Below are 72089 nucleotides of genomic sequence, written 5' to 3'. Positions count from 1 at the left end.
CACCCCTACCTCCAGCTGCTATTCAGTTTGCTTTTACATATAATGCAAGAAAGGGACCCAAGTTTATTTCTTAGCATGTGAATATCCAGTTATTGAAAAGACTATTCTTTTCTCATGAAGTGTCTTGGCACCCATGTCAAACATCAGTTGACCATAAATATAAGCATTTAATTCTGGACGATGAATTCTGTTCCATTGAGCTATATGTCTATCCCCATGCCAGCATTAGGCTGTCTTGATTGCTATATCTTGTAGTAAGTTTTGAAATCAAGAAATTTGAGACTCCAACTTTCATCTTCCATTTTGAGATAGTTTTGACAATTTATGGCCCCTTATATATGCATATGAATTTCAGGATTGGCTTGTCAATTTTTGCACATACACACAAAAGCAATCTTTTGCTAAAAGATTTTGATAGAGACTGCATTGAATCTGCAGATCAATGTAGAGAGCATTCCCATCTTAACAATATTAAATTTTTTGATTTATGAGAGTGGGGTATCTTTCCACTTACGTGAGTCTTCTCTAATTTCTGTTGACAGGGTGGTGTGGTTTTCAGAATACAAATGTTATATTTCTTTGTTAAATGTATTTCTGTTCTTTTTGATACTATTCTAAATGGAACTGTTTTCTAATTTAATTTTTAGATTGTTCATCTCTAGTTTGTAGAAATGCAAGAATTGACTTTTGTGTATTGATTTTGTATTCTGAAATCTTGCTGAACTAGTTTATTAGGTTTAATTTTTAGTGGATTCCTTAGGATTTTCTACTAGAAGTTTATGTCTTCCAAACATAGAGATAGTTTTACTTCTTTCTTTCCAAAATGGCTCCTTTTTATTGCTTTTTCTTGCTTAATTGCTCTGGCTAGAACTTCCAGTACAACATTAAATAGAAGTGGTAAGAGATATCCTTGTCTTGTTCTTGATCATACGGGGAAAGCTTTCAGATTTTCACCATTAAATATGATGTTAGCCATGGGTTTCCATCAGTGCCTTTTATCAGGTTGAGGACGTTCTCTTCTATTCTTTTTTTTCTTTTAAGTGTTTTTTATTTTTAAATCATGAAACCATGTTAGATTTTGTCAAATACTTTATCAGACTATTGAGATAATCATGTAGTTTTTAACCTTTATCCTATTGATAAGATGTTATAGTAACTAATTTTCAGGTGTTTAATCAATCTTACATTCCTAGGATAAATATCACTTGGTCAGGGTGTGTAATTTTTTTTACATGTTGCTGATTCTGTTTGGTAGTATTTTGTTGAGGGTTTTTGCATCTTTACTCATAAGAGGTACTAGTCTGCAGTTTGCTTGTGATGTCTTTGGTTTCTGGTAGTAGGGTAACGGTGATCTCATAGAATGAATTGAGAAGTGTCTTCTCTTTGAATTTTTGGAAGAGTTTGGCAAAACTGGTGTGAAGTCTTCTTTAAATGTTTGGTAGAGTTCATTCCTTTCTATTGCTGAGTTGTATTCTGTTATATGAATATAGCATAATTTGTTTATCCATTCACCTGTTGATAGATATTTGGGTTGTTTCCAGTTTGGGAATAAAGCTGCTATGAGCATTAGTGTAAAAATCTTTATGTGGACATATGTTTTCATTTTCTTGGGTAAATATTTACAAGTGGAATTGCTGAGTCATTTGGTAGGTACATGTTAGCTTTATGAGAAAGTTCCAGACTAATTTTCAAAGTGATTGCATCACTATACTTTACACTCCCACCAGCAATGTATTTTGCTTACTTCACATCCTCACCACATTAGATATTGCCAGCCTTTTAAATTTTAGACATTCTAGTGGGCATGTTGTGATATCTCAATGATGTTTTCATTTGTTTCATTGATAAATAATGATATTAAGCACTTGTTCATGAGTTTATCGGCCATTTGTTATTTCCCTTTGTTTAGAGTCTGTTTATCTTTTGCCTACTTTTTAAAAATTGGATTTTAACTTGGTGTTCTTAATGTTGAGTTGTAGGAGTTGTTTATATATTCTGAAGAAAATTCCTTTGTCAATATAGATATGGCTATAGATAAATGTATCGTGACTATTTACTCTGTCTATTGCTTTCCTAATCATTTTCTTAATGGTGTCTTTTGATAAGTAGAAGCTTTAAATTAAACCTTTAAATTTTGATGAATACTATTTTATTGACTTCTCTTTTATGGTTATTTCTTTCTGGGACCTGTCTAGGAAATCTGTGCCTAGCCAAAGATCATTAAAATAATCTATGTTTTCTTCTAGAAAACATTTTCATAGCCAATTGTTTCAGCACTGTTTGTTGAACAGACTTTTCTTTCCACGTTGAATTGCTTTTTGCTCTTTGGATGAAAATCAGTTGTGTGCGCTACATCTCTTCAGTCCTGTCTGACTCTCTGTGATCCTATGGATTGTAGCCTGCCAGGGTCCTCTGTCCATGGGATTCTCCAGGCAAGAACACAAGAGTGGGTTGCCATGCCCTTCTCCAGGGGGTCTTCCCCACACAGGGATTGAACCTGCATCTCCTGCATTGCAGGCAGATTCTTTACTGCTGAGCCACTGGAGAGGCCTGAAAATCAATTAACTACTCATTATTTCTGGACTAAGCTATTCTGCCCCATTGATCTATTTTTTTCATCTTTATACCAGTACCACACTGTCTTGATTGCTGTGGCATTAATGTAAGATTGGAGATCAGCTTACTCCTTGGAAGAAAAGTTATGACCAACCTAGATAGCATATTCAAAAGCAGAGACGTTACTTTGCTGACTAAGGTCTGTCTAGTCAAGGCTATGGTTTCTCCAGTGGTCATGTATGGATGTGAGAGCTGGACTGTGAAGAAGGCTGAGCACTGAAGAATTGATGTGTTTGAACTGTGGTGTTGGAGAAGACTCTTGAGAGTCCCTTGGACTGCAAGGAGATCCAGCCAGTCCATTCTGAAGGAGATCAACCCTGGGATTTCTTTGGAAGGAATGATGCTAAAGCTGAAACTCCAGTACTTTGGCCACCTCACGTGAAGAGTTGACTCATTGGAAAAGACTTTGATGCTGGGAGGGATTGGGGGCAGGAGGAGAAGGGGATGACAGAGGATGAGATAGCTGGATGGCATCACCGACTTGATGGACGTGAGTCTGAGTGAACTCTGGGTGTTGGTGATGGACAGGGAGACCTGGCGTGCTGCGATTCATGGGGTCACAAAGAGTCGGACACGACTGAGCGACTGAACTGAACTGAACTGAATGTAACTTCTTCAACTATGTCCTATTTCAAGATTGCCATTTGTGACAACATGGATGGACCACAGATTATTCTAGATCTTTTATATTTCCATATTTAAAAATTTCTCAATTTTATTGAGAAATAATTGGCATATGTCACTGTATAAATTTAAAATAAATAGCATGACAATTTGATTTACATATACTATAAAATGATTATTGGAGAGAGAAATGGCAACCCACTCCAGTATTCTTGCCTGGAGAGTCCTGTGGACAGAGGAGCCTGGTAGGCTGCTGTCCGTGGGGTCGCATGGAGTCAGACATGACTGAAGCAACTTAGCATGCATGCATGCATTGGAGAAGAAAATGACAACCCACTCCAGTACTCATGCCTGGAGAATCCCAGAGATGGAGGGGCCTGGTAGGCTGCCATCTATGTGGTCACACAGAGTCAGACACAACTGAAATGACTTAGCAGCAGCAGCAGCAACAAAATAATTATACCACATTTCATTAACATCTATCATCTCATATATGTATAGTAAAAAGAAAAGAAAAAAGTAATTTTTAAATTTATAAATGTTATAAGAGATAAAGATAACTCCACCTCTCCTTCTTCATCCTCTTCTCCAAATTTTATCATAATTTTAATTATATTGATAATTAGCTTTTGCATCATTATAACAATGTAAATATTATTTGGGCTTCCCTTGTGACTCAGCTGGTAAAGAATCTGCCTGCAATGCGGGAGACCTGGGTTCAATCCCTGGGTTGGGAAGATCCCCTGGAGAAGGGAAAGGCTACCCACTCCAGTATTCTGGCCTGGAGAATTCCGTGGACTATACAGTCCAAGGGGTTGCAGAACATCTTAGGAAACAGTGGTTACATGTCCTTTTTTGTTGTTGCTAATTGAAGTGTAATTGATCTACAACACTATGTGAATTCCAGGTACACATTATATGATTTGATATTTCTATAATTATAAAATAATCACAGTCTAGTTACCATCTGTCACCATATAAAGTTACTATAATATTATTGACTATATTTCCCATGCTCTACACCTATGACTCCTTTATTTTGTAACTGGAAGTCTGTACCTTTTATTTCTCTTGCTTATTTCATTCATCCCCCATTACCTCCCCTCTGGCAACCATCTTTTTGTTCTCTGTATCTGTGAGTCTGTTTCTATTTTGTTCTATAAAACATTATACATACATACCACATCTTTATCCATATATCCATACATCTAATAATGGACATTTAGATTCTTTCCAAATCTTGGCTTTTATAAACAATGCTGCAATGAACAGTGCTGTGCCTATATCTTTTTGAATTACTGCTTTTATTTTCTTTGGGAAAATATCCAGAAGTGAAATTGCTGGATTGTATTGTAGTTCTATTTTTAATTTTTTGAGAAACTACCATATTGTTTACCATAGTGTCTATACCAATTTGCAATAGCACCAACAGTGCACAAACATTCCTATTTTCCCACATCCTGTTACTTATTATTTGTTGTCTTTTTAAGGATAGCCGTTCTGACAGTGTGAGGTGGTATCTCATTGGTGTCTCATTTCCCTGATGACTGGTGATGCTGAGCATCTTTTCCTGTGACTGTTGGCCATCTGTCTGTCTTTGGGAAAATGTTTAGTCAGGTCCTCTGCTTGTTTTTTAAATTGGTTGTTTGTTTCTTTGATGCTGAGTTGTATGAGTTCTTTATGTATTCTGGATATGAATCCCTTGTCAGATATATCATTTGCAAATATCTACTTCCATTCAGTAGGCTGCCTTTTCATTTTGTTGGTAGTTTCCTTTGCTGTGCAAAAACTATTTAGTTTGATTATTCTCATCTGTAATGGTAAATCCTTTACCTCTGTTCTATTTCAGGATGGCTATATTCTAGATCTTCTATATTTCCCTATAAATTTTAGAACCAATTTGTCAATTTCTTAAGAAGATTGCTAGAAATTTGATATTGCTTTGAACCTCTTTATCAATTTGGGGGGAACTGACAAATTAATATACTGGGTTCTTCCAATCCATGAACATGATATTTCTCCATTAATTTTGAATTTAATTTCTCTTTTCAGTGTTTATGGTTTTTGTTGTAGAGGTCTTGCACACATTTTGTTATATTTACTCCTAAATATTTTCTTTCAATGCTATTATGGATAGTATTTAAATTTTTAAAAAATTTCAGTTGCTTATTACTAATTTATGTGAATACAGTTGATTCTTGTATGTTGACTTGGTATCTCATCACTTTACTAAATACACTTAGCTCCATAGTTTTTTTTTTTCTTGTTTGTTTAGATTTTCTTAGGTTTTTCTATGTTCATGATCATGTTCTTTGAGAATAAAGACAATTTTACTTCTTTGTTTTGAAGCCATACTTTCCTTTTTTATGTCTCTTATTTAGTTGTCTTATTCTATTGGCCAGAACCTCCAATGATAAAATATTGAATGAATTAATAATAGCCAATATCACTGCCTTATTCCCAGACTTAATAGAAAAGTGTTCAGTATTTCACCATTAAGTGTATAATTAGCCACAGGTTTTACATACATTCTGCTTTACAGATTTAGAATGCTTTTTTCTTTTTCTAGTTTTTGGAAAATTGCGGGGGTTTTTCCCTTTTTATCAAGAATAGGTATTGAATTTTGTAAAAAGATGCATGGCTTTTCCATGCACAGTTGAAAAGAAAAGATATTCTGCAGTTATTGAGTGCAGTGTTCTGTAAATGTCAATCAGGTAAAATTGGTTGAGAAGGTTTTCAAATCTGTGTATTGTTGTATTGACTGCTTTTCCCCCGTGAATATGGATCACGTTTTCCCATTTCTTTGCATATCTCATTTCTTGTGTTTGTTAGATAATATATTCCAGCAATTCTGAAATCTGTTCTTTCTTCTTTTAGGGGTTGGGTTGTTTTTGGTGGTTTAGTAATTTGCCTGGAATAAATCTGTGGAACCTATAGTGTGCAGCCATTGGTATCTATCTTATTTTTGTTTTGTTTTTTGAATTCTTGACTTTATTTTTAAGCCTTGTTTCCTAGGGATTGCCTCTGTGTCAGCATTGCTAAGTAGTCAACCAGTCACTGGTTAGAGGTTGTATTCAAATACTCTATGCCCATAAGATTTTTGTTTTCTTCACTGGTTCTATGATGAATCTAATGTGTGGGTTAGAAAGTACATTCAAAACTGTAGCAGTTTACAAATCTGCCCCAGCTCTTACTTCCTGTTGAGTGCCCTCCTGTCCCCTCTGCCTGTTTACATGGCCTTAAGTTTGACCAGGACTATGTGGATAGCCAGGGCACTCTTTGGTCTCTCCGTGTACAGTGTACACTTTTGTACACAGATCTCTCCTGTGTACACTTTTTGGTCTTTCATGAGTTTTGGTGGAGCTGTTTGGGAGTTTATCAAGGCCCACTATATTGGCTCATTCCTGGTATATCCCTATTAAATTTCTGGTCCTTTGCTTTCCCCAACCAACACTGCAAACTCAGGCCACCTGAGTTGTTGGCTTTCCCTGTTTGTGTGTGTGTGATCAGCCACTAGTGTGTTTCTTAGTTTTTGTTTTGTTTCTTCCTCTGCCTGACCTGACCTTTTAAACCTCTTCAACCTTGAATCTTGCCACTCTGAGCTTTCTTGACTTTGCTTCAGCCATATTGGACTATTTTCTTAATCTATCCAGGCCTTTACACTGCATTCTTCTCTGTATGAAACTTTATTATTTTTTTTAATTTATTAAAACTGACTCAAATTAATTTTTTTAATTTATCAGAACAGACTCAAATGTGTTCCTTTTTATGGCTGAGTAATATTCCATTGTGTATACGTACCACCACTTTTTTATCCATTCATCTGTCAATGGGCATCTAGGTTGCTTCCATGTTCTAGCTATTGTAAATGGTGCTGCAATTAACAATGGGATACATGTGTCTTTTTCAACTTTGGTTTCTTCAGAGTATATGCCTAGGAGTAGGATTGCTGGGTCATATGGTGGATTTATTCCTAGTTTTTAAAGTAATCTCCATACTATAAAACTCTTAGAGGAAAACATAGGCAGAACACTCAATGACGTAAGTCAAAGCAAGATCCCCTATGACTCACCTCCTCGAGTAACGGAAATAAAAATAAAAGTAAACAAATGGGACCTGATTAAAGTTAAAAGCTGTTGCACAGCAAAGGAAACTATAAGCAAGGTGAAAAGACAACCCTTGGAATGGGAGAAAATAATAACAAAGGAAACAACTGACAAAGGATTAATTTTCAAAATATACAAGCAGCTCATACCAGAAAAACAAACAACCCAATCCAAAAGTTGGGGAAAGACCTAAACAGACATTTCCGCAAAGACATTCAGATGGCTAACAGACACATGAAAAGATTCTCAACATCGCTCATTATTAGAGAAAAGCAAATCAAAATCACAATGAGATATCATCTTACACCAGTCAGAATGGCCATCATCAAAAAGTCTACAAACAATAAATGCTGGAGAGGGTGTGGAAAAAAAGGGACACACTTGCACTGTTGGTGGGAATGTAAATTGATACAGCCACTATGGAACTTTATTCCTCAACTTGGCTTACCGATTTAGAAATCGGCATCACTTTATTCACTCCTCCTTTTGTGTATTCACTCATCAAGCATTTATGGAGGCCCATCATGTAGCCCCTCTGGAGGAGGGCATGGCAACCCATTCCAGTATTCTTGCCTGGAGAATCCCATGGACAAGAGGAGCCTGGCAGGCTATAGTCCATAGGGTTGCAAAGAGTCGGACGTGACTGAGCGACTAAGCAGAGTGCAGCATAATGTAACAGGTGCTATGATCTAGCAGAGAGAATGGTATACATAATCCTTGTCCTCATGAAATTTACCCTGCCTCCTTACCGTATCCACCAAGTCTAGACTTGAGGCCCCTTCTGATCGAGAAGTTTCATGGTGTCCTGTACTTCTCTCTTATAACCCTTCTCTTAAATATTGTAATTATTATACTTCTTACCAACAGTCAACCCTCACTAGATTGTAAACTCTGTGGAGGCATGAACCACTAGCACCACATTAAACATTTGTTCAATCAACAGTAAATTGCTGAAAAGTCAGTTTGGCTCTGAAACATACCCAGAGTATAGTCTGTGCGGGGCCCTGTAGGAGACAAAAGCACTGGCCTCTCCCACCAGCCAAGTGCGGGTAGTGAGCACCAAGATCTCTGACTCTTGGGCCCACAACCCCACTGGGGGAGCTAAAAAGCCCATGATGATACTCTCTCAAGTCTGCTGGCAGTGGTCACTCATGCTGATCTCCCCACAGACTCAGCTTCTACTAGAGTTTTCTTCCTTCCCAGTACTTTCTTTATGACTGTGCTGGGTCTTCATTGCTGCTTGTGGGCTTTCTCTAGGTGCAAGGTCTTTCCATTGCAGTGACTTCTCTTGTTGCAGAGCATGGGCTGTAGGTATGGAGGTTTCAGAGTTGGACCATGTGGGCTCAGTAGTTGCAACTTACAGGCTCTAGAATGTGGATTCACTAGTTATGGAGTACAGGCTTAGTTGCTCCATGGCATATGGGATCTTCCCTGACCAGGGATCAAACTCGTGTCCCCTGCATTGGCAGGAGGATTCTTAACCACTGGACCACCAGGGAAGTCCCTTCTTAGTACTTTTTTTGCCCCCAGTCCACCGGGTTCTATCAGCTTCACAGACCCTCCGCTTATATCTCCAGGAACCACACCACATTCTAAGATGCAGCAGCCACACACCTGAGTACCTCCCTGTCACTGAATGACCAGACCCCATGTGAGGTACCTTTCAGCTTCCTCCTAGGCCTTGGGGAGTTGCGTGCTTCCTATAGCTGTTCCTGTTTCCTGTTCCTATAGCTATGGAGAGAGGAGTGGACTGAAAGGTCAAAGATGAAGTTCTGCCACTGACATGCCCAGTGGTCTTGGTAAGTCACCCGGCCTTCCTAGGCCTGGTTCCTTATCTGCAAAATGGGGTGCTATCTGCCCACCTATCTATCCTAGGATGTAAGGAAGGGGTACAGATTTCCCTTTTGACTGTACTTGGGCTCTCTCTGTGATGGCAGGTCTTGTCTTCCATGGTTTCCCTTTGCCTTTAGAATGACACAGTCCTTTCCACAGTCACAGGCTTCCCAACAGTCTGGCTCAGCCTACCTCTCTGGCCTCAAGTTGGGTACAATCTTCCTGTCGATCACTGTGCCCCAGCCACATTCCCCAACCAGGGCCTTCACGTGTGACTGAAATCCTTTACCCGCTTTGCCTGGCCAACTCTTACTTATCTGTAAAGTCTGAGCTTAAATGTCATTCTTGCTGGGATAGCACCCTGGATGATCCCCAGTATAGTTAGGCCCGTTACATCTTGTCACAGCAGCTTCTGCAGATCCTTTGCGGGGCTTACCACAGTGGTCCTTAAATACCTGTGCATGCCATAATTTATTTGGTTGCCTCTCCCTTTCAAAACTCTATGAGGGTAGGTTCTGTTTCTGACTCATTCATGACTGTATATTTTCAGGGATTGGCAGAGTGCCCATCCCAGAGACACAAGGTAACTTTTAAAATATATATATATATATTTTTTATATATATAAAAATGGCTGTACCCAGTCTTAGTAGCAGTACATGGGATCTTCTGTCTTCATTGTGGCGTGTTTGGGTTCTTTAGTTACAGCATGTAGGATCTTTAGTTGCAGCATATGCAAACTCTTAGTTTTGGCATGTGGGATCCAGTTCCCTGACCAGGGATGGAACCCAGGCCCCATGCTTTGGGAGTGTGGAATCTTAGCAACCAACCACCAGGGAAGTGCCAAAGTAACTTTTTTAAATGAATGAACTCTTATCATCTTAGAGCACCAGGGATAGAGATCTAATGGCTTCATTTTACAGCTGACAGAATGAAGGCTCAAGGAAGATAAAATGACTTTTGTCTAAAGAGGTAGTTTTAGAATTCATTCATTCAAGAAATCTTCTCTAAGAGCCTACTGTGTTCCAGGCACTGTCCTAGGTGCTGGAGATGGAACTATGGCCAAAGTAGGCCCTGCCCTCCTAGGACTGACTACATTGTGGTGGAGGAGATAAGCAGAAAAACAAATAGCACTTATCATCATTTCAGGTGTTATATATCTGTGAGGAAAGAGGTGCTCTGAAGACAAAATCCCATAAGCAGCAAGGACTCAAACCCATGCTTTCTGCTTCCAAGTGCAGGCTCTTTCCACTACACCACGCTGCCTGCTCTAAGTAAACAAACAAAACCATAATTTATGAGGCTCCTTCAGCTGCCTGTGTGTGTGCTTGGTGGGGTGAAACCCTCATGAAGTCCATGAAAAAGGGCCAACATCATCAGAAGCAGCAGCTGACTGGCTTGCCTGCTAAAGCAGGTGTCCCGGCATTAGCCAGCCTGGCCTCTACTGCCTTGAAACTTCACATCTGGCGTCCAAAGAGAGAGGGAGTGTGTTTAAATAAGACAGTTATTGACCAAGTGGATTGAGGAGGTTGGAGTTGGCTCATCTCTGGGAATGATGCAAACCACAAGGGGACAGTACTCAGGAGGCGGACAGAAAAAACAAATGGGCTCAAACTGCAGGCGTGACTATGAGCACCCCAGCCCCCATCACTGGGGGAGGCAGAAGGAGGCCTCTTTGCTGCTGGAGATCTGTTTACTTTTCACTTATAAAAGAGCCCTCTGATGCCTGTTTTTGGAGAAATAGAATGTGTACTCAGACCCCTGGCTTTCCTCTAAACTGTTTCAAATAGAAGTGTGGTTGACACAAGAGTTCAGAACATATGCAGAAGGACATGTCAGCCCACTGAGAGGGACAGGTGCTGGTGGCTCAAGGATCGGACAGGTGATCAGAATCACAAGGCTGACCACTCAAACACTCCCTCCTCACTTTGGCAGAGCATCAGATGTGATAGGCCAATGTGTTGTCTATAACAAAGGTTAGTTGAAAAACAAACAAATGAAGGATGACAACTCACTTTACTCACACAGGTAAGATTAAAGTCCAAAGCACTGCTTTGAAAATAATAATTATTTACTGACCAAACACTACGAACTGGACACTTCCTGGTCTCTCATCCTCATACTAATCTGCTCATAGATACTGATATTATCTTCATCTTACAGATGAGCAAATCAAGGCTCAGGGAAGTTCAGTGACTTCTGAAAATTCACACCGGTAGTGAATGGGCATTCAGCTCCAGTCTGTCTCAACTCTAAAATCCAAGTACTTTCTATTAATACAAAACCAAGAAGTGACATCCACTTGCTTGAAAGCAAAAAGTGACGCTTTCTAGCTGCTCGGCTGCTTCTAATATGTCATTGGCTAAGAAGTTACGCAACTCAAGCTGTGAGTTATACACAGTTCTAAGTAAGGGTGGGGGCTTCATGCAAAGGCTTCAGGAGAGCTGGTCCCTTATTTGAGGGTAAACCTAGGAGTTTGCAGCCAAAACTCCCCACTGCTAGACTAGAAGCCTATCACTGTTCAGTCCCGAGCGTAATGGCTGTTCAGGGAGCACCTGATGAGAACCCTCATTACAATATGCAAGAAGGCTTACTGTGCTCCCTGCCACTGGAAAAGAACTCATGGCAGGAGAGGATGGTGATGGGACCCTCAGTCTGCCCCTCAAACCCCAGCTCTGCCAAGGCTAGTCAGGTAACCTCTCTTCATTTCTTAATTCACAAAATTGGGCTGATATCTCCACTTCACAAAATTATGAGTAAATGATAAAGTATATGAAAGCACCTGGTGTGTAATAGGTGTACAATAAATACAACCTTGTCGTATTTATTAATTATTCATAGGAGATGAGTTTAGTTGACCAGTCTGGGACTGTGGGTCATTTTGGCCCAGAAAATTCCAGGGAGATACAGTCAGTTCCAGGTCTAAATCAGAGTGTGTGTTCGTGCGTCAGAGAATGGCCTACATGGTTCCTTAGTGGAACCGTGGAACCAATCCCATCTCCATGGTTTAACGAGGACCATGGCTCAGGCAAAAGCCAGAGGATTTCCAAGCATGAGATGACCCAGCAAAAGGCTATCCAGGCCATATTTGAAGTCACCCCAATCCTCTCCTGTCCTGAGTTTCCAAGGGGATCACAGAAATTTGCCTAAAACTGAACTAAATCCAATTTCATATTATGTTCATCTGGTTGTTCTATCTCAAGATACAGGTGCAGTTTGGCTTTGATTTGTGACCTATTTCAGATTGGTGATTCTCTCTTCAGGCTAGCTACAAAAGGCGATTTTTCTAATGTCCGAATCTCAGATGTTACAATTTATCAATGGCTTTCTACTGCCTGTAAAGTCTAGACTACTTAGCAAGCCTCTGTGATGTGGCCCCTGCCTACTTGTCTCAAAGCCCCCTATTCTGTCCCTCACTGAACCACGTGTGTCTGTGTTCTCAGCCACATCTGGCCCTTTGCAACTCCATTAACACTCTGTGCTGTCTCGTGTCTATGCCTCTTATGTAATATGTCCTGTTCCTTTCACCTGCGGTGCCCTTCACTTTCCCAGTTGACAAACTTTTATTCTTAGTTTAAGAACTTCATCCCATGAACCCTTAATCCCTAAGGCAGTCACAGACAACCCTTCTCTGGGCCCACACCGACTGTGGGCACATCCTTCCTTTACACAGCGGAGGGAGGACATGACACAGTGGAAAGAAAATAGGTTTCAAGTCAGAAAGCCTAGAGTTTAAACTCTGGCCCTCCTCCCGGGCCAACTGGAGAGATGTAGCCTTCCAGCGTAAGGTATGGCCCACTCATGTGGTTCCCCTGATGTAAAGACAGATGCAGAGACTTTTAGCCAAAAGATTTAGTGACCTGAACCACCAGTAAGGTCATCTCTATCTGACAATTCGGAAGTTGTAATTCATTTTACTCCTTTTGTTCCAGCCTCCACATTGGCCCACACATCCATCTGACAGGGAGTCAGCTTCCTATACAGGTTTGCTAATCACAGTCACTCAAGTATTCTAGTTCCTCCAATTTTTCATTATAAATTTATTATTGAAAACAAATGCACCTCACCTCTGCCACTTACTGGCCAAATCATTTAAACTCTGAGCCTCTGTATTATTTGTTGATGAAAAGTGTGGTGAGGATTAAAGAAAATAGATCTAGCACAAATTCTGGCCCACAGTAAGCACTGCTGCTGCTCTAAGTCACTTCAGTCGTGTCCAACTCTGTGCAACCCCAGACAGCAGCCCACCAGGCTCCCCCGTCCCTGGGATTCTCCAGGCAGTAATACTGGAGTGGGTTGCCGTTTCCTTCTCCAATGCATGAAAGTGAAAAGTGAAAGTGAAGTCGTTCAGTCGTGTCCAGCTCTTAGCAACCCCATGGACTGCAGCCTACCAGGCTCCTCCATCCATGGGATTTTCCAGGCAAGAGTACTGGAGTGGGGTGCCATTGCCTTCTCTGACAGGAAGCACTAGTGTTTTATCATTACAGCACATTTTAACTATTTGTCTATGTCTCTCCCTCCACTAATTCCTCAAGGGCAAGAAATTCATCTTTGTATCCTCAGCATCTAGCACATAGTAAACTTTTGACAGAAGTCTGTGAGATGCACAAAACATACATGTTTGGCCTTTACAATGACTTTCAGTTCCAGGAAGCAGAGAACTTGTCATGTGCTTTTGTCTTTCATAGCAGCCACCGTGACTGCTGGGCAAATTGGTAAGCATTCATTCAAGGCACATTCATGAGAAGACCAACACATTCTTCTTAGCAGTTGCTCTACAGTGGAAAAGTTACATGATGTGAAGTATGAAGACCTTGGTTCTAGCCTTAGTCCACCCCCTTACTGGGAGGGGGTTAAGCATACTTGATAAATGACCTGGGCTTGTTTTCTGCAAAACAGGGGAGAGAAAAATCTTGAGGTTTATCACAAGGGTGAAATACGATCAAGTGAAGCAACACGAAAAGGTGGAATATAACTAACAGGGCCAAGGGAAACTCTCCTATCAGGCTTCATGGTTGCAGGAAAATGGTTCTGCTTCTTGTACCTCCTATACCAGGAGAGGCTAAAAAAAGGGAGAGAGAGAAAAAAAAAAAAAAACAACCCACAATACCAGATTATGCTGTTTATGTAATCATCACATATCTTTTAGGAAAACCTGGTTTGGGGAAGACTCCCTTGGTCTAATCCAGAGCCATCTAACAAGTGTCCTAAAACCACTTTACTATCTGTGAACTCAATATGGCTTCAACAGGGCAAAAAAAAAATGCCAAATTTCTTGATTTTCTTACAGAGGTTACGTCAAAGGCAAGGCCAAGAATTGGACAATCTTTTCCAAGGAAAAACAGTGTTCTTGATTTAGACTAAAAGCAACTAAATGGATTACTTAGCAAACTATGCTCTATTCAGAAGAATTTCCTGATGATCTAAAAATTAATCATAAAATTTTATTCTAGCCTCTCTAAATTCTTCCCAACATTTATTAGTTTACTTATCTAACTATGTAATTTAGTAAGTATGGTATACTGAACATAATTGAATCTTTGTTTATAGATTCAAGACCACTTGGCAGGAATGCTGTAGAGAGGACTCAGGAAGAAGATGGGTTGGTTGAGTTGGATAAACAGTAAGATGACCTTCAAATTTGACAGCCTGGGATCTGAACAACCTAGCTGTATTTTCACTTGTAAAAATGAACGTGAATCATAATCAGGCAGTATGGAAGTGTGAGCTAATATAGAACCAATAGCGGTATAGCATAAGGTTAAGGCTGTAGGCACTGAAGCCAGATTGTCACGACTGACAGCCTGCCTGTCACTTGCTGACTCTGTGATCTCGAACAAGTTGTGTTATTTCTGTTTCAGTTTCTCATGTGTAAAATGGGAACAAAAGAAAGAAAAAAAAAGTACTTGTCTCTTAGGGTTGCTGTAAGGATTAAGAATTAATATATCCAGGCGGAAGAGGCAAGATAGGAATAGGGGATTAAGAGGTACAGGTGACAGACTAATAATATAAAATAAATAAGCCAAAAGGATTTACAACACAGGGAATATAGCAAATATTTTATAATAACTATAAACTGTAACTTTTCAAAATTGTGAATTACTATATTGTATACTTAATATTGTATATCAACTATAACTCAATTAAAAAAAAACCTAATACATTCAACATTCTTGGAACAGTACCTGCCACACAGTAGGTGTCCTGTTTTGCGTTAGCTAAAGTGGAAGTGAAAGTTGCTCAGTTGTGTCCGACTCTTTGCGACCCCATGGATTATACAGTCCATGGAATTCTCCAGAATACTGGAGTGGGAGCCATTCCCTTCTCCAGGGGATCTTCCCAACCCAGGGATCAAACCTAGGTTTTCACTGCAGTCAGACTCTTTACCGGCTGAGCCACTAGGGAAGCGCTTGTGTTAGCTAAATATATGTCAAAACGGGGCTTCCCAGGTGGTGCCAGTGGTAAAGAACCTGCCTGCCAAGGCAGGAGGCATAAGAGATGCTGGTTTGATTCCTGGGTCAGGAAGGTCCCCTAGAGAAGGAAATGGCAACCCAATCCAGTATTCTTGCCTGGAGAATCCCATGGACAGAGGAGCCTGGCGGGCTACAGTCCGTAGCGTTGGAAAGAATCTGAAACAACTGAAGCGACTTAGCACAGCATGCATGTCAAAATACTAGGGACTAACTGCCCATGCATCATTTTATTAGAGCCGGAAAACAACTTTTTAGGGTAGATGGTATAGCTCATTCTAAAGATGAAGAAACAAGTTCTTGGAAGATGAGTACCTCACTTGATGTCAGTGCCTGGCACAGGGTTTGAATCCAGAGCCCACTGCCTCCCAACTTGTGTTGCTCCCATCACAGCTCTCTGCTTCCCCAGTATGTCAAAATTGTTGTGTGTGTGCAAAACTGAGTTGAATTTACACTGATCCAATATATGTAGATCCTGCCTTTTGGAATGACGCTGGGCACATGCTTGCTGTCTTGTCAATATTCTCATTTTTAAGGTAGGGCAGAATAACCCCAGTAAGGATTCACTTTATCATGGTTTACTTACACCGTGATTATGTAAATAGTCATGTTCAAACAGCTAGATAAAAATCCACTAAAATGGTGAACCTCCCTTAGCCTGCTTCTTGTCTTAAATCCTTTGTTATTCTTTACACGGGACTATAAATTCTGCCCATTATTATCCCGGTTCTCTTCTGAATTAAGTCCCTCTTGCCCTCACCTAAGCACCATCTCAGCTGCTATACAATGCTATTTAGTGTGCGTGTGCTCCACTCCAAAATGCTAACCTCTGAGCTCTTGCAATTCCTCAAGTACCTTATCTAGGACTAAATGTAACTAATATTCAACAACTCCTTGACCCTTTGGATTTGAATGACCCAAAGTAGATGCTGAACAATGTGATTTTTTCCCATTCTTCAAGAGCAGTTCAGTAGAAGACATAAGAACCTTGAGAGAGCAAGCCTAAAGGACAGAAAAAAAAGACTAGCTGTGAAGAACTTTGAGTGTTAAAAAAAAGGGGGGAGGGGGAAGCCAAAGTGAAGCCTCAAAAAACAAGAAGTCTGGCAAAAAGCAAATGAGAAAAAAGAAGGGCAGAGGTGGTGGAGGAGCCAGACGATAGTTAGGGGTTGAAATGAAGGGGAATTCTAGAGTTAAGGTGGGTTTGGATCAGAAGCCTTCCCAAGTTTCTCAGGCTCAAGAGCCTGGGTGGCAATCTGTGGGTGGCCCACACTTAAGAACACACGAAAAAAAAACTGGACACAGATACAAGTGGTGAGAAGTGTCAAGCAGCAGGGAGTGGCAAGAGTCAATCCTAAATGCAGTCATTTGGGTACAATGTGCCCTTCAGAGAGGGCATGGTGACAACATGGGCTGATTTACAGAGCCGCCAGGGTAATAATTCAGAAAGCAATACTGCCTTTTCCCAACAAAACGAGGCAGCCCCAGAATGTTTCATGGTGGTAAAAAGCTGCATGACAGCATACTGAGGTCCCAGAACCAATGAAAGGAGACAAGTTTACCAAAACGAGTCTTGACACAGAGTACGTTTCTGGCAAATATGTTATTATGCACTCACTCTACTCAGGTCCTGGAGCAACTATTTCATTTCCTTATATGGCCCTTCTCTTCAGCTCTCTCCTGTATAATAACTAATGTCTTCTTAGAGAAACAAAGAAAAGGAAGAGAACTGTTCCACTCGTCCTCTGTTTTTTTCAGGGAAATAGCAGAGGCACATATCACTGAGATGTCAGAGGAGAACTACCAGTTTTTTAAAATCACTTTTTGAAAACTTGAAACCACTTCTGCTAGAGAAAACTGTGTTGATGCAGGAAGACAAGGGAAAATACTGCAACTGCCTATGCTGACTGCCAGAATTAAGCAGTCTTACTTTAACCAGGACATTTTTAATTCCATTAGAACTTTAAATACCTCTAGAACTAAGATACAATGTGTGAGCATGGGTACAAACACTCCCTATATGGCACACAAAATCAAAGAAAATGCCAGCTGTCATGCTTAAATAAAAACCAAATGTTACTCTTCTTAAAATTCCTCAGGTGGCCCCCAGTTTTCAAATAAAATCCAAATTCCTTAGCAAGACCCCGACTTCACTTCTTGGTGTATTTTCCTCCCTATCCCAAGTTCTAACAGTTCCTTCCCCCCTAAAAGTCATGTTCCTCTGCCTGAAAAAATCCTTTCATCTTTGCCTGGTAGAATCCTACTCATCTTTCAGAAAAACTGCTTAGTTTTCTCTCCTTTGGGAAGACTTCCCCAGCATCCATGCTCCCATGGGCTCCCAGAAGACCCTGTGCTCATTTACGATGGCACTTACCATGTGATGCTACAATTTCATTTTGCTTCCTCGTTTCTTCTACTAGTTCCTGAGAACAACTAGTAGAAGAAACTAGGATTTCTATAGAATTTCTAGGATTCTATATTCTAGTGGTCACGACAGAAGCCTGACATGATGCACAATGTTTTCATGAATAGTAAAGATAGTCATCTGTGAATCTTACTTCCTCTCAGTAGGAAAATACACTCTCTAAAACCTTGCATAAAACACTATAACAATCTTCCTTCCCTCTTTGACTACATTTACAGCAGGAATGATGATTTTGAAAGAGTGTAACATCTGGGTCATATCCCCGATAACATTTCAGGAAGCTGGTGGCTAATTGCATCATTTATGACATCAAGAAGGAAGCCATCGTTTGCAAAGCACCTACGTGTTCTGAATTTATTCTGTGTATAAATTACTTCACTCTTGACAATCCATGGTAACTTGTCTGAGCTCTAGTTTGATAAAGAACCTGAGGTTTAGAAATCTGCCCATGGTCATACAGCCAGCAAGTGGTGAAGCCAGACTAACTACAATGTGCAGGATCAGGACAAGATTTCCTTCTGAAGGAACTAAAAAATGAAGTTGGCTGAAACTAAGATTTCCCACAGGGCTGAAAAGTGATGAAGACAGCAAATAACTTGTCCATCTCAGACTATGGGTATGCTATTTTAACAATATAAACTGAAAACCAGCCTTCTTCCTGTTCAGAGTTTGAATAATTGCATACACTCTTGCTGTCCTATCAAATAACAGACTCATCAGACATTCAGTTTGAAGCACTGTTTTAAAACAACTTCTCAAATTTATTTAACTCATGTGAATAACATGGTAGTTTTTTTTTTTTACAAAAAGAAAAAACAGCCAGTACTTACTACTTACCAAGCCTTACAGACGGCTCAGAGTGTAGGCAGCGTACTGGGCACAGTGATCACAGGATTTGCATTATCCTTGCAAAGACAGAACTCCACCAGCACCAGAGTTTTCCAATTTGAAATGTGATTTTATTAGAGATCCCAATGTAAGTTTTTAAAAAACGATTGGATTGTTGCTTTTTTAATTTTCCATTTCTAGTTAGAAAAATGACTAGAGGCAATGACAAAAATAACCATTTAAAAGGGATTCCTCTCCAGATATTTTTTTGTAAAGGTTTAAGTTCAGCCTTTCCAGCCTTCTCTCTGTCCTTTTACGTTTTAAAAAGAAAGAGGTTTGGAATATGTCAACCTTTACTCAGCCTGTTCACAAAGCCTCTGTCTTCTCAAGTTGTAGACATATCGCCAGGACTCATCTCCCAAACCTCTGGTTTTAATCAAGTCCATGGGGTGCCTGGCTGGAGGGGCCTGGGTGACAGTTGCTTAAAGAAGCTCCTATTAATTCAAGGTCAGTCACAAACCTAACCTTAAACAGTAGATGGCTGACTGCATCACTTACAACATACACCAGGCGAAGGTGGATGGAGCAAGAGGCAAGTCAGACATCCCTCCTCTGTTAGTCATGAGTCAGGCCAGCAGCTGAGCCTGTGTTCCTTTCCTCTCCTTGGAGCTCACTGTGCAAGGTCAACCACACCACCTCCATCCCCCAAGCTCACTGTCCAGCCATACAGGAAGTTGCTTCCAAGTTTTCACTAGAATAAATGATTTTCCACGAATAAAAAATGAAAATGTTTAGATGTATCAATGACTTGGCTCTCTCCATCTCTTCTTGGGGAGCCTCTACTTTTAAGCACGTGGGGAGTTAAAATTACAGAGGAGCGACACTGACAGCCTAGGTGCTTTAGTTCTTCATTACCTTTCTGGAAAACTGCTGTTTCTAACATTCAGGTTGCTTGAAAAGGAGAAATTTTACTCAACTGTTGTACACTGTGTGTAAGAAGGAACTTCTCTTTTTAGCCTTCATTTCACTGTCTGGGTTTCCCTCTCTAGGTCTTGAGAGTGGGAAAGGGAGAGTGGAGAGGAGACAAAAATCACAAAGAGCAATATAGAGCATACCCTATGTCAGCAACATGCCAAGTCCTCTAATATCATCAGTGCTGACTCTAAGTAATTTCTGGTGGGGCTGAATACATCACGACTTTCTATTTGTGCTCTGCCTCAGGCTTTTCCCTAACCACTAATTGCGAGTAAAGGTCTAGAGAGTAAGAGCTTTTGTGAAAGGGCTAGAACACAACTAACATGCTGGTCTGTGGCCAGGTGTGTCAGTGTACTTTATAATGGAGGAAAAGAGGATTACAGGCAGATTTTTGTTTCAGCCTTAGTCCAAGATTTAAAAGACTTAAGAAAATACTTCACACAGAAGGGTGGTAGTGGGGAAGGGAGGGTGGGGGAATGATAGACACACCCAGTAAAATTCAGAGATAAGAGAATACCTGCACGAGTCCTCGGAATACAAAAGAACAAGGAGGATCACTTCCTGAGCCATACACTGACAGGTAAGGGCAAAGGATGGGTAGGCCACAGTGGATTAGCCACTAGTGGCTTCAGTGATAATTCAGAAACCTGTTCCAATACATTTTTGGAGTGAAATCTTCTCCTGGACAGGTCAAAATTGTGCTTAAAAAAATGTCATTAGAAGGTAACAGCTTTTCAAATATTCTTTTGCCTCTTGCGTCCAGGTGATTTCTTTTTGGTTGAAAACCAGAAGCCATATAAACCTTACAGGTTGGAAGAACAGTCTTTTGACACAGGCGAGGCGAGGCGCTGGATGAACTTACACAGTAAGTGAGAGTCTGTGCGTCCTGGGCTTGTCCCTTGACCACACCATATCTCTGACCTAACAGAGACGGCAGTTCACTTTCTCTGGAAGAAGCCAGTAATGGCCACTTGTCTGTTGGCTTTGCCCGTAGCAGCAGTTCCCTTCTTTGGGCCCTTTCGTTCCTCTTTGGGTTCCTTTTTCACAGCCATGGCAGGAGGCCTATGGACAGAGGAAGTCTTCATCTTAAACTCTTCTTCACTATCTGTGCAGGATTCACTCTCGTAGACTTTCTCAGTCACTGGTAGAACGAGGGAAAAAACAGGATATGAGTGGGTTAGGTCGTTTAGAACACTGCTCTCTCAAGAGAATAAGCTGACTGGTTCACTCCAATCCCCTCAGTCCCACTGACTGAGGGAGGTGTGCTCACCGATCACAGCAGCTTAATACTGCTGGGAGATCAGATCCCACCTCAGGTAGGAGGCAGTATCTTGAGCTCACAGCCTCGAGCTGTGGCTCGAAGTCACCCTTACTCTATTCTGTCACTGCTGTGTCCCATGACTTTGAGTGGGCCCGTATCATTTGATTGCCCAAACCCTGCATTTGGGCCTTGGTCTGTGCCTGCTAACTGCCTGAACTCTGTATCAGAACCGTCTGCTTCTGGTCTCAAACACTTGCTTCTACCTCCACGCTCTCACTGACTTCTTAGTCTCACCTCCTGGCCCACAGTGCTGCCATCGCCACCTCTGGTTTTCCTGCTCTTAATCTCGTTCCACCTGCTAGTCCCCATCCTGCCTAGCTAGGCTCACTGCCATGGTACCTCCTGGCTAGCCCTGCCCTGGTGTCACCGAGGCCCCGCATGTCCTAAGTACAGAGAACTGGAGATTAATTAGTCCCTCCCATGTTCAGTTCTTGGTTCTCAGTGACCCAAGACTCAGTAGTGGTCTGCATCATGAAGGTACTATCTCAGGCAAACTCAGTCAGATGGCAAACCTGATAGTTTTAAGGAAAGACGATGATAAAATGAGAAAGTTAACAGTGCTTTTAGTCCTCATCGGCCAAGGGCATATTTTGCCTTTTCTCCCACCAAAATATTCACTGAATTCTTCCCACAGGAAACTTGAAAAAAATTTACATGAGTGAGGCCTCACTACAAGGAAGCCCCACAGGGCACAGGCACAGACAATGGCTTCCAACAGTGATGTTCTGGAACCGACGAGCTTCTTCAGTGCTACGGCAGTGTACACGGCTACCACAAGGAACAGCACAATGCCACCCTCCTGTGACTTCACAGAGATCAGCAGCTGCACAACCAACATCATCTAAGCCCTTTCTCAGCAAATGATGAGAAACAGAGAACACCTTTTCTTAGCGGAACAGAGTAACCTAATATGCGTAATAAATATTCAAATGAGCAAACTGAAAGGTATTTTTTTCCCATTAAGGAACACTGATAGTTTCAAGCTCTCAATTATTTCTTTCAAAATAAATATGTCAGTCAAACTGTTGTAGAGGGATAGACTTTGGAATCAAATACACCTGTGTTCTAATACCTAGTCTGTCACTGACCTAACCTCAAATTTTAATGTGTATCAGAATTACTTGAAGCTTTGTTTAAGCATGGATGGCTGGGCTTTATTTCCAGAGTTTTTACATTCAGCAGGTCTGGGGCAGACCTGAGAATCTGCTTTCTGACATGTTCCCAGGTGACGCTGATATGCCGCTGGTCTGGGGACCACACCTTGAGAATCACTGTTCCTTGCGTCCCTGTAAAAGGTCATTTGCTGCCTCAGAGAAAGTACAAATACATCCAGCATCTCTGGCAAGCTCTCTTTAATGCTATATTTTCCCCTCACAATTGGCCATGCTGGAGATCAACTGGCTCTAAGCAGTGGAGTGTTCCTTCACTTTATCCTTCTATTCTTATTAAGGCTGCATAATTAACGGTCGTCCTCCCACCCCCACCCCGCAAGAGTTCCTAGGATTTATCATTACTTTCAAGAGCCTAGAATTCACTTTGGTTGACTCCTGCCAACTTGGAGGCTAAATAAACACTAAAAAGTTTAAAATATATACTGAGCATTCTTGGAGGCCTTAAGGCTTCCCAGACCAGAGGCATTAGCATCTCCCATGAGCTTATTAGAAATACAGAATCTCAAGTCCTACCCCCAGGGCCTACTGAATCAGAATTTGAAATGTGGCAAGATCTTCAAGTAATGTCTATACTCAACAAATGTAAGAAATGTTGCTCTCAGATTATTTAGAAAACTTCCATGGTAGACCTATAGTGCAACAATTATGATTGCTGAACATCATCTCCATTCTGATGCCAAAGTACTACATAACTGGATTTTGGAACAAAATTATGAGCTGTTATTTACTCAATATCTCAAATCAGGCAAGTCTGAAGAGCCATACAGAAAAGACAAGACTTACTACAAAACTTGCTACTCCATAAGCTATATTCTGTATTAAACTGGTGGCATGTCTATAATATTAAACTTCAGCATCAATTAGCTCATTATTTCATGACTAACCACTGGCTGTCTCATTGCCAATTGTGTGCAATCCATCAGTCAGGGCAGCATCAACAGAATTTCTTAGGCAGAACACTTGGTATAGCCCTTAAGAGCTAAAAGGAGCATTTCTATATTCAAAGCTGTAGCTACTTCAAACTACAGGACAAAGGAGATTTCAACTTAAAAATACAGGACCTTTATTTTAGCTGAACAACATGCCACTTTTCTGGGCTGCCATTAAAAAAAAAAAAAAGGCCCAGTTTGTGGGGGTAACAGAATTCTTTTCCACTCAACTGTTTTGCTCTTATAAATCTACCCTGTCCAGAAGTCTGCCCCACACATATCTCAGGGGCCCAACTCCCCAGTCCCTGCAGTGAACTTACAGAAAGGGAAAGATCAGCTTTTTAAATCTACAGAATAACTGCTATCCAGCACAGGACAGGACAAGCCCCCTGAGTTGGTATGTTTGGAACAGACTGAGCACAGAGAGGAAAGCAGAACTCTTTTGTTGGTTATAGGAGCCAAGATTCATTAAGCTGAGCTTGGAATAAAAACTTTTCAAAAAAAATGTGCTATGTGAGCACAGTTTTCATTGTTGCATCCAAGGCTCTTAATAGTCCTGTCTGGAGACAGGAGTACAAAAAAGTTCACATCCCATACCTGGCCAAAACTTGAGAACTGTGTTTTGAACAAAGCAATATGTATTTAGCCACAAATTCCCAATGAACTCTCATAAAGGTATTTTTGATGCTTTTCTTTTGGGGTAGCAGGAGGAGAAAACTAGCACTGATGCTTCTGTCCTCAAATTTAAAATGAAAATGAATTTAAAAATTAATAGTAAATACATAAATTACCACTAACAGTCAAACCAAGAGACCTGAAATTCATGACTAGAAGACTGAAAGCAAAAACAAATAAAACAAGACCAAAGTCCAAAATTCACAGGCTCACGAGAAAGTTGGCACTGCAAAGACAAAAATCTCCTGTGTAAGGAATTTTACTCCCCAAGCATATGCTACAGTGAAAATGGCAGAGGCCTTTCCAGATGAGTGAGGTAGGGAACCAGAGAGGCTCAAGATCGATGAGATGTCTTCACTAGTTTTAACAACCACACTGTTTGGAAAAGTTGATTCTTCATAGTCAATTAAACCTTTTTAAGACAAAAATGTGAACCAGAAAAGGAAAATCAAGAAAGGGAAAAAATACTTCTCTGCAAGAGCTGAGGTGTGGCAGGTGCCACAGGAGAAAAGAAATGACACTTAAGGGCCATCTCACTAACAACAGGTTGAAGAGCCTAAACCCACAACTCTTCACAAACACAAAAGGTAGTACCAGGATTTGAACATTTCATCGGGACTCAAGTGATGACTCAAAGCCCGAATACTATTTTCCCTCTAGATCTCTGTAAAAGGTACATGCTTCTATCTAACATGACTTACAAAACAGGAAACACACAGGAAGTGATATGGAAGTCATACTCCTCTAAAGAACAAATGGGACAAAATACGAAGAGGACTCCTGACACTCTTCAGAGTGTCATCTGCAGGAGCCTCTTTCCCACAGTTCAAATGTATAAAATAAACGTTCAGAACAACCCCACTTGTTTCTCAGTGTCTTTGATAATACTTTTATCCGAGATCTCATGTGTACCAACCAAACAGGAAGCAGGTACTCTGTAGCTGCAGCATTCCCCGTACTCAGCCACTCAGTGTGGGCCACAGCCAAGCAGCCAGCATCACATGCGGATGAGGCGCCCTGCTCTGTGAGGGATTAAGGTGATCTCTATGGTCATAACTCTATCCCTGGAGCCAAAATTTTTTCTTACCCATGCAGCCCTCCTCATCTGTAAAGGTTTTAGATCTCAGCACACGTTTTCGTTTTCTTTTGTTTTCTCCATCGGAACCCTAAAAGGTCACAGGAAGATCAGAGGATACAACATTAAACTAACCAATCAAGCTGTAGAGAAGAATAACAAAAACTTTTTTTATCTTTTAACAATCACCCTCCAGTATTTTATGAGGATAAAAAGTTACACAAGGCATCTACAAATTTCCCTTTAGGGGACCAGCCCAACCACAGACAAGTTATGCTTATTGATACCTCATTGTGAGAAGAGAAGCGGCATGTTGAGCCAAGAATTATGTTCATTCAGTCAACAAACTTGTGTTGGAGAGAGTAGGCACATGGTTAAAAAGACCAATAGGACAATGGCCTTGGAGAGAGACAAGGAAAACAGACCGCTGTGATAAGGGCTCTAATGGAAGGCCACAGCAGATACTGGAAGCACCCAGGGAAGCCCCCTAGACTGCAGGTCTCCAAGGCAGCCACCCTTGCTGTGCATGCCTGCTAGTTCAGCCCTGACACCGCACATTACAACTGTCTAATTTAGTATCAAAAAGGTTTTACTTATACCAACTTCTTTTTCTTTCCACTGGTCTTTCACTCCATTTTCTTTTAAGCTAATGAGGAATTTAGTGCAAAATTTAAATGACAGTCAATGAATTAAGGAAAACTAATAAACACCCTTATGGCAGAAAGTGAAGAGAAACTAAAAAGCCTCTTGATGAAAGTGAAAGAGGAGACTGAAAAAGATGGCCTAAAGCTCAACGTTCAGAAAACTAAGATCATGGCATCCAGTCCCATCACTGCATGGGAAATAGATAGGGAAACAGTGGAAACAGTGTCAGACTTTATGTTTTTGGGCTCCAAAATCACTGCAGATGGTGACTGCAGCCATGAAATTAAAAGACGCTTACTCCTTGGAAGGAAAGTTATGACCAACCTAGATAGCATATTAAAAAGCAGAGACATTACTTTGCTGACAAAGGTCCATCTAGTCAAGACTATCGTTTTTCCAGTAATCATGTATGGATGTGAGAGTTGGACTGTGAAGAAAGCTGAACGCCAAAGAATTGATGCTTTTGAACTGTGGTGTTGAAGAAGACTCTTGAGAGTCCCATGGACTGCAAGGAGATCCAACCAGTCCATTCTAAAGGAGATCAGTCCTGGGTGTTCTTTGGAAGGAATGATGCTAAAGCTGAAACTCCAGTACTTTGGCCACCTCATGCGAAGAGTTCACTCATTGGAAAAGACTCTGATGCTGGGAGGGATTGGGGGCAGGAGGAAAAAGGGACAACAGAGGATGAGATGGCTGGATGGCATCACCCACTCGATGGATGTGAGTTTGAGTGAACTCTGGGAGTTGGTGATGGACAGAGAGGCCTGGCGTGCTGCAATTCACGGGGTCGCAAAGAGTCGGACCCGACTGAGCGACTGAACTGAACTAAATAATCATATTATAAAAAAGACCCATCTTCTCAATCCTTCATTATTTACACTCAAAGATGCAGACAAGACCCAGCTCAAGATTACTGAAAACTGTATTCCCCCATTTGCAGCCCCTTTCTAGAAGAGCAACAAACACGCATAAGTTGTTTGTTCTACTCTTTCACAAACTCTGCCACACTTAACTGTGCACAATGCCAACAGAAGTTGGACAGCACAGCTGCTCTGAAACTGGAAGTCATGAAAAACTAAAGAGCCCCCAGGATTGACCTCAGCTACATTCCTGAGATGATGCCCTATGGCTAAACTTGCCCTACTGTGAGAAGAGAGGGAATGCCCATTCTGTACCACCTACAGGAGAGCAGGATGAGATAGGAGCCAGCTACTGCCACACGTGAAGCGTAGAGCAGAGAACTAATACAGCAGAGTGGCTTCATCTTTGGGCAATAAAGGATACATCCCAGTAAAGTTTTACCTTGACAGGAGGAGGCTCTGGCTCAGTCTTCAGCACTGGTTCAGGAGAAGGAGAAGGAGGAGGTGGGGATGGTGACTCAGTTTCATAAGCTCCAGGAGAGTCTGGTATGACTGAAATAAGGGAACAAGCTTAGATAAGAGAACTACGGCAGTGTCTGGTACAATGCCCTCTCCACTGGTTCTCTACACTTCCATGTCCAGCAAAGGGTATTTTGCAAGCAGTAATTTATGACAATCAAGGATTCTACAGTTATATATCTATTTATCAATATATAGATAACTAGACAGATATCTTTAAAATACACATTTTATAAATTTTCATACAAAGAGAATCAAAGAATCAAAAATTTTTAGAGCTGACATTGTAAAGCAATTATAGTCCAATTAAAAGAATTATTAGAGCTGGAATGTACCTTAGAGATCATCTTAGCTAGCTTCTAATTTTATAGATAAGTCAGGGTATGCAGTTGTTTTAAAAATATCCACTGGCTATCTACCATGTGTCATCTATTTCACTGACATTACTTCACTTTCTCCTCACAACAAACCTGAGACAAATACTATCAATCATACATTAGAGTTGGGTAAACAGGTTCTGAGAGGTTGATTAGCTTGCCAGGAGCACAGAGCTTGCAACTGAGGCAGGAGATTTTAAACCCCAGTCAGTCTGATTCCACAGCCTGACTATTTCAACTATCCCATGCTGCCTACCACTCAGGGACAGACATTTTCTTAAGATGAAGTGGAGAGAGTCCTCAGATTATACCAAGTGTGAGCACCTTTCAACTGAAGAGCTACAACTCCATTACAACTACATTTGAAACACACCAAAGCATTCATCATTCCTTACGCTTATGTCACTAAAAGCATAATGAAGGAGAACACTTGGGTTAATAATAACGATTAAGGCAGACCAATATGGATCCTAGCATATGAATGTGGGGAAGTTTTTAAAAAATCTCTTTGAACTTCTGTTGTATGCAATAAATAACAATGATTTTGTGACTGTGATTTAAGGATTATTTGCAATCACCTGAAATGTCTGTTAGACTTAAATTTTCCAGCTGACATTGAACAGCATAAACCATGGGGTTGTGGAATTATCTTTGAAACGATGATCACAATTATAGCTCTAACAACGAAGACTTACTCATTAATATGATCAGCAGGAAAAAATATTTTAAGGAGAGAAATATCACTATGGAAGTGGTACCACCTGAAAGAGAGCATCACCAGAGGGATCCCATCAGTTCTGAACAGTTCCAGAAACTGTAGTCTTAGTTTAAGGCCCATGAGAAGGGAAGTGAAAATCCTCAGCTGACCCATTGCTTAATCACCGCAAAGAAACTGCTGGTCAAGGGACTGGGGAGCTGCTTAGCCTCACCTGCTCCCTGAATCTCCTGGCTGTATTCAAATTCTTAGCACAAGTCTTGGATCTGAAATTCTCCCAACTCATTAGGTCAGTGTTAAAAATTATGACAGTGGAGAGTTCAAGGCCAAATGACCTAAAGAGGTGAAGCAGAACAACAGCCAGAAAGAAACAATAAATTACACACTTCAAGTATGAAATGGGCCCCCAAACTTTATAAACTCTAGGAAACAGAAACATAAAAGCAAAGTGGTCCAGCTACTAACCAGCACTGAGAGGCTAGAACATGACAGGAGCTTGAGAAAGAAAAAGTCCAGTCAAACCACCAGAACCAAGCACCCATCTTCCTGAAGGTATAGCTATTAAGAAAGCTGTGAAGCAATGAGTTACAGTGGTAGGAGAGAAGTTTATGCAGTGAGGACGCCAAAGAAAAGGAATTTTGAGTACTCAGTCATAAATTTATGAGTTCTTATTCTGTTTCCAGTTCTACAACCACTTGACTTAACCAAGGAAAACACATAATCCCAGTGGCACCCTCTAAGACCCCTCTCACTGCACGTATGGAGCTGTTTAGAGTCCCCCTTCAGACTCTAGGCTCCATACAGGCAGAGGCACCACCATTTCCCTAGTGCTGAATATACAGTAACATTTTTAATAAAAGAATCATTTTCTGAACTATAGTTGGGATGAGGAGCTTCTAAGTCAAGGAAGATTCAGCATATGCCTCCCCTCCCTTCCACATACCCTCACTGAGAACCCTAACAATAATAAAGGAAAGAAATGTAACCCCCTCATAATAGGGAAGAGAATATCACAGGAGCCAAGAACTCTTAAGAAATAAGACATTTCAACAAACCCTTGGAAGATGGAAGGCAGATGGGAAAAAGTTGACAAGAGAAGCATCAGTCAATTAGGTGAGTCTGATAGGAGAGGTTACTATTAATATATAACACTTGTACTTTATCTGATTTTTGAAATTGTATATATGTATTACTTAGTTTAAATTTTTTAAAAAATTTACAATATTTTAAAAAAGGATAGGGGAAACAACTAGAATTTTCTGGGCTTACAAACATCAATCATTCATTTTTATAATAACCCCACAAAAATCACTATTACTATTTGTTTTATACAACCAAGGTTCAAAGAGGTTAAAAAAAAAACTTGCCCACTTTCATATGTTAGAATCCATGTCTGTCTGCCTTAGTCTTTATTACCAAGATGACCATATTCCTTCAACATATTTTTAGTGACATAAGCTATGGAATGATGGATGCATTGTTGTGTTTTAAATATATTTGTAACTGATTTTGCAGCGCTTCAGATGAAAGGTACTCAAGTAGTGAAATATCACTTATCCCAGGAAAGCACCCTTCACTGGGGCAGAATAAGAACTGTGGTAAAGATAATTGCAGGGATCTAGCAATGTAACCACTGTTTACCAGTTTTCTGGAAGAGATGGGTAATTAGAATTCCTGGAAACCATTCATAGCTTCCTAGGAAATTTTTTAAACTACTTATCTTAACCTTCAAAAAAGGGCTGGGGGTGGGTCATTTGCTTACCATTCTCTATAAACAATTTGCAAAGACTGAAAACGGTAGCAAAGACTGAAACATACCAGTTAAAACTACTTTTTCCTAGCAATACAGATATTACTGTTCATGTTATTTCTTTCTGGGTCTGGCCTTTCTTTACTTTAGAAAGAGAGTATACAGAACTGCTAACGGTGCTTATGATTCTGCCAAGGAGAAAGAGAAAGAATACTTTTTTGGGTATATAGTTAAGAATATGAAGTTGAAGGGAGTTTTCTGAGACAAGGTACTTTCAAGTATATTATTACCATTAAACGCTTACTGAATTTCAACAGGAAAAGTGGGGTGAATATTAAGAAAACTGATAATATGTTAAGCATTGCCCTGGCACTTTTGAAACAGCATTTTGTTTGATGTTCATAAAAGGCCTATCTTATGTGATAACATCCTATCTTAGAGAAGAGAAAACAAGGAACTGAAGAAGTAACCTGCCTAAAGTCAGTCACTAGTGGAGGTAAGACTTTAAACTCAGGTCTGTCTGACTCCAAAGTCTCTGCCATTTGCTCCACTTCTGTTGCTAACTTCTAGCTGAAGATAGCATACTGAACTAACAGCACATATTCAGCATAGCAGAAATAAAGCAATAGTAGGTTTAAATATGAAGGTTTAAAGTAAAATCCCATTGGCTCTGAGACAAAGAAGAAATTTAGGAATAAAATGGCAATAGTTTATAAATTTAGTCAGATGCCAAAAATTATCTTTCCCAGATAAAAAAATCTGAGAGCCTCTGCTCTATATCATGTTATTATAGGCTGTCCACCTTTTTCACATTTCTTCTCCCTTCCAGACTAAATAACCCTACTCTTATTTCTAGTCACTTAAGAGTATCATTTTTGTGAGCTAAGGATCAGAACTACAGAGAGTATTTCAGAAGTATGTAAAGAGTGTTCAATCAATCACAGTATTACAGCTGACTTCTTCGCTAATACTAGTTTATTTTTAAACTAGTATTAGTATTTATTTTTAAACTAATATTAGTTTTAAATAAACTAGTATCTAGTTTATTTTTTAATGTATATTAAGGCTGATGATTTCAAAGACTTATCCAGAATCCTCCTCAAGTTCTTTTCCTGGTTGGAATTAGGGATGACTGTTCCAGTTAGCACATCTTCCTAAGTTACCTCCTAAGTTATTTTCCTGTGTGTCTGCAGAGTTGCCTCTATTTCTTCAACTAAACCAATCCGAATGTTCCTTGATGGCTGTTTCATCTACACACCTCGAAGTCTTCCTTCTGTGGTCTTGGTTAAAGCATTTTGATAAATGACATGGAATGAGGACTCAGCATCCCACTGGGATGCTTACAGTACCATATTCCTATCTGTTTCACAGTCAACGAAAACCCTAAGGCCAGGGAGGAGTCAAAGGTGCAGCTCTGCCATAGACACAGTCAACCTGCTTGTACAGTTTCTTAGGTCTGTTCATTTTCTTTGTGTGACTGTCATCTATAATTTGTTTTTCAACTCACTCAAGTTAATACCCCCCAGTTTGGGTTGCCTCTGTTACCACTTTTAGTGCTTCTTACAGTAGTTTCTGGTAAGACTGGAGTTTAACAAGTTTACCTTTGCCCTTCAACAGCACAGCGGGTTTCTTTTTTTGCCTTCATTTCTCTTTAATCTCGTAAAGAATCTCTCAGTTTGTTTGCTTTCGTCTACCTTTATATGATGCTGAATCCCTTTGGATGAGAGTTCTGGCCATTTCCTAAAATGCTTTATATGCCATGAATTCATGGAAAATCAATCATAGCACCTCAAGTTTTTCACCACCAGTTCTCAGAGCAGGCTTTTTCAGAGTTGAAGTCATATGGCATATCAGTCCAACCCAGGAATCTTTCTCTTTGGGCTTTTTAAAAAAAAAATTTACTTGGCTGCACTGGGTCTTAATTGCAGCACTAAGGGATCTTCATTGCCACGTGCATGAAGAATCTTAGTTGCATGTAGGATCTAGTTCCCTGACCAGGGATTGAACCTGGGCCCCATGCACTGGGAATGCAGTCTTAACCACTGGACCATCAGAGAAGTCCCTCCTTTTTCTATGTATTTTCATTTACACAATTTGGGAAGAATACTTGAATTGGCTCTTAGACTACTTGATATTCTCTTAAAAGGCACAATAATTTTCCAGGAGAGATTCTTGCCCTTACTCTGTTCACTTATTTTACAACAGTGTCTACAACTTAAAACTAGGAGGGTCCACAGGGTCATTCCTTTTCAACAACAATGCAGATTCATCTTGGTGTGGTTTTGCTTATGTGGTACAAAACAGCACCATTACCCCTGATGCCTACAATCTCACTTTTTATAAGACACACATGAAGGTATCCAAAGGAAGAGCTCCATTTTATTTTTTTTTAAAGAAAATATCCTTGATAATAAATATAATAATAATCCTTATTCTCCTCCTCTTTGTGTTTGCTACTTTCACAAATTACCAGAAGATTATGGTTCTTGTTAAAAGGTTAAAAGTTGCTTTTGAACAGAAATAGGTACACTGTGTCTCTCAGTGCTAGGATTACTATTGTCACTGCAGCCCATAATAAGCAACTTTTTAGCTTCTTGAGCTAAAGTCATCACAAGAAGAACTGACCCTTCAGTGGACCGAACATTTGTGTTCCCTCAAAATTTATATGTTGAAGCCCAAATCCTCAATAGTAGCAGGAAGGGGACCTTTGGGAGATAAAACGAGGATAGGATCGTAATGAATGAGATTAGAGACACAAAGATGACTTCTTGCTCTACCATGAAGAACACAGCAAGGAGGTATTCTTCTACAAATGAGGAAGAGAGCCTCTCCAAGAACTGAATCAGCTTGTACCTTGATTTTGAGCTTCTCAGCCTTGAGAACTGTAAGGAATAAAGTCCTGTGGTTTACGCCTCCCAGTCTATGGGATTCTTATAATAGCAGCCCAATTTGACTGAGACAATCCCACTAGCCAAAAATTAAATTTTAAATTAAAATTTAAAATAAAAAAAGTAGCAACGCCCACCTTCATCTTCACTGCTATCAGACTCAGGAAGTTTGATTCTTCTCCTCTTTTTCTTCACGTTTTCAGTTTCTTTCGTCTCATCATCAGACAACTCCACTTGCTTCCTCCTGTTGCCATTCAGGAATAATTTAAGCATGTTACACAAAATAAAAATATAAGTATTCATACGCTACTCACGGCCTTGCTTCCTAATTCATGAACTTAATTCCAGAGGGTAGAAAATAAAAGTCATAAAAGACCCAAAGGATACTCCGCTAACTGACCACATACAACTAAGTCACTTCAGAATAAAAACTTCCTCTAGCTCTCTAAAGACCACTGTAAGCTACTTACCAGATTATTGAAAATTTCTCTAAATTCCTTACTTCCCCTACTTTTGATTCAGTTATTCAACAAGCATTATGAATGCATTCATAATTCATTAATTCAACAAGCATTATGAATGCAACAGTTGAATGACTATTGATTCAGTCATTCAGCAAGCATTAAATAAGCAGCTACTACTTACATAAAGACTTTTTGTTAAACACCAGATGCAAAGATCAAAAAAGTACCATTGTTCTCAAGAAGCTCTGGCAGGAAAAACAGATACAAATACCACTGACTATAAAATACAATATGATAAATTTTTCTGAACAAATAAACGTTAAGTGACATAAGTCTTATTTTAAAACCTCAAAATCTAAACAGTTTATCAGATAAAAAAAGGGAGACATAATTTTAAAATTATGAACAAAGGCACAGGCAGAAAACACTAAGGTGATTCTAACTCTAAAATCACTGTGGATAGTGACTGCAGCCATGAAATTAAAACACGCTTGCTCCTTGGAAGAAAAGCTATGACAAACCTACACAGCATTTTAAAAAGCAGAGACATCATTTTGCTGACAAAGGTCCATATAAAAAGCTATGGTTTTTTCCAGTAGTCACATATGGATGTGAGAGTTGGACCATAAAGAAGGCTGAGTGCCAAAGAATTGATGCTTTTGAACTGTGGTGCTGGAGGACTCTTGAGAGTCTCTTGGACTGCAAAGAGATCCAACCAGTCCATCCTAAAGGAAATCAACCCTTAATATTCATTGGAAGGACTGATGCTGAAGCTGAAGCTCCAATACTTTGGCCACCTGATGCAAAGAGCCAACTCACTGGAAAAGACTGATACTGGGAAAGACTGAGCGCAGGAGGAGAAGGGGACGACAGAGAATGAGATGGTTGGATGGCATCACCAACTCAATGGACATGAGTCTGAGCAAACTCCAGGAGAAAGTGAAGGACAGGGAAGCCTGGTGTGCTGCAGTCCATGAGGTTGCAGAGTCAGACACCACTTAGCAACTGAACAGCAACAATGACCTAATAGAAAAACCTAAATCCATCTTGACATTATTTAGCTCTTCTATCTGGATACTCCACCACACTATTCATTCAATCAACAATAATTTATCAAGGGCCTACTGTGTGTTACAGACACAAATAAGAATAAGACATAGTTTTTACCTTCAATCATATTTCTTATATAACAAATATCAATACATTTTTTTTTACCTTAAGCTAGAAAAAGAATAAACACAAAGTAGAAGGAAATAATAAAGAGCAGAAATCAACGAAATAGAAAATTTTAAACGGTAAAAGTTATTTTTCAGGAAAACTTATAAAATCAGTAAGACTTTTATCAGATTGATAAAAAGTATATATTACCAGTACTAAGAATGAAAGAAATCTGTAGCAATACCTACAGATTCTATAGATATTCAAAGAATAAGGTTATATATATTAAGAACAATTTTAACTTAGATGAAATAAATTCTTTTAAAAACACATTCAAAACTGACCACAAAAGAATACAGATATACTTAAATAGTTCTATTTAAAGAAATCAAATTCATAATAAAAATTTTCCCACAAAGAAAACTCCAAGCCTAGATCCACTGGTGAATTTTATCAAATTTTTAAGAAAAAAACAATACATATCTTACACAAACTCTTTTGGAAAACAGAGGAAGAAGAAACTGCTCTTAACTAATCACATGAAATGAGCCTAACTGTGATACTGAAATCTGGTAAAGACATTACCAGCAAAGATAATATAACTGATTATACCCCCATAAACGTAGATGCAAAAAAAAATTCTTAACATTAACAAATCAAATCTAGCAATATATAAAAAGGATAATACATCATGACCAAGGGGGGTTTATCTCAAGAATGCAAGGTTGGTTTAAAATTCGAGAACCAGTCGGTGTAATTCACCACATTAACAGAAACATCATACATTACCTCAATAAATATAGGAAAAGTATCTGTCAAAATTCAACACTCATTTATAAACACCATACATTCACCTCAATAAATGTAGAAGAAGTATCTGTCAAAATTCAACACTCATTTTATAAAACATCAAACTAGGAACAGAAAAGAGCTTCCTGAATCTGGTAAAGTTCATGTGTTAAAATGCCAACTCTGCGACCCCCATGGATTGTATAGTCCATGAAATTCTCCAGGCCAGAATACTGGAGTGGGTAGCCTTTCCCTTCTCCAAGGGATCTTCCCAACCCAGGGATCGAACCCAGGTCTCCCGCGGATTCGATTGCCAGGCGGATTCTTTACCAGCTGAACCACAAGGGAAGACCATGTGTTAAAAACATACAGTTAACATCCCACTTGGTGGTGAAATACTGAATGTGATCCTGGCAATAACCATCAATGAGTGTTGTACTCATGGTAGGAGACATTTTAATCCATCCATATCACACGTTCTGAGGAGGTGAGGCCCACTGGACAGAGCTCTGACCCTCTGCAACTTCAGCATTTTGTTTATGTTTTCTAATAGAGTGGCTGCAACCTTGCCACAAAAGTCAAGTATTTCCGGGCCTATCAGTGCTGACAGTGTCCTTTAGAATTTCTTTCAACACACCAGTTCCTACCAACTATGAGGTAGTGTCTCAAATTCCTGGATTCATTTTTAACAGCTTGTGTGCTTTTTATTTTCTTTTCTAATTACATTTTACCACTTGAAAAATAAACTCATTGATACAAAAAGAAAACAAAGAACTTTTTCTCTTAAATTTCACTTAAACCCCTCATCTGGCAATCTAAGGTGAAAAGCAGACACAGAGACATATGCTCAGGCACACTTAGGCCATGCCCACAAATATACACTGAAGTAAAGGAGAGAAGACAATCAATTTAGATCAATGGGGCCCCCAAAAACTGGCTTTGGGCTCTACATTATCCGAACTGGTTGATTCAAGTTCTGCTTCACTAGATAAGCTATGGAGCGTCTCTCTTTATTTTGGTTATACAGCTGTATCCCTAAGGCATTAAGTAGGATTTAGTACTCAACTGAAAACTGCCTGCCTGTCAATAAGCCCAAACAGACCTTTTCACCCCCAGCAGAGACACTCTTCCCTCACAAGCAACAAAATTTTCCTACCTTTTTTTTTCTTTCTGTGGCATCTTAACAGGCTCTGCTTTTTTGCTAGATTTCTTCAGGCCCACAGGGGCTGCCAGCTTTGGTTCAGTGACAGACAGTGGAGGTTGCTCCACTTTTTTTTCTTCTTTCACTTCTTGTTCTGAATCCAAACTGACTTTAAGTTTATCTATAAATAAAGTATAGCAGATGATATATAACCCCGTCGTGCAATATTAATTTATCATTCCTTTGACAGTTTACTAAGTGCCAGGTAATATATTAGGAACATGGGCTAAAGGGATGAAAAACAGTCCTCGTCCTAACAGAGCTCATGGTCTAGTAAAGAGAACATTTCTCCTTTCCAACTACCACTCTAGTTGAAACTGTTTTCATTTCTGCCTCCTGCTAATCCCTCATTATATCATAGCCCCCAGGCCAAATGATAGTAAAAGTAGGACTTAGAAAAAAATGAATACAAATTTATGAAGTACCAACATTCTCATTTGTTAGATGAGGAAATTAAGAGTCAGAGGGATTAAAGATGTTTCCCAAGAGTATGCAGCTTATGAATTATGACAGCAGAAAAGCATCTCCTTTTTATACTCAAAAAAATATGAAACACCTTTTTAAGCAAAGAAAGATAACAGATGACGACTTTCTAATTTGTCACCAATGCTGCAATTTTTAAAAATATATAAAACATTAAGGTGTTTGTTACTGAGACAGAATTCATATATCATAAAATTTACCCTCATAAACTGTACAATTCAGTGCTTCTTAATTCCAACACCACTATCCAATTTTAGAACATTTCATCACCTCTAAAAGAAATCCTGTATTCCACAAACCATCCCTTAACAACCACTAATAGACTTTCTGTCTCTATAGGTTTGCCTATTCTGAACCTTTTGTATAAACGGAATCATATAACATGTGGCCTTTTGTGTTCAGCTTCTTCTATTTTGCCATTTTCAAGGTTCATCTATTTTGTAGCATGTATCAATACTTCATTGCTTTTTATAGCTGAAAAAATTCCACCTGTCACATATTGTTATCCATTCATAAGATGACAGACCTTAGCATGATGTTTTCATAGGAGGAGGAAGCCCTCCTTATGCACTGTGTATGTACATGTGCTCAGTCATGTCTGACTCTGTGCAACCCCATGGACTGTAGCCCACCATGCTCCTCTGTCCATGGGATTTTCCAGGCAAGAATAATGGAATGGGTTTCCATTTCCTCCTCAAAGGGATCAAACCCGCATCTCTTGTATCTCCTGCACTGGCCTGACGCATTGGGCCTGAAATAATACAATCATGCTTTTCCAGTAACCTGAAAATAGCAAATTTTCATTATTTTTTTTAGAATATAAAAATGTTTTCTGATAGCTTTTATGGAAAATAAAAAAAAATTTCACCCCAATCTATCCCCTAACTACCATTTTGACCATCACAGAAAAGCAGATTTCTGACTAATTTTGCTTGCATAGGCATGTAACAAAAATGCTTCCCACAGAATCTTTGTAAAAGCATTATGCTCCAAGAAGTGTGCCATAATTACCCTTCAACTCCTGCATTCTTCCTGGTATTCTGGCCACATACCCTCAGGGGATGTGTATTTGATATAAGAAGTACAGAAATATGTGATTATTGGTTCTTTTTATTTGAAAGAATTCTCACCCAAATATATATTTTTAACTAAAGGAGATTTGCTTTCTCAAAATGTAAATATTTATAAATGGCCGTTACTACCTGGGCCCTCCTAATTCAAACTGAAGTCTAGTTCATTACTGTAAGTAATCTGCAAAAATAAGAAAGGCAAAAAATTTGTTTTTGTAGCCCCTTAGGAAACAGAATGGTCATACCAGGCAAACTGACAAAGCATCCAAGATATTAACACTATACTATTTAACCAAGTAACTTCCCTTTTACTTTAATCACTCATTTTCAAGAACCCTATGTAACAAATATTTAACTCTCTTTCCAAGGCAGGAAGTAAAATCAGAAATAAGTAAACTATCCTTCAGGAGATCTCAACCAAACCCAGGTCACCCGTAAAATCCACTGTTCCAGTTGGTTATGTTCATCAATACACAGGTTTGTAGACTGCAAATTTATGTCAGGATGTAGGAAAACCACATAGTAGTGTGTTAGGTGGGTAAAAACTGTACAAGGTGGCCTTCACCTCAGATAAAAGGTTATTATATTAACATTCACATATTAGTCAAAGGAACCTAAGAACATGCTTACTCATAGCAGCTTTTCCAAAAAAATTGCTTATGACATTCCCCTTCCCTGGTGCCTTGGGGCCTACCGAAGATGCCTAAAAGCAAAGCAAAAGAAAACACACATGATTTTTTTTCTGTGTTTAGGCTGCTCTTCAAGAAACAGTCAAAAATGTCAATAGTAGAAGACACTGTCATGATCATAGAGCCTCTATATTACCATGCCAAAATGAGTACAGATACTAGGTATAAGAACAAAGCCAGACCACATAGTGTTTGGTATTCATTTCCAAAGCTTAGTTTCTCATAGTTTTTATAAAATTGTTATCCATGAATGTGTCTAAACATTTTTTTATTGTATTTAAAAAAACTACTTACTTTGACAGAATTAAAACAGATCAGAGGCAGTATGGTACAAAACGGGGAAAAACCTCCAGAACACTACATTTGTAATCATCATAAATAGAACTGAATTCTGGTTCCACCACTTAACAGCAATATGACATCCAAATTACTTAACAATATGATCTCTCCCTTACAGAACGGAAAATGAGGATTTAAACAAAGATCCAACTATCGGCCCAAGAAATAAACAATTTACACCAAAGCAGAAAAAACTAGTACTAAATATCAGAACCTTATATAATTAAACTACAACCACTGGAATTATTAAACACTTTTCTAGTTACCCATTCTGAGCTGTAAAAGCATTTTTATAGAAGGCTTACATTCGTTACTTCTTTAGCCTCTGTTTTGGCTTCCTTACTGGCATCTTGGGCTTTAGAAGCAGCTTTAGAAGCAAACATGCCCATGATCCCTCTGGGCTGCTGGGGACTCTGTCTGGGGACAGGTGGGCCATGACCATTGGTGGTCAACTCGTTCCCGGCTTGCGTCTCAGGTGACACTGGAGGATCTGACTGCTCAGACTTTTCAGATGAGGGCTCAGCAGGAGCTCTAGGGACCGCAGCTGCACACTGGATGGCACTAAACCTGAGGACAGAAATGTTACATTAAATTAACTGTCAATATCAAACCTCATTTTCAAACTCTTGCCTCTTCTACACAATTCTTTCTAACCCTAATACTATAAAATTAGGAAATTGTAAAACTAAAATGGATTTTAGAAATAAGTTTGTGCAACAAGTATTTGCACACTTGAGAAAGGTGAGTGAAGTCCTAGATTATACATCTTGTTGGTAATAAAACTAAGACTGAAAACAGGTGTCTTCTACCAAACTGTACGGGTATTTTTGCTCTTGTGAAAAAGCATCCTAATTCAAAATAGTAAGAATATACCAAACAATAAGAAAATATTAGTAATTTCACCAACTTTAGTAAACCAAATGGTTATCTCTTATTTTTAAAGACCCTCCACCTTATAGGGCTAGATATACCATAAATATTGACTGACTCAAAATTAAAGCTTTAAATATTAACAAATTTCCTGGCAACTCTCCTGACCAGAATAGATCATGGTTTAGAACACGGAATAAACTGGGAACAGAGCCACTAGCTCCTGTAACCTGTGGTCCTTTATAGTCATTTGTTAATAATTTATAATAATCTCAACTAACAGCACCAGAGAAGTATGCCCTTAGCCAAGTGAAAACTTTGGCACAATTTGCATGCCATATTAAAGGGAACATTCATCTCTTCCTCTGTAATCATTGTAGATGTGCCTGTTTCACAAAAATCCATAATATAGTGTTCTATGTTGTAAATGGGTAACTGATCCACCCTTCTCAAATGGTTGTACTTAAAGCAAAGTTTTCCAACATTTCCGGACAAAGAACAACATTTTATTTCCCTCAGTCTTTTGCTTATTGAGGATAGGTGAGAGCTCCTTAAGGGTGAGTGTATTATTCATCTTTTGTATTTCAGGTACCTAGTACAAGACCTGGCCCATACAAATAGATTCAAAGACAGATTATTTAAGACACTGAAAGTGAGTCTTCTGGCTTCTCTCCCTTCTTTATGTATCATCTCAACTTGGGATGGGAGAAGATGGAGGTTAAGAAACTACGTGATGATAGCAATTACCTTAGAGATCAACCAGGCACAACTTTGAGATTATCTGGCCCAAGGGAAAAAACCTGGATAAAATCATTTAATTTTTGAAGTAACTTTAAGGCTGAACAGCCCCCAAGCTAGAGTTCACAGCTCCAAAACCCTTCCACTGATTTATTACAGTCTACAAAGAAAAACCTCACATTAACACAAATATTTAGTGCATCAGAGTTAAGAACAGACGGAAGTCATTTCCTATCAGCCACCATTCTTCCTCTCTGGCCCTGCAACGCTGCCACACACAAGGAAAGAGCAATGTTTTAGTTCACTGTCAGCATCTGGAGTTGGCCCCAAGATAACTCTTTCTCCATTTGGTCTACATTTCCACACCTTAGGGTCAGGACCAGGAACTGGCAATGAGGAAGAGACCAAGTTAGACTGGGACCATGTCTGAAGAGAGAAGAATCTGCTCAATCTAAAACTTCAACTTTCTTCCTGTCATAGCACTTCTTAAAACACATGAAACAATGAGTCAGATCTCAGTTGACCCATAATTCTCAGGACCAAACACAAACTTCTTTATTGGAAATAAATTCTTCACATTTCTTTTTTATTTTTTCTTCACATTTCTACTGAAGATATTTTAAGTATTTAAGTAAAGTTTCATTAAAGTGCCTCCAACTATCACATTTCTACATGCCGTGTTTATTTTAGTGGTCTCTATGCAAATTTAATTTTGGACTTTTGTGTCACTTTTATTCTGGTTTCCTTACTTGCTAGATACAATAGAATTGATTTTTAGAGCTTGACATGCCAAAACTAGATTTTAATACAGATTATTTTTGAAATCTAATAAATTACATAAACATATCAGGGTGTTTATGTTTTCTTATAATCCTTCTCTAAAAGACACCAGACATAAATTACTCTTTAGCAGTATAATTATATTTATCTAATAAATATTTGTATGCCTATTACATTCAAGGTTTTAAGCAGAAGAAAAAAAAGAGTCAATGTCTACCATTAATTCACTCAACAATTATTTATTTAATAGTTACCAGGCACTGTTTTAGGGATACAGTGGTTAACTAAATAAACGATCCCTATTCTCATGGAACTTACAGAAATTATTTTTGGCAATTCTATATCCACCTGGATATAGACCCAACTGTATCAGTTAATCCACCTCTTCCAGCATCGTCAACCATTTCTTCTTTTTATGGCTCTTTACTAATAATACAAGTTCAAGGCATTCTCAACTTTAAAAATGGATACATTTCCCCCACCCCCAAGTCTCAATTCCTCTGTAGCAGGTTATCTCTCTTTTTCCTCTGTTTTACCATCAAATTTCCTAGAAAGTTGTCCCTATTTGCTATCTCACTTCCCTATATCTGGCTGCTCCAGAGCCTCATGGCTGCTCCACTGAAACTGCTCTTACTAAGGCCATCACTTTTCAGTTCTTATTACATTCCACTTCTCAACAAGGTTTGATACTGTCAACTAGTCCCTCCTCCTTGAAATTCTCTTCTTAAGTTTTTAGAACTCCATACACTCGTGATTTTCCTCTTATCTCTGGCTGCTTCCGCTTAGGTCCCTCGTTTTCTGCCCACCCCTTAAAAAATAGCTATTACTTAAATAGTGCTTACTGTGTGCTAAGCACTGTTCTAAGTGCTTTACATGTATGTATTCACTTAATCCTCTACAACCCTGTTAGTCACTCAGTCGTGTCCAACTCTTTGTGACCCCAGGACTGTAGCCCACCAAGCTCCCCTGTCCATGAATTTCCCAGGCAAGAATACTGAAGAGGATTGCTATTTCTTTCTCCAGGGGATGTTCCCAACCCAGGGATCAAACCTAGGTCTCCTGCATTGCAGGTAGATTATTTCCTGTCTGAGCCACCAGGAAAGCCCCTACAACCTTGAGGTTGATACTATTATTAGTTTCATTTCAGGAAAATGAAGTAGAAAGGTTAAATAATTTGCCCAAGGTTACAGAGATAATAACTGTGGCTAGAGGTTAAATTTCTGCTCTTCTTTCATCCTGTACATTCTCTCTGCATGACTGTATCTACTGCTGTAGCCCAAATAATTACCTATTTTCTCTGATTCCAAAATGTCTGTCTTTACCTCCTATTTCTCTCCTTAGCTCTAGACCCCCGTATCTACTGCACTGGGCATCTCCACTTGGACTCCCCATCCGGTACTCAAACTCAACATATCCAAACCCAATTCATCATTTTTCCCTTCTCCCAAAGCTTGCTCCTCCTCATATATTCCCATTCTTAGTGATAGTATCATCACCCATCCAGCAATTCAAACCAGAAACATGGTCATCATCCTTAATGTCATGAAGCACCCCCCATCTCCACCATAACACACTCTCTTGGTCCCTTAACACTACCAAACCATCCAGGTTTTGATGGTATGATTCTTTAACCTAGATACCTCTCCACTCCCAATACCAACTCTATACTTCAGAGACTATCATCTCTACCCTGAATCACTGCAACATTTCTCCTTCATACTGGCCTGTGGGCAGATTATTTCCTTCAGATCCACTTTCACCATCACAGCCAGAGTGATCCTTCTGTAATACAATTCTGATCATTTCATTTCAATCATCTGCTTCAAAATCTTCAGGGGCTCCCCTGTGCAATACAGCCTAAACTTGTCCTAGTAGTCAAAGCATAGTATCTGACTCCTTGCATCATTATTTCCTGCCCCTCACTCTAGTTTTCAGGTACAGAAAACTACTGGGGTTCTGCATAAGCGTCGTGTTTCCTTCTCAGCCCTGTCCTTCCTCTCCCACTTCCCTCTGATTGGCTACTTCTACTAGGCCTTTAAGCCTCAACTTAGATGCCCTACTCTTCTACAAGCCATCTCTGTCTTCAGTCTTCACTCCACCCCAACAAAAGGCGGGGACGAGTGGCCCCTCAACATCCTCCTACACACTTATCCCTATTGTAACACTGTCACACTATACCATAACTGCCTCCCATAAGACCATCAGTTCCACAAGCTACAGTCAGGCTACAGTCACTCTACAGTATGTGGCATGTCACATGTACTCATCAGATCTTTGCTGAATTAATTCAAATTATCTTGCTTAATGCATGTCAAAGTAGTAGGTGTTCAATATATGTCTGGAATCTGCTCTGAACCCTCCATACCACCTCACAAAGTAGGCATTATTATATATCCAACTTAAAAATGATGAAATGAAAGTCCAAAAGAGTTTAAGTAACTTGTCCAAAGCCACTGGGCCATTAGCAATGAAGTAAAAACTCCAGCCCATGACCATTAATTTCCAAAACCACGTACATTATAGTCCACCTCCTCCCCACGCTGTGAAGGATGCAAAAGATGAAGAAGGTCTGATACTGGCTGTGGAAGATCAAGTGATTTTGGATGGGAGGTAGAGGGGTGTCAAAGTAGGAATAGTGTTTTGAAGGACAACATGTCAACTGGTTCTTGAAGGGTGGGGAGGAATTAGACAAGCAGAGACTGGGGTAAAGGAGTAATGAGGGGCACAACAAACAACATTTCTGGTGGCAGTGACAGGATAAATACATGAGAAGTAGATTTATGGGGAGTTTACTGGGGTTTGCAATATGGGTTGTGGCTATTTTTCACCTTATGATGTACTAATAAAACCAGGCATGTGTCTTACTGCAAGATAAATGAGGTTTTACTAGACTTGGCGTTCACTCTTAAGAGGCAGCCACTGTGTAAACATCTTACAAAATCAATTCGTAAAGAAGCCCACAAGGAACACTAAGGAGCTCACTTGCTGCAGTTCTGCAAGTTGCTTTTAAGGATGTCATAGTCGGTATTGAACAGAGGCCCACTGTCCTTCAGCATGGCTTTCTGGATGCTGTACACATGTACGCTGGCAGTCACCGCTAGCTTGGACTTCACTGCTACAAGTCAACAGGAAAAGCAGTCTGTTAATACACAAACTTCATAGCATGTGGGGACTTTAACAAGAAACCCTTCTGCATTAACACCCTTTGTAATCGGTGGTGGTCCAAAAAAGCTCTAAAAAGCCAAACAGTCATATATACAGTACAGTATCAACTCTTCTGTCTGTGACAAGGACATTATGATAGGTAGGTGATGATGAGTCAGTTCTAAGTATAGTACTATGAGGGTATCACTATTCCAGTGGATACTCAGTAAATATTAATGAATAACTGATGATACTATGATGTTGTTGTTTTTTTATCCAGTCAGGGTAGAATCTTATACTCTAGCATATATACATAGCAACTGAGGAATAAGTAATTTCTACCTGAGAAGTCTTCGATTTTAGTTTACAAAAAGAAACTCTAAAACAATACTACTACTAATCAGATAAGTCCTCAGAGGAAAATCACAAGAAAAAATTTTAGGCTCCATGACGGAAGGGACCATGCCTCACTTGTTCCAAGTCCCTAGTGCCTAGCATAGAGCTTGACATAGAGTAGATACTTACTATGTATCTATTGAATGAATAAATCTACCACTGTGGGAATTCAGAAAGAAAATATTGGACATTTTCACTATATTGAATAATTCAGTTAATTTCTAAGAAAACACTCCAGTGGTAAGCATCTTTACATACAAAGTATGACAGTGGGTTTTGTCTTGAGACATCCAAGATCACATGGCTGTTACAAAATTCCTTTGACTTAGGTATTAAAAAAATAGAACAGTAGCATTAACAGTCTTGAAGTGGGTAGACAAATTTAACTTAGAAGTTATACTATGCCTTTATGACTTTATAAAATCATTCTTTAATTTTCTTCCTAAAAAATTGCTATGGAATACAACACAATATTTAGAGATCATTGTCTTTTTATAGTTAATGAGGTGTTCCATATGGTATTCATAAGTGTTTTACATGTCTATCACAAGTTTTGAAATTCTGTGATAAAAGCACTTTATAAATGTTAGCAGCTACTGGCCTTAAAAATGGTAAGTTAGTGGAGTATCATATTTTAACATGTTTCAGAAACTACTAATAAAAGAATATATGGCTCTCCAGTAAAACAGCTAAATATATATGCAATGTTAATGACACTGATGCCCTAAGAGGAAAAACTTGCTAAATCGCTAAAATACGTACCTTCCAATTTATCTTCTCTCACTACTGCAACCTTGTGGCACTGTAAGGAAATAACACTTTATTAGTATTTAAAGTATTAATAGTGCAACTTGCAGTTTTAAAGTTTCCTTACCAATAATTCAATTGCATTGGGATGTAAAATTAGAGACATTAGGTTCTTCTGAAAATGTATGTTCCAGACTCATTTTTAACTTGCTTTCTTTAAAACTTCTCAATCAGGTTAAGGAAAGTGAGAGAGTATATATAAATCAATAACAAAAAAACCCAAATTAAAAAAAAACAGCATCTCAAACTTGCACTTTGCCTAGTGCAAGGAAAAGAGGAATTTTCAGTAAGTAACATAACGAGAATTACTGTATAATCATATGGAACCAGTTAAAAATTGGATCTGTCTCATACCATATGAAAAAATAAATTCTAAATGGATCAGAGATCTAAAAGTAAAGAATTAAACCATATATGCACAAGAAGAAAATATGGGTGAATTCTTCTACAAACTAATATAACCTGAGAATAAAGAAAAGTTTCTTGACTGCAATTCAAAACCCAGAAGTAACTGAAATTATCCATAAAAACTAACAAATCATTTTTGGATAACAAAAAAACAATTTTAAGTAAAAAGACAAATGGTCAAGTGGGAAAAATATCTACAACTTACATCACAAAGGGCTAACAAATAGCTTCTAAAACAGAGAAAAAATCAGATTGTAAATAACTCAAATAACTATCAATAAGGGACTGCTGAATAAACCAAGGTATATCCAACAACGTAGGATCACGTGGCTGTAACGAAGAATGAGAAATATTTCTGGGGTCGGCCCATTTAAAAAAAAAAAAAGAAATAATTCTATAACTGCCAGAGTAATGCTCGGGATCACTTACAAACCTTAAACTGCCTTTAGTCATCATATTGTTAGTAAAATTATTGGTTTTGCTTTTCTAAATCTCATGTATCTAGCTAAAGCAAATACATATTCATTTTAATGTTAGGACAACCAAAGTTTACAACATAAGAAAAAAAGAGTAATATAAAATTAAGTTTTTTTAAAAATGTAACTGTAAATTTGAACTGAGAATATTGTTATGTCTTCATAATGCATTTTCTCTTAAAAAAAGAAAGCATTCTTAAAAATGTCATGTTCTGCAAAACTGTACAATAAAAATTACAGAGCTTATGAGAAAAAGAGCATTAGGAACTAATCACTCAAATTCAAAAGGAGCCCTAAAAACAATAATTGGTACCCTCAGGAGAAAACATGGCAGCTGAGACAGTTTAGTATCTCTAAACGCTGCCTTAGGGGATATTCAGTTCAGTTCAGTTTAGTCACTCAGTCGTGTCCAACTCTTTGCGACTCCATGAATTGCAGCACGCTAGGCCTCCCTGTCCATCACCAACTCCTGAAGCCTACTCAAACTCTTGTCCATTGAGTCGGTGATGCCATTCAACCATCTCATCCTCCGTCGTTCCCTTTTCCTCCTGCCTTCAATTTTTCCCAACATCAAGGTCTTTTCAAATGAGTCAGTTCTTTGCATCAGGTGGCCAAAGTATTAGAGTTTCAGCTTTAACATCATTCCTTCCAAAGAAAACCCAGGACTGATCTCCTTTAGAATGGACTGGTTGGCTCTCCTTGCAGTCCAAGGGACTCTCAAGAGTCTTCTTCAACACCACAGTTCAAAAGCATCAATTTTTTGGCGCTCAGCCTTCTTTATAGTCCAACTCTCACATCCATACATGACTACTGGAAAAACCATAGCCTTGACTAGATGGACCTTTGTTGGCAAAGTAATGTCTCTGCTTTTTAATATACTGTCTAGGTTGGTCATAACTTTCCTTCCAAGGAGTAAGCGTCTTTTAATTTAATGGCTGCAATCACCATCTGCAGTGATTGTGGAGCCCTCCAAAATAAAGTTTCTCACTGTTTCCACTATTTCCCCATCTATTTGCCATGAAATGATGGGACCAGATGCCATGATCTTAGTTTCTGAATGTTGAGCTTTAAGCCAGCTTTTTCACTCTCCTTGGTAAAGCGTCTGCCTGCAGTGCGGGAGACCTGGGTTTGATCCCTGGGTTGGGAAGATCCCCTGGAGAAGGAAATGGCAACCCACTCCAGTACTCTTGCCTGGAAAATTCCATGGACTGAGGAGCCTGGTAGGGGTCCAGGGGGTCGCAGAGCCGGACACGACTGAGCGACTTCACTTTCTTTCTTTCACTTGCATCAAGAGGCTCTTTAGTTCTTCTTCACTTTCTGCCATAAGGGTGGTGTCATCTGCATATCTGAGGTTATGGATATTTCTCCTGGCAATCCTGATTCCAGCTTGTGCTTCACCCACCCCAGCGTTTCTCACGATGTACTCTGCATATAAGTTAAATAAGCAGGGTGACAATATACAGCCTTGATGCACTCCTTTTCCTATTTGGAACCAGTCTGTTGTTCCATGCCCAGTTCTAACTGTTGCTTCCTGGCCTGCATACAGGTTTCTCAAGAGGCAGGTCAGGTGGTCTGGTATTCCCATCTCTTTCAGAATTTTCCACAGTTTACTGTGATCCACATAGTCAAAGGCTTTGGCATAGTCAATAAAGCAGAAATAGATGTTTTCCTGGAACTCTCTTGCTTTTTTGATGATCCAGTGGATGTTGGCAATTTGATCTCTGGTTCCTCTGCCTTTTCTAAAACAAGCTTGAACATCTGGAAGTTCATGGTTCATTCACGTATTGCTGAAGCCTGGCTTGGAGAATTTTGAGCATTACTTTACTAGCGTGTGAATTGAGTACAATTGTGCAGTAGTCTGAGCATTCTTTGGCATTGCCTTTCTTTGAGATTGGAATGAAAACTGACCTTTTCCAGTCCTGTGGCCACTGCTGAGTTTTCCAAATTTGCTGACATATTGAGTGCAGCACTTTCACAGCATCATCTTTTAGGATCTGAAATAGCTCAACTGGGATTCCATCACCTCTACTTGCTTTGTTTGTAATGATGCTTCCTAGGGCCCACTTGACTTCACATTCCAGGATGTCTGGCTCTAGGTGAGTGATCACACCATCGTGATTAACTTGGGCGTGAAGATCTTTTTTGTACAGTTCTTCTGTGTATTCTTGCCACCTCTTCTTAATATCTTCTGCTTCTGTCAGGTCCGTAACATTTGTCCTTTATTGAGCCCAACTTAGCATGAGATTTCCCTTGGTATCTCTAATTTTCTTGAAGAGATCTCTAGTCTTTCCCATTCTGTTGTTTTCCTCTATTTCTTTGCATCGATCATAGTTCTGTTTCTCCTTGTAAAACACTAAATTGCCATTCCAGTCTGGAATCTCACATTCTTAAGACTCTATTGATACAAGACAAATCCAGTATTTTGATAAATATGGCTTCTGAACTTACGAGTCACAGGGAAAGTCAAGAGAAGAGGAAAACATGCATCCGTGATGCTCTGAGGATCTTGATCCTTGGGTTAAATTCTCTGAGGCTAGTGGTATGGGAGCAAAAGAACCTTCATGTGAGGTTTAGGAAGTGAGACCCGAAGAGGTGTTCCTCAGTTTGGGGAGGAAGCAAGAAAGAAGGAATTAAGTTCCCAAGAATCAGTCTGGTACAGGAGAAGGAATGGAGTTATTTCAGCACAGCTTCTGGGGTGAAAGTTAAAATTAAAATCAAGTTCATTTAAAAAATAATTATACTTGCTGAACACTTGTGTGGCTTGACATCTGAACGGGCTGAAAATTAACCACCACTGTCCCCAGTATAGCTTCAAAAGGGAGAAAGAGGAACAGAAACAGTCTGGAATGTCTTGTTGCCTAGGGAAATTGTACAATGATGATAATAGTCTCTGTATTGATATTACCCAAACTTCTCGAGAGTTTTAGGTTTAGTCTAAAAATTCAAAATAACCACTGTCTTCAAGTAGCTTTTTAAAATTTCCCTAATACTGGATCTTGTTGTTTTTGCCCTGTGTAATGTTACATAACACTATTAATAGCTCAAACACATTTAAACTCACTATAAGATTCTGAGAACTTACAGAATGTCCATTCTGAATGAGATTGCCAGACACTAAATAGGTGACATGCAGTTGGGCTCCTGAATTTTCCTTTCGCTTCCTTTCAACGTAATCATAGAGCATCCTGTTACAAACAAAATGCACAAGTAAGTCATTAGTAAAAGTTTATCTCACCGACTCTTAATTCATGACTTAAAAGTCAGGTACAGTAAATCTGAAAGTCCATCAAACATTATACAGAATATTTTTGCTCTGTTCATGGACAAAGAATTAAAAAAAGACGAATGGAACATGGGGGTGGGGTCAACTCATATACAGCCAGCACAGTGACCAAACAACTGAAATAAAAGAAATCTAATAATCGGTCAAGTGAGACTGAGCCTGCATTAAAAGAAGTAAAGACAATCAAGAATAAGTTCAGTCACTATCTAGCCATGTGACCCTAGACAAAATAGTTTTTCTAGGCCTCTTTTTATCTTGAGGTATAATTACAGAGGGCTGTATGAGATTGGCAATTCTTTTACCTTGGGATCCATAAACCTTCACCCCTCAATATTGTAAGCAAAATGTGTGTTTTGCAAGGGGAAGGAGGCGGGGAGAGGGTGGAGATAGTTCAAGGTTTTCAACAGGTTTGCAGAAGGATTATGCCAAAACATTAAGAACCATCTTGTAGATGATCACAAGGGCCCTGCTCTGAAATTCCAATTTTAGGATCATTCAGAATCAATGTTGTTTCAAAACCACAAAGTAACAGTTTACTCACACTGCCCAGTAATCATTAACCTAAGACTGACAAATATTCACTACAGAAATAATGTTGCTTTTAGTAACATTCCCTAAATTTGTTTTTATCCTTGCGATCTGATTAGCATCAGAAGTTGACTCCCCTCAATAACTTACAGTTTAACATCAAGGAAAGAGACATCATTTGAGTTGTTTATTTCAAGAAACATTTACCAAACTTCTATAATATGTCATACTTCTGCCAAGGATGGCGAGAAACAAAAGTTCCAAGAGAAACCCAACCTACACTGTGGACTCCTCTCTTAGCTTCCTTGATGCAATGCCTCACTCACCTCCTGCCACTCTTGAACTGGCTCTGCTCTACTTCCTGCACAGACTTGACTTCTGTACTGCTGGGCTTGTCTTCAGCTGCCTTTTCACTCTCTATTAGATTGGCCAATCATCTGGGTTTGCCTGGATCTGAGGTCTTTCCTAACATGGACTCTTAGTGCTAAAACCAACAGGGCACACCAAGGAGGACTGGTCACCTTACGACACACTCTCCTTGACCCACTTCATTCATCCCCCTGGCTTCATTTATTCCCAACAACAAAATCATCTGCTCAAACCATCCAAGCCAGAAATCTGGGAGTCATTATCCCTCACTTCTCCCAGTATGGTGAGGTGCCAAATCTTGTCAGTTTTACCTCCCAAGTAATTCTTGACTCCCTGCCCTCCAAATCTCTTGACTGGACTATTTCAATTCCGAGTGTCAATGCTTTCCTCACACCCCCTTCCCCTTCACTATCCACAAAGCGGCCAAGGTGAAGTTTCAGAAATGCAAATCAAGTCACCTGTCAACAAAACTTAACTGGGTGGCTACTTCATGCTCTATGCCTTGGGGACAGAATAGTGAATAAAGCAGTCAAAGTTCTTACTCATTTAGAGTTTGTACTGCAGAAGAGAGAGACAAATAATAAGCAAACAAGAAGTCAGATGGTAGTAAATCTACAGGGAGAAAAAAGACTAGAAGAATAGAGTGTCTAAGAATTTTGCTATTTATATAAGATTAGGGAAGGCCTCATGAACAGAGCCCTGTGGGAAGTTACAGAGCCACCAATGTGGATATCTCAGCGAAGAATGTTCTAGGCAGAAAAAGCAACAAATTCGAAGGTTCTGAGGCAAGAATGTAAACGAGGTGCAAGGAACAGAAAAGGTGAGTGTGCTGAATAAGGAAGAAGGAAAGAAGAGAGCCAAGCGGGAGACATGTAGGGCTTTGTGGCCCATTAGGAAGGAAGTCATTACAAGGTTTAGAGCACAAATAACATGATCTCACTTTTTAGGATTTCTGACTGCTGTGTGGAGAATATACTATTTAGGAGCAAGGAAGGGAAGCAGGAAGACCAGTTACAAAGCTACTGCAGTAATTCAGGCTAGAGATGACAGTGGCTCAGACTAGGGTGGTAGTAATTAGTGGATGAATTCTGGGTACATCTTAAAGGAAGAAACAACAGGATTTGCTGATGGACTGATTGTGAGGTATAAGAGAAACAGAAATCAAGGGTTACTGGACTAAGCAACTCAAAGAATGAAGTTGTCATTCACTGAGATGGAGAAAAGCAGAAGGAGGTGATGGTGAGGGTGGGTGGAAAATAATTAGAAATTAAGTTTTCAGTCCAGTTCAGTTCAGTTCAGTTGCTCAGTCGTGTTCGACTCTGTGACTCCATGAACTGCAGCACATCAGGCCTCCCTGTCTATCACCAACTCCCGGAATCCACCCAAACCCATGTCCATCGAGTCGGTGATGCCATACAACCATCTCATCCTCTGTCGTCCCCTTCTCCTCCTGCCCTCAATCTTTCCCAGCATCAGGGTCTTTTCAGATGAGTCAGCTCTTCGCATCAGGTGGCCAAAGTATTGGAGTTTCAGCTTCAACATCAGTCCTTCCAATGTTTTGGGGCATGTTAAATCTGAGATGCCCATTAGCCATTAAGTGCTGTTGAAAAGGTAGCTGGTTATTCTTATCTGAAGTATTACTCTTTGTTCAAAAGTTTTCAAAAGCGCCCTATCCCCTAAGGAGCCACAGGTCCATCAGTGACGTGTAAGACTTTTCTTCTTCTGGCCCCTGTATTTCTCACCATTCTCCTATACTCGCACTATTTTCAGCCTTATGAAACATTCTGAAGTTCTCCTAGCTCTTTTGTATGCCCTGCGTTCTGCCTTCTGCTCGGACCTCATCTACCTAATTCTTCATCAAGACAGCAGCTCAGGTATTATCTCCTATGTGAAGCCTTCCCTAACACTGCTAAGCGAGCAGGGCAGCCTTGCCTTCTAGGTTTTAACAGGAACTGTCCCACATCTGTTATTATAGCACCTACCACACTGTATTCTAATTGTTTATATATCTGCCATCCCCATTAGACTATAAACACCCTGAGGGGGGAAAAAAATCAGTATTTTTGTTGATTTCTTTCTCCTGTTCTCTTTAGTATTTCTTTCCATGCAGCAATTATGTTAGAAAAGATGAGGAACAGAGTCATGAACATTTTGGTTTATTTATGCTAATTAGGACCATACTAGCAGAAGAAACGGTAGGCAGGGACTATACCAAGATACTCTCAGCTTGCTGGCAAAATGCATTGTCTTTTATCAACAACTCATAGTCTTGCTTGCATCATTACAGTCATTGTCCTCTGTGCACCTGTCTCACCAGATCAACCAGTTCTGTTTTATATTAACAAGATGGTCAACACTGCACAAACTCTTTAAAATTTTCTGCATGTCTTTTGAATCTTTAAAACATGTTCATCTAATTTGATTATGTCAAACATCTTAGCAACAAAACATGCAAAATATTCTTAAATATGAATGACAAATATGACTTCCTACAAGATACTGTTCCTACCCACATGATTAACTATATACCTTCTCATCTCTCCTGATCAGTTCCACCCATAATTTTCCCTAAGATATATAAGGTGTATAGTCTATTTTATCTTCCCTAATCTAATTCCTTCACAGCATTTTTAGAGCCTGAAATTATCTTAAATCAATGATGGGAAAGACCTTGTCTGTTAAGTTTGCTGTTTTATAACAGAGCCTAGAATAGTGCTAAAAATGCAGTAAAACCTGAAAAAATATTTCTTTATTGAATCCAGGAAAACAGTAACAACCATGCCCAGTCACTGCCCTCAGCGCCAACAATGACAATTTAAATGCTCTCACTATAGATAAGAGAAAAAAGGATGCCAGGACACGCTAAGTCTCTGTTTTCTCACGTGTTAAAAGAGATTGACAATACCCATTATACTGGATTATTATAAAGATTACATGAGATAAACATTTGTTGAAAATATCTACCATAGTGCCCAGAACTCACTCAACAAATATTCACTGGCACCTATTATGAGCTGGGAAAGATGGAAGGCAAAAGGAAAAAGGTGTGGCAGATGAAGAGATGGTTAGATAGCATCACTGACCCAATGGACATGATCTGAGCAAATTCCGGGAGACGGTAGAGGACAGAGGAGCCTGGTGTGCTGCAGTCCATGAGGATGCAAAGAGTTGGACATGACTTAGTGACTGAACAACAATATTATGAGCCAGGTGTGAAGATACAATGATTGTGGCAGATGTATTTTCCAAAGATGGCTGCCACATCTCCCATTCTGCATGCTCTTCTTCATCCTCCCATAGACAGGTGGAGTCATCCTCTCCCCTTGAATCTGGCAAGGCTAGCGATTCATTGTAACCAAAAGAATGAAGCAGACACAACACTGCTTGACTTCTGAGGCCAGTAAGAAAAGGCAATCAGCTTCTGCCTTGCACTGGAACGTGCGTTTTTACAGCCATGAATTGCTGGGTAAGAAGCCTCACTACCTGAAAATATGCTCTTAAGAAGCCCAGGCCATATAAACAGGTCATACACAATGACTGGTCAATAGCTCCTGCTGAAGTCCCAGCTGACAGCCAGCAACAACTGCCAGACATGAGAATAAAGATGCCTACACATGATCAGGCTTCAGTCACTGACGCCTCTCAGCTGAGGCACCAGACACTATGGAACAGAGACAACTATTCTCATTGCACCTTGCCCAAGTTCCAAATCAGAAGAATCTATGAACATAATAAAATGGTTGTTTCAAGTTGCTAAATCTGGGGGCAAATTGTTACAAAGCAACAGTAACTGGAACAGTGATGAACCTGATAAACATGTTCCCTGCCTTCATGGAGTTTATATTCTAGTGGGAGGAGGGCATACAATAAGCAAGAAAATGTCAGCTGGAAATAAGAATTATGAACTGCTGGAACACTATATATCCACATGCAAAAGAATGAAGTTGGGCCCTTTCCTTACACCATATGCAAAATGATGCCTGAAAAAATAGTTATAATTTATAGGCATACCGCAGAGATATTGTAGGTTCACTTCCAGACCACTGCAATAAACTGAATATCAAAATAAAGCAAAGCAAATAAATTTTTGGTTTCCCAGTGAATATAATAGCTATGTTTACATTATACTGTAGTCTATTAAGGGTGTAACACCATTATGTCTACAAAACAATGTATATACCTTAATTAAAAAATAATTTATTGTGGACTTCCCTGGTGGTCCAGTGGTTAAGAATCTGCCTTGCAATGCAACAGACAAATGTTCGATCCCTTGTAAGGTAAGTAAGATTCCACAGGCTGCAGGGTAACTAAGCCTGTGTATCACAACTGGAGAGCCCAAGTGCCACAATGAAAAAGCCCATATGCCACAAGTTAAGACCCGATGAAGCCAAGTAACTAATTTTTTTTTAAATTTGTTGCTAAAAATGCTAGCCATCCTCTGAGCCTTTAGCAAGTCATAATCTTCTCACTGATGGAGGGTTCAAAACATGATGAGAATTACCAAAATGTGACCCAGAGACAAGAAATAGGCGAACGCTATTGGAAAAATGGCACTCATAGACTTGCTCAACTCAGGGTTACCACAAACCTTCAATTTGTAAAAAAAGAAAGAAAGAAAAAAATGTAGTATCTGCAAAATGCAATAAAGAGGAGTACAATAATATAAGGTATGCCTATACACATTTTAGGGCTTCATTTATAAGTTACCTTGACCCAACATCTAATTTGAAAACTACAGTGTACCCTTACTGTGAGGAAGAATAATAAGAACAAAATATGTAGAAATGTTGAAGTGATAATTACTGATTTAAGAGCTAAGACTACAGAACTCTCACAAGAAAACACAGAATTAAATCTTCATGATTTACTTGGGTTAGACTATGCCTTAGATACAATGTAAAAAGCACAAGCAACAGAAGAAAAAAAAATAGACACTATCAATAATAAGCACTTCTGTGCTTCACAGGACACCATCAAGAAAGTGCAAAGACAACCCACAGAATGGGTGAAATCATTATCTGATCAGGACAGTGTTTCTAGAATATGTAGAGGGACTTCCCTGGTGGTCCAGTGCCTAAGACTCAGCACTCCCAATGCAGGAGGCCAAGGTTCAATCTCATATGCAGCAACTAAGAGTTTGCATACCGCAACCAGGAGACCGCATGCTGCAACTAAAAACATTCCACATGACACGACCAAAAAGGATCCCTCATGCTACAACGAAGACTCAGCACAGTCAAATAAGCAAACCCAGACTTGAATACATAAAGAACTCTTACAATTCCATAATAGTAAAGACAAAAAAAAAAACCCTATGGAAAAAAATGGGCAAAGGATCTGAACATGTTATTTCTCCAAAGAAGATACACGTATGGTCAATGAGCACAGGAAAACATGTGCCATTACTAAAACATTAGCCATAACAGAAATGCAAATCAAAAACATAATGATAAAACTTCATACTCACTAGGATGGCTAAAATTAAAAGACAGATGGTAGAAAGAGTCGATAAGAATGTTGAGAAAGTAGAGCCTCATACCTTGCTGGTGGGATTGTAAAACAGTGCAGTCACTCTGAAAAACAGTTAATCACCTTAGCTCCTCAAAATGTTACATATGACCCAGAAATTCCAATCTTAGGTATATACTAAGAGAACTGAAAACATATGCCTACACAAAAACTTGTACACAAATGTTCACGGTAGCATTATTCATTAAAACCCCAAATGTGGAAACCACCCAAATGTCCATCCATTGATTAATGGACAAACAAAATGTTGTATATCCATATGTTATGGGTTGATTTGTGTCCCCCAAAAAAGATATGTTGATGTCCTAACCACCAGTACCTCAGAGTATGACCCGATTTGGAAACAGGGCCTTTGCAGATGTAATTAGCTAAGACAGATCACACTGGAATAGGGTGGGCTCCTCATCTACAACTGTATCCTTATAAGACGGCTATGTGAAGAGACAGACACACAGGAAGAATGCCAAGTGACTATGAAGGCAGACAGTGGGGTTACACAGCTACAAACCAAGGAATGCAAACCACCAGAAGCTAGGAAGAAGCAAGGAAGGATTTTTCTGTACAAGTTTCAGAAGGAGCATGGCCTGGCCAACATCTTAATTTTGGACTTTAAGCCTCCAGAACTGAGACAATAAATTTCTGTTGTTTCAAGCCATCCATTTGTAGTATTGTTATGGCAGCCCTAGAGAACTTACACCATATAATGGGATATAATTCAATCACAAAAAGGAATGAAGTACTGACACATGCTTTAACATAGACAAACCTTGGAGATATGCTAAGTGGAGGGAATCAGACACACAAGATTGCTTATTATATGATCCCATTTATATGAAATGTCCAAGATAGGCAAATCTATAGAGAGAAAGTGTGTTAGTGGTTGCCTGACGCTGGGAAGTTGGGGGGCAGGAATGATGAAGGACTGCTAATGGATACAGGATTTCTTTTCTGGGGTGATGAATATCTTCTCAAATTAACTATAGTGCTGACTGCACAACTCGTAAATACATTAAAAACCAATGAGTTATACAGTCTAAATAGATGAACCATACGATATATGAAATATATCTAAAGAAAGCTTTTCAAAAATAATTATGAAAAAAAATTAACAGAGAGAGAGAGGAGTAGAGCATTAGGAAAGAGCTCTTACATAAAGTAATGTGTGAAATTTGAGCTGAACTGTGTACAGTGAGGACAGCTGTGAGAAGAGAATTCCAGGCAGAGAGAATGGTACAAATTTCCTTGGGTGAGAACGGACTTGGCATATCTAAGGAACAGAAAGGTATATATGGCTAGAATATAAGTGAGGTAGAAAGTGTTATGGGATAAAGTTGGTAGACAGGCAAGGGCTAGAACGTGTGTATTAATTCCATAAAAATTATACGAAATAAGGGTAGCTACAGTAAAATTCCACCTCCTGAGAAGAGTTGACTCATTGGAAAAGACCCTGATGCTCGAAGGGATTGGGGGCAGGAGGAGAAGGAGATGACAGAGGATGAGATGGCTGGATGGCATCACTGACTCGATGCACATCAGTTTGGGTGAACTTTGAGAGCTGGTGATGGACAGGGAGGCCTGGCATGCTGCGATTCAAAGGGTCGCAAAGAGTCGGACACGACTGAGCAACTGAACTGAACTGACAGTAAAATTCCAGGCAACTTTATTTCATCTCCAGTCCTCAATATGCACCTTTGATCTCAATAGGCTTATATATTAGTAGTAATAGTTACCTCATTTCATATTTAAACATTCATAACTGTAACAATTACTCTTATGGGTATCCAGTCCTAAAGTTACCTGAACCTGCTAGGTTTGGGCCTGGACTAGTCTTAGCAAGAGCAATCTCAAATAGTCAAAATCAGTATAAACCTAGCCCTGAGCCAAGAGTTTTAAGTCTTGAAGGCATAAACAGTTCAGTCAAAACTAGGGGACTTCCTTGGTGGCCTAGCGATTAAGAATCCATCTGCCAATGCAGGGGACACAGGTTTGATCTCTGGTTTGGGAAGACCCCACATGCTATGGAGCAATTTAGCCTGTATGTCACAGCTACTGAAGCCCTCATGCTCTAGAGCCCTGGCTCCACAACAAGAGAAGCCACAGCAGTGAGAAGCCTATGCACTGCAACCAGAGAGCAGCTCCCACCTGAGAAAGCCCACGCGCCAGCAATGAGGACCCAATGCAGCCAAAAATAAATAAAACTCCTAGCAGCTCTGTAAATACTTAACTGTTGTGTTGAGGAGCTGAGGAGGGACGTGAACCTCAAATACCTGCTGGGACTGGAGTGGGGGAGTAGGGCATGGGTCTAGAAATCAAGTTTCTACCTATACCTTATGTAAAGTAGACCCTCCTCTCAGCTTCAAACTCTCAGCTAGTTTACCTCAGTTTCCTGGGCAGGAGAGCTAGCCCAGGAGCCCCCTGAAGAGGATGTTCCAGTGTGGCCTAAGTGCAAGCACCTGAGAGCGGGTGGACACGTGTATGTACACCAGACAGGGACACGAGGCTGGGGCTTTCCAGTACAAATAAAGACTGAATTCCTAGTTGTAATTTTTACTATGAATGTGAGATTTTTCTCCTTGCTTCTGTCATTAAGAATTAAAAAAACTGTGATCTATCATAAACTCCTAAATCTGTCAAACAGCAAGCGAAATCAACCCATTCTAGAGATCAAGGATTTTTCTAAGACTCACAGAATGTTCCTGTGATTCAAGGAATAGGGAAAAATAAGACCACCATCAGGAATAAAGCAAATGAAATAAGTATTTAACTCAATATATGTGCTCTCAGTCTATTCACCAATTCCTACCCACTGGACATTTGCAGGTGAAGAAATTTTGAAGTTAATCCAAAAGCCTGCCTTTTCCATTTTGGTTCCAAGCTGGACTACAAGTTTCAGCAAGGAAGGTGATAGGGCAAAATTCAAGAAGGGTGATACTCTGTGTCATCCTAAACTCTCCCTTTTTAGTTTCTCTTAAGTGTTCTCCCCTGTCTTATACTGTTATATAGCCTGCGTCAAACACCTGTTGACCTCATTATGGAAGTAGTTCAATAACACCCAGAGACGGGCCTAAGAAGCACATGTGAAAGTGCAAAGAAGATGTCTGAGATAACAGACATAGAAATATGAGACGTAAACAGAACTAGATAGCCCATTTAATAAGTTTTTTGAAATGACAAAGTGATTAACCAGAAGGCAAGGCTACAGATAAATCCAATAAACATATCACCACACATTTGTATACAAGTCCACCCATCTCTTAACTAACAGACAAAAGCAGTAAAAGGCAATAGAAACACTATGCGTTCCCATTTCCCTGGGTGGGGGAAGAGGGGGTGGGGAGCGGAGTTCTAATCAAGAGACTCTCTGTAAAGCTAACAACAAAGTAAAAGAAAACAAACAAACAAAACAAGAAGTTCCAATCTGATTAAAGTTAGTGGTAAATTGTACTTACTGTTTGGCCTGATTAACATGAACCCCTAGTGTATAGCTCAGCCATTTGTATGTCACCTGCAAGAAGAAGTTTTAAAAAAAAAATTTTATTAGATGACTACAGAGTGTAGATCAGCCCAAAGGGCTCCTAAAGATTCTGAGGAGATTACACCTTATAAATTACATTAAATGCCACCCCAGTTTTGCCAAGAACCATCCATCTGGGCAGGTAGGACTCAGACATTTATTTTACAAAGAAGTCTGCATCACAGATTAATGCAGAATCTAGAAAGGTTGAATATACAAAGAAAAAGCTCTCAATTTCCTTACACTCCCTGTTTCACCCTGGTCCTTCTTTTCACATTTCTGTCCTTTTATGGGGCCACCACCAAAAACTATTCTCAAACTCACTCAGAAACTTAAGTTACTTTGGAGTGTACAACTCAGAAACTTCTGAAGAAAGTTGCAGCCACATAAATATTAAAGGGCACAGGTGGTGCAGGGGTCAGGGAATGAGTGAAGTGGATGAATACTCTATCAGAGGTTAGATTGGGAATTACTGGCATCAAGCTTTGCTCTTCCTTCCATTCTTCCTTGAACTGTCATTTGCCAGTTCCTTGTAACCTGTCACCCTCCCCTCAAAGCCTTCCGATTCGAAACGCTGAGTTTCCAGTAATTAGAAGACTTAGCACAGGTTAGGCAAAGGCAGTGTGATGTAGAGGAAAGCAATAGCAGAACAGACATAGAGTGGAAAATTGATTATCCCGTGTGTGTGTGTGTGTTAGTCTCCCAGTCGTGTCCTACTCTTTGTGACCCCATGGACTATAGCCCAGTAGGCTCCTCTGTCCATGGAATTCTCCAGGCAAAAATACTGGAGTGGTTGCCGTTCTCTTCTCCCAGGAGATCTTCCCAACCCAAGGATCAAACCTACATCTCCTGCAGGTGGATTATCCCTTACTAACCACAAGTTAATCTTCCCTGGTGGCTCAGAGGTTAAAGCGTTTGCCTCCAATGTGGGAGACCCAGGTTCGATCCCTGGGTCCGGAAGATCCCCTGGAGAAGGAAATGGTAACCCACTCCAGTATTCTTGCCTGGAGAATCCCATGGACGGAGAAGCCTGGTAGGCTGCAGTCCACGGGGTCGCAGAGTCGGACACGACTGAGCGACTTCACCTTCCTTCAATCTCAAGTTATTTGGCCCCTCTGCTTCAACTACCTTTTCTAAGGCTACTCCCACCGACCTCTATGGGTCACTGTAAAAAAGTAAACGCAATAATGTATATCCAAAGCTCACAGCAGGCACTCAGTCATCACGATCTGAGAAACCCTCTCACATCCATCGTCTCACTTGATCTTTACTTCAACCCTGTAAGGCAGGTCAAGCCTGAATCAATAACAAACTTCGAGGAAAACGAAACCAACTGACGGTCAGATTAAACAACTTGTTACTTAACCCGGTCAAAACACAGTTTCCTCAACTGTAAACTTGAGACTTCAAACGCCAACCACCTTGCCAGAAATGTGTAAAGACACCTTAGAAACAACATCAACTAAGGCTCCTCCCTCCCCGCCCGACTTCCGTGGCCCTCGGTCTGCGCAGAGCCCAGCACGCCCACCCGAGGAACCTGGATCTGCTGCCGCGGCAGAAGTCCTCCCCGGCAAGTCCCCGCCCTGCCTGGGGCACCAGCAGTGGGGACCGTCTCCACTGGACCAGCCCCATGCGGGAACACGCAGAGGGATCAAGGCCCCTGCCGCCCTCGCTGGGCCCAAACCCCAGTCGCACGCCCGCATTCCCCAGTCCTAGCTCCTCACGATCTTGTTCTGGTCCGTGACGAACTCGTCTATATTTTCCAGATAAAACTGGTCCGCCATGGTGCCGCGGCGTTCTGCTCCGCCGCAGCTGAGCTCCCCTAGCCGCCACAACCGCAGCTCCCGCCGGCGGGAAACGTCTTTTCTCCCTCCCCAGGTCCCGGGTCGTTTCCCACGGCAACGAAGACGACGCGCTACGGCGGCCGCTCGAGGGTCAAACTAGTCTCGGAGGCGGTGCAGGCTGAAGTAGGTGGAGCTAACAGGAGCAGACGGAAGTGAGGAAAGAGGAGCTCAGGCGTGGTCTGGAACGGCTGACTGTAGAACCTTAGTGTCAATCCAGGCTCTGCCAGTTCGTGGCTGAAGCACTGCAAGACACCTCACTGTTCTAGGAGTCGCGGTCTTTCCTCCCGTAAACTGATAAAATAATCCTTGCCCTGTCACACATTTAGTCAATGAATATTAATTAGGTACCTAGCCTGTTTCCAGCCACTTCCTAGGCCCTAGGACACAGCAGTGAACAATAAAGACAGAAATAAATATTAAAAGTCCTGCCAGCTGGGATAAAGTACTGCCTGTTACAACCTCTCAGAATTGAGAAATTAGGGAAAGTTTTCCAGAATGAATGAGTGAGGGGGGGTGTTTGCTGGGAAGAGAATAGTTTTCATTATAGTTGAAATGTTGGGAGAAAAGGACACGAGGAGAGATGAGACAAGGAAGAAGCCAAACTATGCTGTGCCTACAAGGTTTGCGTTAAAGGGCACGTGAACTCTATTCTCAAGAATTGGGGAATTTCAAATAAAATTTCTCCTAACATCAGCTAAAAAAAAAAAATCCTTCCGTATAAGCTGTGTGTTTCAGAACGGCAGCACAGTGAATAATGGAGCTGGCACTAGAGTTAGACCCTGGATTTGAATCCTGGTTTTGATATTTGTTGTGTGAACTTAGGTAAATTGCTTAACCACTGCAAGCTTGTTTCTCCATCTGTAAGATGGATATAATAAAAGCACCCACTTCAAATGTTTGTTGCAATATGCATTCATTCAGGATATAGTTAGCAAAATCCTAGTAGGGGCCTGGCATTGTTCTGCAGATACAGCTGTGATCAATAACACAGGGAGCCTGTCCAAATGTAGCTTACATTTTCTTGGAGATTTTTGAGTGAGGGATCATAGCAGCTTAAAAATTAATTTCTAGTGTACTAGAAATTGAGAACCCAGTAAACTTGGTTTCCTTTTGAGTCAGGAAAACCCACTAATGAATTAGATGAGTGGAGAATGAGAAAGATGGTAATAAAAATTGCCTAGACTTGGAACCTAAATCTATATGTTAATAGTGATATCTTTGACTGTGAGATATGAAGACTGAGAGAAAGCGCAAATGAGAAAATTAAAGAATTTTATTTGGCCAGAGTTATAAACCTGATAATATATACATAACCCTTGTGCCATGCCTGCACACAATGAAATCAACAGTTAGTATCTGTACTTGGGATTGGTGGGCTTCCCTGGTGGCTCAGATGGTAAAGAATCCACCTTCAATGTGGGAGACCTGGGTTCGTTCCCTGGGTCAGGAAGATCCCCTGGAGAATGGAATTGGCTACCCACTCTAGTATTCTTGCCTGGAGAATTCCGTGGACAGAGAAGCCTGCTGGGCAGTCCATGGGGTCACAAAGAGTCAGACACAACTGAGCGACTAACACACACACTTAGACTGGTGACATCAGCTTTGCTGGTGGCTCAGACAGTAAAGAATCTGCCTGCAGTGACAGAGACCCAGGTTCAATCCCTGCGTCAGGAAGATCCCCTGGAGAAGGAAATGGCAACCTACTCCAGTATTCTTATCTGGGAAATCCCACGGACAGAGGAGCCTGGAGGGCTACAATCCATGGGGTCGCAAAGAATTGGACACAACTGAGTGACTAACACACTCTCTGGTGTCATTGAGCAGAGGAGTGAAAGAGGCACAAAAGCCAGATTTCAGTGATTCAAGAAGTGAGGAAGAATGAGAAAAGGAACTGAAGATAGAGCGTAGAGACAACTCTGGCTAATTAACTCTGTGAAAGAGAGGAGAGTGGGGTGAGGATCATGACTTTCACAACATGTCTGCCTAAGCAACAGGGGTGGGAGGTAGTGGTGGGTGTTTGTCTGGGAAGGAAGTATGATAGGCCTTCTGGAGTCTTTTCTATGTAGAAAATCCTCATGCAGGCTTGCCTCAGAAACTGCAGGCCTGAATCTGCAGGAGGAGAGCATGTGACACTCTCAATTCCCGTTGAATGGAAATTTTTCCAAAGGCCTTTTTCCCCCTGGATTCCCAGCAGCCAGCATGGCCATCGCTGGCAGAGCATAGGCCCTTAACAAATATTTGTTGACTGATAACTAAATGGCAGAATGAGCAGATGGATGGATGAATGGAATTGAATTAAACATTGTTCTGCTCTGTAATCCCTTTTGTTGATTTTCAGAACATTGTTTGTGGAAGGTTTTGTCTTTCCTTTCCATCCACCTCTGAAATGGTTACATAGTCTGTTATCAGCGAGAGCATTATTGATAAATTAACTGGGGAGATTCAGCTGCCTTCAAAGTCCCAGTGATCAGAAAGAGGGGACAAGGGGTGACCTTTTGTGGACAAAAGTCAGGACCAAGCCCAGATCCTAAACAGGCTTGAGACTTGCAAAGAACACTGCTGCTGGAGACCCCAAAGGGAGGCGCCATGCATTCCTACATGTACAATCTTTATAGACAGGATTTTATCTAGTAAACACTCCATATACTTTGAGTTGACTAATTTGAAGCATCTTCAGTTCAGTTCAGTTCAGTTCAGTCGCTCAGTCATGTCCGACTCTTTGCAACCCCATGAATCACAGCACGCCAGGCCTCCCTCTCCATCACCAACTCCTGGAGTTCACTCAGACTCACGTCCATCGAGTCAGTGATGCCATCCAGCCATCTCATCCTCTGTCATCCCCTTCTCCTCTTGCCCCCAATCCCTTCGAGCATCAGAGTCTTTTCCAATGAGTCAACTCTTCGCATGAGGTGGTCAAAGTACTGGACTTTCAGCTTTAGCATCATTCCTTCCAAAGAAATCCCAGGGCTGATCTCCTTCAGGATGGACTGGTTGGATCTCCTTGCAGTCCAAGGGACTCTCAAGAGTCTTCTCCAACACCACAGTTCAAAAGCATCAATTCTTTGGCACTCAAATTTCTTCACAATTCAACTATCACATCCATACATGACCACTGGAAAAACCATAGCCTTGACTAGATGGACCTTTGTCAGCAAAGTAATGTCTCTGCTTTTGAATATGCTATCTAGGTTGGTCATAACTTTTCTTCCAAGGAGTAAGTGTCTTTTAATTTCATGGCTGCAGTCACCATCTGCAGTGATTTTGGAGCCCCCAAAAATAAAGTCTGACACTGTTTCCACTGTTTCCCCATCTATTTGCCATGAAGCGATGGGACCAGATGCCATGATCTTATTCTTCTGAATGTTGAGCTTTAAGCCAACTTTTTCACTCTCCACTTTCACTTTCATCAAGAGGCTTTTTAGTTCCTCTTCTCTTTCTGCCATAAGGATGGTGTCATCTGCATATCTGAGGTTATTGATATTGCTCCTGGCAATCTTGATTCCAACTTGTGTTTCTTCCAGCCCAGCATTTCTCATGATGTACTCAACCTTTCAGTATTTCTTCCAAGACTCCATAGAGTAAGAGACAAAATCAGATGGTAGACTCTCCCCAAACTGATTCTACTCATCTCCCTGTTCCCTATCCCATGAGGAAATGCCTCCATCATCCTTCTGATCTCCCTGGACCTGCTCTATTTCAGACCTTCCTTATCATCAGTCTTCTGTTTTTAAATTGTTTTTCATCGTATAAAGGAAATGCATGCTCATCCACATCTTCTGTTGCCTGATCTCTGTCCCAGTCTTCCCCCAACCCCAATCTGGATCCCTCTTTAACACCAGTTTCAGGATGACATTTCTAAAACACAGAACTGATGATGTGTTGTTCCTGGCTTAAAAAACCATAATCCAATTTTAGAACACTTCCATTACCCCCCAGAAGTGCTCTTGTGCCCTCATTCCCTGCTTACACAACCAGTCCCTATTCTCAAGCCTAATATCAGGCAACAAAGGGTATGCTTTCTATCTCTATAATTTTGTCTCTTCTAGAAATTTCATATAAATGGAACCAAAATATGTAGTTTTCTGGGTAGGGTTTCTATTATGGACTGAGGTGTGTCCCCCCCCATAAATTGATATGTTAAAGTCCTAGCCTTCAGTAGCTCACATTATAACTGGCAACAGGGTCTTTAAAGAGATAATTAAGTTAAAATTAGGTCATTAGGGTGGGTCCTAATCCCTGGTGTCCATATTAGAAGAGGACAGGCAATCCACTGCACACAGAAGACCATGTGAAGACCCAAGAAGAAGATGACTATCTATAAGCCAAGAAGAGAGCCCTCAGAGGTCAACCCTGATGATACCGTGATCTCGGACTTCTAGCCTCCAGAACTGTGAACAAATAAATTTCTATTGTTTAAGCCTCCCAGTCGGGTACTTTTTTATGGCATCCCTAGCAAACTAATATAGCTTCTTTCATGTAGCACAATGTGTTTGAGCTTCTTTTAAAATAGTGTAAATATTAGTAGTTCTTTACTTTTTGTGCTCAGTAGTATCCAATGGACGTACCATATTTGGTTTATGTATGCACCAGTTGATGGACATTTGAATTACTTCCAATTGTGGTGCTAAAACTCCTGCTAAAAACTTTGCATACAGGTCTTCACATGGACATATGTTTTCATTTCTCTTGGGTAGATCCAAGAGCTTTCAAGATCAAGTTTAAGTTTATTACTTCTTCAACTTCACCTCTCATCCTTCATTGCTTCTTACCTTTACTTCAGCACCGGAGATTACTCATAAGTCCTTGCATATACTATTCTATTTCTCACCTATAAGTCTTTACATCCATGATACCCTCTCTGGGCTTTTGTTTCCTCATGGTAAAATGGAGATAATAATCAGACATATTGAGTTTGAGATACTAGTGGAATAAAATCTAATTAACAGTACCTCTCTTGCCTGGAACCTCCCATGGACGGAGGAGCCTGGTAGCCTGCAGTCCATGGGGTCGCTAAGAGTAGGACACGACTGAGCAACTTCACTTTCACTTTTCACTTTCATGCATTGGAGAAGGAAATGGCAACCCACTTCAGCGTTCTTGCCTGGAGAATCCCAGGGACGGGGGAGCCTGGTGGGCTGCCGTCTATGGGGTCACACAGAGTCAGACACGACTGAAGTGACTTAGCAGCTCATCTAGACAGTGCTTTACACAAGTTTTCAAAGCTTATTTACATCCTTTATCGCCTTTGATGAACTTTCTCCAATAGTCACAGATTATAGGTTAGCAGCTATGACTGTGAAAGATAGTGAAAGTTGCTCAACTGTGTCCAACTCTGCGAGCCCATGGACTATACAATCCATGGAATTCTCCAGGCCAGAATACTGGAGTGGGTAGCCTTTCCCTTCTCCAGGAGATCTTCCCAACCCAGGGATCAAACCCAGGTCTCCCTCATTGCAGGCAGATTCTTTCAGCTGAGCCACAAGGGAAGCCCAAGAATACTGGAATGGGTAGCTTATCCCTTCTCCAGAGGATCTTCCTGACCCAGGAATCGAACTGGGGTCTCCTGCATTGCAGGCGGATTCTTTACCAACTAAGCTATCAGCAGACTGTAAAAAGGGCCAGAAATTACTCCCTTCCCTCTATCTATACCTTTTGAAAGCATCTTCCCACCCTGACTCTGGTTTGGTTTTGTGATTCACTTTGACTAGAAACATGCTTGAGTATAGGGGCTTCCCTTCTCTTATTTCATGAGGAGTCCAGAGATCACCATGTGGATGAGCCTAGGTTAGGCTGCTAGAGGACAACAGGCCACGGTGGAGGAGAATGAATGTACCCCGTATATGTGAGTGAGGCGACTACCCAATTCGCCAGTGGACTATAGATCCAAGGAGGAGCCTAGCATAGATCCGTTGAGCTAACCAACACCAGGTGACCTATAGCATCTGAGCTAAATAAAGTGACCATAGATTTAAGACACGATGCTTCAGGTTGAGTCATTTTATATCAATGCTAATTGATACAGATATTCAGTACAATAAAGTTTTGAAGTAAGCAGTCTGGGTTTGAATTCTAGCTCTGCCATCTACTAGCAGCGTGGCCATGGGCAAGCTACTCCATCTTTCCAAGCTTCAGTGTCCTCATCTGAATAAAGAGGGTAATGGTAGTGCCCATCCCCTGAGGTTGCAAAGATTCAATAAGATGATAGATGTCAGGCATTCCCTCATGTGCTACTGTGCTCAGCATAACTCCCTGAGAGGGACTTATTGTTCATTTGAGTAAAGATTAGAAAACTAAACTCCCAGATGTTTAGAGACTTTCTCCAAGATCACAGGGCCAGAAAATGACTGAACCTGGGGCTGACACTAGGACTTCGTGACCTCCACCAAGTCTAGGATTTATGATAGACAGTGGAGGAGATTGACTGGTGGCTGGGAGGATCATTCATTGTCCACCCGATGACAGATTTCATACTGGTCTCAGTGTGAAAGCCAAAATAGGCCAAAGTTAGTGAATGACCAAACTGAAGTTTTATGAAGATTAGTTTGGTAACACAAAGTACAAATCACTGACAGGCATTGATGGTCCCATATCTTCATTCTCTGAACTCCATGTCTATCCAGGTCTGTTTTTTGTTTGCACTATTTCTCAAATCCACTCTTTTCCTTCCATTCTTACCTTAACCTGTGCCCCTTTCTGAAGCTGAACTTCCTGTGGTGTGGCCTGTTCCAATCCTTTCTCTTTTGCCTGAAACTTCTACACTTTGGGCTCTCTGCTAGTATGTCACTGACGCTCACCACAGGACAGATTCTGCATGTGGGTTTTACCCAGCAGCTGGCTAGATGTCTTCCAGATAAGAAATGAAAGACTTCAAGACATCTCATTCAGAAAACAAAGGGCCTACAAGGGTCCGACCAGTTCTGTAGGCAGTATCCAAAGCCTGACAAAGACTGGCAGGTACGTACCATCACTGAACAGCAGATGGCAGTGTCAGAACTTCCCTTGTCGACTCCCAGCAGGAGCCGCCGGTGCTCCTTTTCACAGGAAGAATGAGAAGGAAGATAGGACCTTAACAATCAAAACACTCCGTGGTCAAACTTTAACTGATTCAGTTGCCTGAATTGAAAGAAAAAGGGATTTCATATAAAAATAGGGTTTCGGGCTTTATTTATTAACTCAAACATCCAGCTGCCATCTTTTGTCCAGCCTGTGCTCTCCTGTTCAGTTCAGTCTAGTCGCTCGGTCTTGTCCGGCTCTTTGTGACTCCATGGACTGCAGTACACCAGGCTTCCCTGTGCGTCATCAACTCCTGGAGCCTGCTCAAACTCATGTCCCTCGAGTCGGTGATGCCATCCAACCATCTCATCCTCTGTCGTCCCCTCCCCTCCTGCCTTTTATCTTTCCTAGCATCAGGGTCTTTTCCAGTGAGTCAGTTCTTCATATCAGGTGGTCAAAGTATTGGAGCTTCAGTCTTTCCAATGAATATTCAGGACTGATTTCCTTTAAGAGTGACTGGTTTGATCTTCTTGCAGTCCAAGGGACTCTCGAGTCTTTTCCAACACCACAGTTCAAAAGCATCAATTCTTTGGTTCTCAGCTTTCTTTATGGTCCAACTCTCACATCCATACATGACTACTGGAAAAACCATAGCTTTGACTAGATGGGCCTTTGTTGTCAAAGTAATGTCTCTGCTTTTTAATATGTTATCTAGTTTGGTCATAGCTTTTCTTCCAAGGAGCAAGTGGCTTTTAATTTCATGGTTGCAATCACCATCTGCAGTGATTTTGGAGCCCAAGAAAATAAAGCCTGTCACTGTTTCCATTGTTTCCCCATCTATTTGCCATGAAGTGATGGGACTGGATGCCATGATCTTCGTTTTTTGAATGTTGAGTTTTAAGCCAGCTTTTTCACTTTCCTCTTTCACTTTCATCAAGAGGTTTTTTTAGTTCCTCTTCTCTTTCTGCCATAAGGGTGGTGTCATCTGCATATCTGAGGTTATTGATATTTTTCGTGACATTGTACAGGAGGCAGTGATCAAGACCATCCCTAAGAAAAAGAAACACAAAAAGGCAAAATGGTTGTCTGAGGAGGCCTTACAAATAGCTGAGAAAAGAAGAGAAGTGAAAGACAAAGGAGAAAAAGAAAGATATATCCATCTGAATGCAGAGTTCCAAAGAATAGCAAGGAGATATACGAAAGCCTTCCTCAATGATGAGTGCAAAGAAATAGAGGAAAACAATAGAATGGGAAAGACTAAAGTTTTCTTCAAGAAAATCAGAGATACCAAGGGGATATTTCATGCAAGTTCAGTTCAGCCGCTCAGTCCTGTCCAACTCTTTGCGACCCCATGAACCACAGCATGCCAGGCCTAGCTGTCCATCACCAACTCCCAGAGTCCACCCAAATCCATGTCTATTGAGTTGGTGATGCTATCCAACCATCTCATCCCCTGTCGTCCCCTTCTCCTCCTGCCCTCAATCTTTCCCAGCATCAGGGTCTTTTCAAATGAATCAGCTCTTCACATCAGGTGGCCAAAGTACTGGAGTTTCAGCTTCAACATCAGTCCTTTCAATGAATATTCAAGACTGATTTCCTTTAGGATGGACTGGTTGGATCTTCTTGCAGGCCAAGGGACTCTCAAGAGTCTTCCCCAACACCACACTTCAAAAGCATCAATTCTTCACCTTCTTTACAGTCCAACTCTCACATCCATACATGACTACTAGAAAAACCATAGCAAAGATGGGCACAATAAAGGACAGAAACAGTATGGACCTAACAGAAGCAGAAGGTATTAAGAAGAGGTGGCAAGAATACACAGAAGAACTATACAGAAAAGATCTTCATGACCCAGATAACCATGATGGTGTGATCTCTCACCTAGAGCCAGACATCCTGCAATGTGAAGTCAAGTGGGCCTTTGGAAGCATCACTATGAACAAAGCTGGTGGAGGCGATGGAATTCCAGTTGAGCTATTTTAAATCCTAAAAGATGATGTTGTGAAAGTGCTGCACTCAATATGCCAGCAAATTTGGAAAACTCAGCAGTGGCCACAGGACTGGAAAAGGTCAGTTTTCATTCCAATCCCAAAGAAAGGCAATGCCAAAGAATGTTCAAACTACCACACAATTGCACTCATTTCGTATGCTAGCAAAGTAATGCTCAAAGTTCTCCAAGGTAGGCTTCAATAGTACGTGAACCAGGAATTTCCAGATGTTCAAGCTAGTTTTAGAAAAGGCAGAGGAAACAGAGATCAAATTGCCAACATCTGTTGGATCATAGAAAAAGCAAATATCTATAGCAGCATTATTCATAATGGCAAAAATATGGAAAAGACCTTTAAAAAAACCAAAAATCAACAGAGTAAACTTGAAGATCTAATTGGCTTTATTCGATTGTTCTGCCAATGCAGGAGACATGAGAGAGAGGGGTTTGATATCTCAGTTGAGAAGATCCCCTGGAGGAGGGCATGGCAACCCACTTCGATATTCTTGCCTGGAGAATCCCATGGACAGAGAAGCCTGGTGAGCCACAATTCATGGGGTCAGAGTCAGACACAATTGAGCGATTGAGCATGCATGCAACGATTGATGAATCCAACAGCAAATAGCGTATTTACTAGATAGGATGTACTCAAAGGAGTTGTACAAAATGGAAGGTCTTTTTAGGTAGAAAAATTTAAAAAAAGAGACAGGACAAGGAAGTTATTTGCAAAAGAAAAGAAAGAATTGTTTCAGGCTAGGTCACCTTCCCTAGGTGAGCAGCATAGTGGGAGTCTTATCACACTTATTACCTCACTAGTGTTGACGGGAAATTCCAGACTGACAGGTTTACAGTTCCACTCCCGGGAATGGCTGAAACTACATTCAGGTTAGGTATTAACACTTGGTGAAGTTTAGCAGAAGTGACTGCATTTTGGCCTTATTTATTTTTAACAGACCCAAATGTCCATTAACAAATAAATGGATAACAAAAGCTGGTATGCAATGGAATAATATTCAGCTGCAAAACGGAATGAAGTACTGGTACATGCTACAGCACAGATGAACCTTGAAAACATTGTGCTAAATGAAGTAAGCCTGTTACAGATGACCACATACCATATGATTTGTATGAAAGTCCAGGGTAGGGAAATCTGGAGACAGAAAGTTGATTAGGGATTGCTGTGCCCTGGGAAGGGACAAGGGGCAGGGGAATGATAGTTAAATGGTATAGGGTTTTTCTTTTTGAGAAGATAGAAATATTCTAAAGTTGACTGTGACAATGATTGCACATACCCTTTGGAGAAGGCAATGGCACTCCACTCCAGTACTCTTGCCTGGGATACCCCATGGGCGGAGGAGCCTGGTAGGCTGCAGTCCATGGAGTCGCGAAGAGTCAGACTGAGCGACTTCACTTTCACTTTTCACTTTCA

At 40.4% G+C, this 72089-nt stretch overlaps 1 protein-coding gene across 1 annotated transcript; it reads right to left on the bottom strand.

Annotated features, from left to right (window-relative positions):
• Positions 1-18804: 18804 nt before the first annotated feature.
• Positions 18805-61764, bottom strand: POLD3 (DNA polymerase delta 3, accessory subunit). Its single transcript, XM_040258835.1, has 12 exons — positions 61558-61764; positions 59769-59824; positions 49693-49795; positions 45682-45721; positions 44362-44494; positions 39297-39558; positions 38594-38666; positions 36366-36531; positions 32936-33042; positions 26992-27101; positions 25057-25135; positions 18805-21013 (listed from the first exon to the last, which is right to left on the bottom strand). Exons 1-12 carry the CDS (start codon positions 61615-61617, stop codon positions 20811-20813), a joined length of 1392 nt encoding a protein of 463 aa, XP_040114769.1. The 5' UTR covers positions 61618-61764; the 3' UTR covers positions 18805-20810.
• Between the last annotated feature and the right edge of the window lie 10325 nt (positions 61765-72089).

This window comes from Oryx dammah, unplaced genomic scaffold, assembly GCF_014754425.2.
Source record: "Oryx dammah isolate SB20612 unplaced genomic scaffold, SCBI_Odam_1.1 HiC_scaffold_17, whole genome shotgun sequence".
Lineage (NCBI taxonomy): Eukaryota > Metazoa > Chordata > Mammalia > Artiodactyla > Bovidae > Oryx > Oryx dammah.
The sequence above is the reverse complement of the archived record's forward strand: the minus strand, read 5'-3'. Positions and strand labels throughout refer to the sequence as shown.

Coding starts and splice junctions, on each gene's coding strand:
- POLD3 (XM_040258835.1), bottom strand. CDS start 61,617: ATGGCGGACCAGTTTTATCTGGAAAATATAGACGAGTTCGTCACGGAC. Junction 38,667..39,296: donor AGGCTAAAGAAGTAACGAAT/GTAAGCCTTCTA, acceptor CTTTGCTTTTAG/GCATCTTCGGTAGGCCCCAA. Junction 27,102..32,935: donor TGATAGCAGTGAAGATGAAG/GTGGGCGTTGCT, acceptor CCCTTATTTCAG/TCATACCAGACTCTCCTGGA.